This window comes from Trichosurus vulpecula, chromosome 3 (assembly GCF_011100635.1).
Source record: "Trichosurus vulpecula isolate mTriVul1 chromosome 3, mTriVul1.pri, whole genome shotgun sequence".
NCBI lineage: Eukaryota > Metazoa > Chordata > Mammalia > Diprotodontia > Phalangeridae > Trichosurus > Trichosurus vulpecula.
Genome location: NC_050575.1, coordinates 115809672 through 115881760, shown reverse-complemented (window position 1 = coordinate 115881760; position 72089 = coordinate 115809672). Strand labels below are relative to the sequence as shown.

The 72089-nt window shown below is 41.7% G+C and overlaps 2 protein-coding genes and 1 pseudogene across 3 annotated transcripts; 1 reads left to right on the top strand and 2 right to left on the bottom strand.

Annotated features, from left to right (window-relative positions):
- The first annotated feature begins 24202 nt into the window (after positions 1–24202).
- Positions 24203–24677, top strand: LOC118843033 (annotated as a pseudogene).
- A 331-nt stretch (positions 24678–25008) lies between these two features.
- On the bottom strand, positions 25009–55399 carry TMEM268 (transmembrane protein 268). 2 transcript variants are annotated; one of them, XM_036750416.1, is made up of 9 exons: positions 55111–55399; positions 46060–46246; positions 42365–42474; positions 39205–39312; positions 37096–37245; positions 35182–35292; positions 33999–34079; positions 31632–31826; positions 25009–26631 (listed from the first exon to the last, which is right to left on the bottom strand). In XM_036750416.1, exons 2-9 carry the CDS (start codon positions 46169–46171, stop codon positions 26452–26454), a joined length of 1047 nt encoding a protein of 348 aa, XP_036606311.1. In that variant the 5' UTR covers positions 46172–46246; positions 55111–55399; the 3' UTR covers positions 25009–26451. The 2 variants fall into 2 exon arrangements, with proteins under 2 accessions (XP_036606311.1, XP_036606312.1); XM_036750417.1 differs by having other exon boundaries at positions 55321–55391.
- A 6230-nt stretch (positions 55400–61629) lies between these two features.
- Positions 61630–69936, bottom strand: ATP6V1G1 (ATPase H+ transporting V1 subunit G1). Its single transcript, XM_036750203.1, has 3 exons — positions 69777–69936; positions 65562–65662; positions 61630–64371 (listed from the first exon to the last, which is right to left on the bottom strand). Exons 1-3 carry the CDS (start codon positions 69856–69858, stop codon positions 64198–64200), a joined length of 357 nt encoding a protein of 118 aa, XP_036606098.1. The 5' UTR covers positions 69859–69936; the 3' UTR covers positions 61630–64197.
- Between the last annotated feature and the right edge of the window lie 2153 nt (positions 69937–72089).

Below are 72089 nucleotides of genomic sequence, written 5' to 3'. Positions count from 1 at the left end.
TTGTCTCAGTGAAATAATTGTTACTACTGGTAATCGTTTAGTGTTATTATTGAAGGAAATGAGGGTGTTTAACCTGGAGAAGACTTCAAGGAAACATGACCACTCTTGCCGTATATCCAAAAGAATATAATGTGAATGAGAGAACAATTAATGGGATTAATGGGAAAGAAGAAAATAACCATGGGGTAAAAAAGACCACACGAAAGGCATTATTGCAAAATGATCAATGAAAGTGGGATTTGGGGGCAGGGGGGACAGAAATGCAGGGAGGCAGATTTTACCTTAAGATACAGATCTGTGCAGTAATGGAACTTGCTGTTTTATAAGTACTGAGTTTCCCATCATTGGAAGGATCTCTAAAGTCCCTCTTATCTCTAACATTCCATGATTCTTTCTAGTTGACGCTTGTCCAGAGTGTGCCAGGCCAAGATGGTGAAGGCAGAGGGACTGGAAACCACCTCATGTAATGAACTGGTTAAAAAAAACCTTAGGATGTTTAGCCAATCAATACAATAAGCATTAAGTAAGTCCCTGCTACATGCCAGGCATAGCTATGTGTTGGGTTTACAAAGACAAAAATGAAACAGTTCTCGCTCTCAGAATCCTCTAAATAGCAAAACTAGAAACAAGGAGGCAGAGGAGGAGTTGTAAGGGATTATATTTCAGGAGGAGGAGGAGGAGAAGAAGAAGAAGGAGGAGGAGGAGGAAGTTGTTGCTAATAGGGAGAACTTCGGTCTTCATGGAATATGCTGCCTCCTGAGGTAGTAAACTCCCACTTTGTATGTTCAAGCAGAAACTGGATGACCACCTATTATGGATATTGGAGAGAGGATTTCTGCCTTGGAGTAGGTTAGACCAGATGACCTCTAAGGGTCCTTTTAGCTATTAAGATTCTATTATTTTATTACTCTATGTGACTTTGTCACACACCATACACACACACACATTCTATTCTGAAACACTTTATTTCAGGTGTGTCCAAATGTGGTTTTGGAGGATGATCTGTGAATTCCATGGAAAGAGTTCTTAACCTAAAATGTATTTCTTGAATATAAATACAGAAACATGACAGCTTTCCTTTACCTTTAGGCTTACGTTCAGCCAGGAGATGAGCAACAAGCAACTGGGAGACAGGCCTGGAAGAAGACCATGCTGAGGAAAGTCCTCCTCACCCCAGGAGGGAGAGACTTGCAGAATTCATTCTATGAGCTCTTCTGATGGGTAAGAAAATATTTGAAGTAAAACAGAATAGATTTACCTTGAGTTGAGGAAGTTAGGTTAGCCCTAGCATGGATAGAAAATGAGAGAGTCCACCCTATATTTTGGAATATTCACTAGACTGGCAGCCAGGAGAGTCCCAGATTTTAATTTAAGACCTTTCTATAAAACGCAGAAATCCCCTCCAGACTTTCTCTAGGCTGTTCAAGTTATAGATGCAATGGCTATCTACTTGAACATTGCTAGACATAGGGAACTCATTGCCTTACAAGGCAACCCATCCCTTTGTTAGATAGCTCTAATTGTTAGAAAGAAAATTTTGCTTAAATGTACTTAAAATCTACCCTTGGGTCTTATCTGAAAGGAACAAGTCTATTCTCTCTTCCAGATGATGGCCCTTCAAATATTTGAAGATGGCTCTCATATCTCCTCCAAGTCTCCTCTCCTCCAGGCTAAGTGGCATCATAGGATTTAGAGTTTGAAGAGACCTTCAAATAGAAACTGTAATCCCTAAGAGTAACATATTGACTCTTAAAATCACAAATTCACATTATAAATATTGCATCATATTTTTATTTTGTTAAACATTTCCCAATTACATTTTAATCTCGTTGGACCAAACTCAGTGGTTTTGCAGGCTTGCAGTTTGTGGCAGTGAGTCTGACACTTCTGATCTAGTCCAACTTTCTTATCTTATTTATTTTTAAACTCATTCTATTGATATTTTGCTTATATATAAATATCACCGTCATTCCCTATCCACCTCCACCTCCCACTGATTGATCCCTCCTTTGTGAAAAAGAAATATAATTAAGCAAAAACAACTACTACAGAAATCATGTCTGACAACCCACATAAACAAAAGCTATTTGGGAGCCTCAATAATTTTAGTCTAAAAAGGGTCCTGAAACCAAAAGTTTGAGAACTGTTGCCCTAGCTAAAACTAAGCTACCTTCTCTCAAATCTAAGCAAAGAAACTAAACTGAAAAATAGAAGATATGCAATAGCCTTTCCTATTCCACTTCTCTGCCATAAGGTAAGAGGTTTGTTTTCATCCAGGTCCTTCGCTGGTTTTTTCCATTACTTAGAGTTCAACTTCATTTTGGTGATTTTTTTTAATTTACATTATCATATTCATTGAATACATTATTCTCTGGGTTCTATTTATTCCTCTGCATCAATTCATACAATCTTCCCACGTTTCTCTAAATTCTTTATAGTCTTCATTTCTTACTATACAGTAATATTCCATTATGTTCATATCCCATAATTTTTTCAACTATTCTCCCAATCCCCTCATATTACAGATGAGGAAATTGAGGTTCAGAGAGGGAAAAAAAGTTTATACGGGTAGTAAGTAGCCAAGCTTAGATGTGAACCTAGTTCCTCTGATTCCAAATACAATGCTCTTCTCCTGTAACATCCCACACTAAAAGCTGATGTTTTCATGGCACTTGCTGGTTCATAAAGCACTTTCCTCACAACAACTCTGTGAGATAATGCTACAAATATTTTTATTGCCACTTTACAGATGGACAAACTAAAGCTCAAAGAAGTGAAGGGATTTACTCAGGGTTTAAAAGCTAGTTAGTGTTGAATCAGGGATTTCAATCTGGATTCTCATGCTCCTAGCCCCATACTACACTGTACTAGGGGAAAGCAACTGAAATGTAGCCTCGTCATGATATAAATTAACCCAAAGTGAAATAAACCCAGTCAATCAAGTAGGGCTAATCGATGGCAATGGTTGTTTCCCATGCACCAAAATATTGTGATTCAATTAAACTTCATCCTTTACTTACTTTTTTATTTCAGTTTTCTTGCCCAGGAGTTCTGAGAGAAGGTGATTTGGATTTAGCCAAGAAGCAGTTCTCCAACTTTTTGGTCTCAGGACCTCTTTACACTCCAAAACATTATTGAAGATCCCAAATAGCTTTTGTTTACGTGGCTTTTCGCTATCAATATGGTATTAGAAATTAAAATATTTAAATTTTAACATTTATTAATTCATTTTAACATAATAATAAACCCATTACATGTTAACATAAATAATATTTTATGGAAAACATTTTTCAAAACAAAAAAAAATTTAGTGAAAAAACTGTCATTACTTTACATCTTTTTGCAAATCTAATGTCTAGCTCAGGGCTGTCCAAAATATGGCCCATGGGCCACATGTGGGCCTCAGTGCGATTTTATGCGGCCCACCTGTGGGCTTTAATTTTCACGAGAGAAAAAATAAAATAATAATTTGCATGGAATGCATATTAGATTTTTAATTCCATCTCGTTGATGTTAATTTTCTTTGGTGTTTTTAAGCAGTATTACAAACGTAACATACCACATGGAATTTTCAATCTATCTGTGGGATGCATTCCGTCTCTATGATGCAGACTAGTCAGTATGCACCTTCCTTTATACTGTTGTGTTGTCGCTTTGTTGTTTTGTGTTTGCTTTCGCACTTCGCACCTTCACCTGTTGCATTGATGACGCGTTCCCCCATTTTCTATTAGTGTACTGTATTTTTTATTCTGGGTGAGGCCCTCGAATAATTATTTTATTTTAATGCAGCCCTAAGATAACCTAAGGTTGAACAGCCCTGATCTAGCTTAATAGAAGACGGCTGGATTCCCACATCTGCTTTTGTATTCAATCTGTTGCAATACATTGTTTTGGTTGTAGCATATGAAAAAAATCTAACCACATACAAATTTGTAGTTGAAAAGGGAAGAGGATTTTAATCAACAAATAACATCATAGTATTTTAATGAACATAGGGGTTTTTTTTAAATTTTGTTTAGTATTGTACGTTATTTTCCCCAGTTATATATAAAAATAATTTTAACATTCATTTTAAAACTTCAAGTTCCAAATTCTCTCCCTTCCTCCCTCTGCCCCTACCCCAAATTGAGAAGCCAAGCAATTTGTTGTAGGTTACACATGTGTAGTCATGGAAAACATAACCATAACAGTCATGTTGTGAAAGAAAACATAGATGAAAAAACTCAAGAAAAATAAAGTTAAAAAAAAAAGGTTGCTTCACTCTGTATGCAGACACCATCAGTTCTTTCTCTGGGGATGGAGAGTATTTTTTATCTTAAGTCCTTCAGAGTTGTCTTAAATCATTGTATTGTTGGGACTAGCCAAGTCATTCATAGCTGGTCGTCTTACAATATTGCTGTTACTTTTTACACAGTATATTTCGTTTTGCATCAGCTCATACAAGTCTTTCCAGGTTTTTCTAAGATCATCCTGCTCATCATTTCTTATAGTACAATAGCATTCCATCATAATCACATAACCCAGCTTGTTCAGCCACTCTCCAATTGATGGGCATCCCCTCAATTTCTAATTATTTGCCCCTGGACAGCCCTGAGCTAGACATTAGATCTGCAAAAAGATGTAAAATAATGCCACTTTTTTCAGTAATTTTTTTTATTTGGGAAAATATATTTTCCATAAAATATTATTTATGTTAACATGTTTATTGTTATTATTTTAAAATGAGTTAATAAATGTTAAAATTTAACTATTTTAATTTCTAATACCATATTGATAGATATAAAGAGCTGCTATAAATATTTTTGTACATGTAGGTCCTTTTCCTTTTTGTTTTTTATCTTTTTTGGTATACAGACCTAGTAGTGGTATTACTAGGCCAAAGGGTATACCTGGTTTTATAGTCCATTGGGCATATTTCCAAATTGTTCTACAGAATGGCTGAATCAGGGTAAACATAGTTTTGACCTTGCAGACCCCCTAAAAGGATCTTGGGAACCTACAGAAACCTGAGGATGACACTTTATGAACTGATGCACTAGGGAGCTCAAATTATGTGCCTTGGGCTCCCTCTAAAGCAGCAATGAGTTATCTTTTAACCTAGCTAAAAACTATGGCTCAAAACATGTCAATATCACTTCTCTTAGCCATTGAAGTTCAGTGTTCAGTAGATCTTAAGTGCTAGAGTGCTTTTTATATATCTCGATAAGCCCCAAACAATAAATTTGTCCCTTTAAATAGAAGGCATCCTCAGGACCTACAAATGATACTTCTAAGGCATGGTTTTGGTCTGCTTCTCACCTTAGGCACTATTCTCAGGATACATTCTAACCATTCAATGAGACCTTGAGAGTGCGGTGCCCAGAAGTACATACAGTATCCCATGTGGTTGGACCTTTGTGGTTGGGTAGAGGGGATACGTACACAGGACATCGTTATTAATACCAGGCAAAAAAAATTGATGCAAAATAATTATGTTAATATAAACATAGCTCTTCACGATCTACAAAGAGCTTTCCTCCCAACAGCCATGCAGGTAGACAGTGTATGTGTTATTATACCCAGCAGATGAGAAAACTAATGCTCAAAAAAAAGATGGTCACCTACCAAGGTCACGAAGCTAGGTATTAAAGCCTGAACTCAATCCCCAGATCTTCTAGTCAAGCACTTTTTCCATTAGACCACACTATCCCTGAAGACCAGAGAACGGAGAAGTCACCATGGGCAAAAGCATCAACGAAGGCAGAGGGATAGCAACAATTAACTTTTCTTTAGAGCTTTTTCTAGGGAGTCAAGCATTATCCCTCTCATTTATGGCATCAAGAGGGGAAATTACTACCCAAGTGTCAAAGCCAAGATTGCGAAGTAAATTTGTCGGAGCTTAGGCAAGTCATTAAGACTCTCTAGACCTTTGTTCCTCACCTGTAAAAAGGAAAGAGCCTGGCTAGACCATCTCTAAGATCACTCCTAGTTCAGTCATTCTGTAATAGAGCTCTCTCCTTCCTCTGTGTCAGCATTTCAGACACAGTGTCTCTCTCCCTGACGTTGGGGGCATTGGTCCTTGTACTACACTGTGATGCCTCCTAGTGGATGATAGGAGATTTGACCTGGAGGGAGAGAGAGAGAGAGAGAGAGAGAGACAGAGACAGAGACAGAGAGAGACAGAGAGAGACAGAGAGAGAGAGAGAGAGAGAGAGAAAGACAGGGAGAGACAGAGACAGACAGAGACAGAGGGAAACAGAGACACAGACAGACACAGAGAGAGATAAGAGAGAGAGGAGAGAGATAAAGACAGAGAAATAAGAGAGACAGAAAGAGAGATGAGAGACAGAGAGAGATGAGAGAGACAGAGAGTCAGAGACAGAGAGAGATGAGAGAGAGAGAGATGAGAGATAGATAAGAGAGACAGACAGAGATAAGAGAGAGAGACAGAGACAGAGAAATAAGAGAGACAGAAAGACAAGAGAGGCAGAGAGATAAGAAATACAGAGATGAGAGAGAAAGATAGAGACAGAGATAAGAGAGAGAGGAGAGAGAGACAGAGAGAGATAAGAGAGAGAGCAAGATGAAAGAAACAGAGAGAGATGAGAGATACAGAGAGAGATGAGAGAGAGAGAAGAGGAGGAGGAGAAAGAGGAGGAGGAGAGGGAGAAAGGGGAGGAGAAGGAGAAGGGAGGAAGACAGATGTTCTATACAGGAAGAATAGCATAAAGACCAGAAAAGGGAATGACCCTGATATGTTCAGGGATTAATGAGAGGTCTGGATGGAGTAGAAGGGGTGGAATTATAGGCAGAGGCCTTAAATACTAAGCCAAGGAGTTTGGATTTTATCCTGTAGGCAGAATGAAACTATGGGGAATTTTGGAGCAGGTCCCTAAGGCCCCTTCCAGTTCTCTCTATCTCTGTCTCTCTCTGTCTCTGTCTCTCTGTCTTTGTCTCTCTGTCTCTCTCTCTCTGTCTCTCTCTCTCTCTCTCTCTCTCTGTCTCTCTGTCTCTCTCTCTCTCTGTCTCTCTGTCTCTGTCTCTCTCTCTCTCTCTCTCTCTCTCTCTCTCTCTCTCTCTCTCCCCCTCCCTTCCTCCCCCCCACTTGCCACCGATTTCCATTTCCACCTATGTCTCTCTCCCTGCACTTTGCCCCCTGTCCTCTGGCTAGTGACTCGGTCTTCATTATCTGTCTCCTCCTTGTCTTTTTCTCCCTCCCTTCTTGGTTTTTCCCCTCTCCATCTAACCAGCCACAACTTAGCATCCAAATTTCTCTGTCTGTGCTACAGGGATGAAAGAAATGGAGGCAACATCAAGAATTCTTCTAGTACAACCACACAAGCACCTTCAAGGAGTAGGTGGAAAAACAAGCAAGTAAAGGCATTGCCTCTGTCCCTGTGCTAGCTTGGCTAAGTCCCTTAGCCCCTCTAGACCACTGTTTCCCCACCTGTAAAAGGAAGAGGCTACATTGGATGGTCTCTCAAGTCCCTTCCAAGTCTATCATTGTATCCTATCTGCCTTCCCACTCCTCCTCCCTCCTTGGTCTCAAGCTTCTGTCTTCTTCCTTCCTGCTCCCCACTCTGTCTAGAACACCAGAGCCTTTTTTTAAAGTTACTCTGCCCATGCTGCAGCGATAATGAAGAGCCTGACATCTCTGCCAACAGACCTAACCCAGAACTGGGACCACCAAAAATGGGTAGGTGGAAAAAAACAAGCAGTGCCATTCATACTCTACGGCATCTTGGGACAAGTCCCAAGCCTCTCTGGACTTCTATTTCCCTACTTCTTAAATGGCAAGACTGATTTTCTTGTTGTTCAGTCACATGTGACTCTCTGTGTCTCCATTTGGGGTTTTCTTGGCAGAGGTATGGGAGTGGTTTGCCATTTCCCTCTCCAGCTCTTTTTACAGATGAGGAAATTGAGGCAAACAAGATTAAGTGACTTGCCCAGAGTCATACAGCTAGTAAATGCCTGGGGCCAGATTAGAACTCAGGAAGAAGAGTCTTCCTGACTGGAGGCCTAAGCTTCCTCCTCTTAGGATCATGGATCTAGAGAGCTGGCAGAGACCTCAGGAGTTTTCTGATTCGACTGCCCCATAAATGGATAGTAAACTCAAACTACAGATGAGGAAAAGTAAGCCAAAAGAGAGGTTAAGAGATCTTCCCAAAGTCATATTTAAGGTGGGGCTTAAACCCATCCCCTCTGACTATACAATCAGCATCCTTTCCACTGAATGATGCTACTGAGATTTCTAAGATCTCTTCTGATTCCCCTACTCTATGAAACTAGATACCAGGGGAGATCCTATGAGATTTCTGCTGTCACACAAATATTAAGTCATCAATTATAGACCCATCTCTGGGAAGGAGCTGGGAGAACCCCTCCCCAACCCAGCCCCATTTTACAGCTGAAGAATCTGAGAGCCAGGACAATTCAATTGTAACCTTGCCCAAGATCACAGAGGCAATTAGCATGAGATGTGAGTTCTCTGACGTCAGAGCCAGGGTTCCTTCAACTCTACCATGCCACCTCCTCAGCGTCAGGGTTAGAACGCAAACCCTGTTATCTTGACTCCTAAGAGCAACAATTTTCTCATTAAACCTCTCTGCTTCTCAAGCTCTGGTCAGGTGCTGTCATACAATACCTTTGTTCATACTGAGGAATTCACTTAAAAGAGGCACTCCCCTTTCCTTCCTTATAATTTGTTTGCTAATTTTTTTTTAGACAAGATCTATGATTTCATTAGGAGCAGTGAGGTGGCACAGTGCCTAGGTGGATAGAGTGCCAGGCCTGGAGTCAGGAAGACTTATCTTCCTGAGTTCAAATCTGGCCTCAGACATTTACTAAATGGGTGACCCCAGGCAAGTCACTTAATCCCATTTGCCTCAGTGTCCTCCTCTGTAAAATGAACTGGGAAAGGAAATGGCAAACCATTATAGTATCTCTGCAAACAAACAAACAAAAACAAACGGGGGCACAGTCAGACACAACTGAAAAAATTGAACAACAACAAAACATTATTTCACTGGTACTCCCAGTGTGGAAACTCCTTCTGCCAAAGCACACCAGCTCTGCAACTTACAGTCTCAGAGAGCTGCCTATGCCACAGATCAAATGATCTGACCAGGGTCACACAATCAGTATGTATCAGAGGGACTTGAACCCAAATGTCTTCCAAACTGTCAGGACCAATCTCTACCCACTAGACCACACTGACTCGTCTTTATTTATGCTTTATAGCCCTATTTACTTTTCTATAAGATTCAAATTAGACCTTCTCTTCCTACCCCAATCTGAATGGCAAGCAATGCAATATAGTAGAAAAGGTACTTGGGTTCAAATTCTAGCTCTGACATGCTCACCAGCATGTCCTCAAATAAGCCACTTCCCCTCTCTAGGGCTCTGTTCCTCAAATGAAAACTGAGGGGGATATACTACATGACCTCTAAGGTACATTTCCAGCTCTAAATCTATGTTCCTATGATCAAGTCTCATTGGTTAAATAAACATTATAGTTTTATTTGGATGGCTGTTACACTTTCTTAGGTTTATGAGATTAGACCAATCTGTATGCCCATCCTCAGTCCTAGCCAGACCAGTAAATGGTATTAAATGGATTGGAATTGGCTTACTTTACTCATCATATCATCTAAAAGGGAAGTTCCTTGAGGGACTAAGTGCCAAGGAGTTTTAATTCATTCCTCCAATCTATCAACTAGTATTTATTAAGCACCTACTGTATGCCAGGCACTGTCCTAAGCACTGGAGATACAAAGAAAGACAAATTCAACAAAGTTATTACTCATCTTCTGTGTGGAATCATTAGATTGTAAACTTGTGTAAGGTTGTGAAATCATTAGATTTTAAGCTTGTGAAATCATTAGATTGTAAGCTCGTGTAAGCTTGTGAAATCATTAGATTGTAAGCTTGTGTAAGCTTGTAAAGTCATTAGATTGTAAGTTCATGTAGCTTGTGAAATTATTAGATTGTAAACTTGTATAAAATTGTGAAATCATTAGATCATAAACTTGTATAAACTTGTGAAATCATTAGATTGTAAGCTCCTGTAAGCCTGTGGAATCGTTAGATTGCCCCCTTGAGGGCAGGGACTTTTTTATTACTTATTAATTATATCCCCAGCACTTAGCACAGTCCCTGGCACACAGCAGGTGCTTAATAAATGTTTATTGGATTATTGGAAGAGCCCTGTGCTCGTGGATGGGAGATATATAAAAGTTAAATATGGCAAAGTCCCTGCCCTCATGGAGCTTAAACTAGAATAGAGAGATAAGACATACACATATCCAACAATAATAAACAATATTATACAAGCATTTATTAAATATTTACCATGTGTAAAACAAGAGGCATTTTGGTATAATGAGAGAGAGGGCCAATCTTAGAATCAGTTAAGACTTGAGTTCAAATTCTGTCTCCAACAGATACAAGGGGCAAACCATTTAATGTCTCAGGCAGCTCTTAGTTCCAGACTAGTTGGCCCCCTGCATCTATGATAGCTGTTTCCAATGCTAGTGAGGATAACAGAATATTGTCTCTCCCACCAAAACAAATGTGAAAGACACTGTGCTAGATACTGGGGTAGAGGGATGCAAAGAAAAAAAATCACTACCCTCAAGAAGCTTATGTTGTCCTGGGAGGGTCCCAGAACACAACTAAAACATAGAGAATAATAAGTACATCATGATAACTAACAAGTTTCTGACCGAGCTCTCTGAGAATATTAAGGAAGGAGAGAATCCTTTCATCTGAGGGCACCAGGGAAGACAAAATGAGGGGTGGCACCTGAGCTAAGCTTTGAAAAAGAGATAGATTTTGAAACTGGAACTGAGGAGGGAATTGCTTTCTGGACATCAGGTGTCACTGCTTACATAAAGACACAGAGGTGGGAAATGACATGACAGATTCAAGGAACATAACTAATAAGGAAGGGAAAGGAATGAGCATTTATACAGCACCTACTGTGTACCAGGCAATGTGCTAAGCATTTTGCAAATATTATCTCATTTGAGCCTTGTAACAACCCTAGGAGGAAGGTACTGTTATTATCTCTGTTCTACAGATGGGGAAACTGAGGCAGAGGTTAAGTGACTTGCCTGGGGTCACACAGCTATCTTAGGCTGACTTTAAACTCAAGTCTTCCAGGTCCAGTACTCATCTAGTTTGGTATGACTGGAATGTAGAATTCATAAAGGAGGAGGGGAAGGGGGAATAGTATGAAATAAGGCTGGAAAGGCAAATTAGGGTCAGATTGTGGAAGGTCTTGAATGTCAAACTAAGGAGTCCACACTTTAGCCTGGAGGCAGTAAGGAGCCTTGAAGGTTTTTGAGCAGGAGACTGGCATGGTTAGAGAAGTCCCCAGTACTGTACACATGGTAGATGAATGCCAGTTGAAAGGTATATCAGAGGTCACCCCAGCCATGGCACTTTATGCTTTGGGGGCCTGCTAGCAGCAGGAGAAGAAAGTGGCTTGCACAGTCAGTATTTTAAAAGATCTGAGGCTCATCCAAACAATGGGGCTATGATTTAGTGTATCTACTATTGCTACACACTATGCTAAATACTGGGGATACAAAAAGAGGCAAAGGGCCATCCCTGCCCTCAAGGAGCTCACAATCTAATGGGGGAGACTACAAGCAAACAAATATGTACAAATAAGCTCTATACGGGATAAAAGTGTGGGCAATATAGGAGAAGGAGGTTATTCCAGGCTGCAATCAGTTTCCCCGTGGCCCTTTCCCAACACAGCAACTGTGCCCCCGGGGCAAGGAGCAATGGCCCCAACAGAACCACAGCCTCCCTCTTCCTAACTTCCCTGTTTTTCTTTATATGAAATCCCCTACAGAGAAGGGATACCTAACCTGTGAACTTGGATGGGGAAAAAATACTTCTTTATTTCAATATAATTGTTTCTTTTGCAATCCTATTTATTTTATATATTTAAAAACATTTTTCTGAGAAGGGACCCAAAAGCTTTGCCAGACTGAGGGCCATCACAAACACACACACACACACACACACACACACACACACACACACACACGCAGCCGCTGAGAGTCCCTGGCTTAGAAAGAAAGTGCCGGAGGAGAGAGAACTGGGATTATTTCATTTTTCTCTTTCTTATCCCTACCTATCTGGCATGTGGCAATTTAACAGATGCTTGTCTATTGGTCAGTTGATCTCAGGCATCACCTTCCCGCCAGTCACCGGGGATCATAATCTCAGATTCACACTCACCTGATCCATTTCCCTCACCTCCTATATATAATTCTGTCAAATCTAGTAAATTGGACTTCCACAACTGCTCTTACTTAGATCTGTCTCCTCCCCAGTCACATAGCTAGTACCCTAGTTCAGGTCTTTCTTCCAGACCAAAGCAAAAGCTTTTTTTTTTTTTTTTTGGAGACACACAGCTGGTAAGTGTCTGAGGTCATATTTGAACTCAGGTCCTCTTGATTTCAGTATCTACTGTGCCACCTAGCTGTCCCCTAAAACAATAGTTTTCTAAATGATCTCCCTGCAACCAGTCTCTTCCCTCTTCAATCCATCTCCCATCCAGCTGCCAAATTGATATCACTAAAGTGTAAATCAGATCGTGTTATTCCTCTGCTCAAGAAGCTTCTGCGGCTTCTCATGGCCTCTAGAATAAAATATAGACTTCTCTTTTTCTATATAAATCCCTTTACTATCTGGCTCCAACCATTTTTTTCCAGGGGTATTTCAGATCTTTTCTCATCTCCACTCATCCAAGGTTACAAACAAACTGGTATACTTAGTATAGATCACATACAGAATAATCCATATCCCACCTCTGTGTCTTTGCACAAACTGTTACCCATGTTTGGAATGCTCTCTGTTCCTGCCTCCACTCATGGGATCCCTAGCTCTAATCAAGGCTCAACTCATGTGCCAGCTCCCACACAAAGGCCATCCCCCTGAGTGTTAGAATTCCCCTCAAATCATTACTTTGTAAACAGAGCCTAAAATGGCACTAAGACTTTTGGGATGTCTGGTATTTTGTATTTTCTTTTCTTTGTGTGTATTTTTCCCCATTGCACCTATATACCACCCCCAGTAGATATGTAAGCTCTTTGAGGGCAAAGACTGTTTTCATATTCTTCTTTACAGCCCCAGCATCTAGCACATAGTAGGTGTTTAATAAATGCTTGCCGAATCCAATAGATTCACCAGATGTGCACCTGCTCTGTGGCAAGTTTGGCTTTGCTGCTTCTGGCCCCACAGTGAATGAAATAAGTGTCTCCTACTTCCTATGCCCTCCTTCCCTGTGGCTCTTAAACTGGTAAGTCTGTGGAAAGGCTCCCTGACTCGATACCAGATGGGAACTTGAACCAAATGACCCTGCCACTCCCAGGGAAAAGTGTGCCCCGCTCAGTCACCTGCCCTTCAGAAGTCTGTGTAGGACCAAGATGCTTTGCTGGAAAACAAAGAGTTAGTGACCTGCTGCCCAACCAACTTGAATTATTTAGTTGCTGGGACAAGGTTGAGTGTTACATGGTAATGAAAGCTAGGTCTCTCCAGGTAACGTCAGCTCCACAGCCTAGACTCAGCTCTGCTTAATCTTCAGACTGTTCCTCCATTGTGTCCTTGTTCACTCTGTGTTTGGGAGCCCAGAGCCCTAATTCTAATAAGAGCTGGTTATTTAGGGACAGCCAGGTGGTGCAGTGAGTAGAGCACCGGCCCTGGAGTCAGGAGGACCTGAGTTCAGATCCAGCCTCAGACACTTGACACACTTACTAGCTGTGTGACCAGGGACAAGTCACTTGACCCCAATTGCCCTGCTTTCCCCCTTCCAAAGGAAAAAGAAAAGGGCTGGTATTTCTATCACCCTTTAAAGTTTCCAAATTGCTTTACAAATATTATCCCATTTGATCCTGGGAGGTAGGTGTGTTATTGTTATTGTCCCCATTTTACAGCTGAGAAAACTGAGACAAACAAGTTAGGCAACTTGCCCAGACTCACACAGCCGGTAAGTGTCTGAAGCAAGATTTGAACTCTAGTCTTTTTGCCTCCAAATCTAATGCTCTTACCCACCGCACCACCTAGCTTCCTGTGTTTACAGCAGTGGTGAACTCTAGTGTGTTATGATGGAAATCTAGAATTCTCATTTAGATCTTGCTTTATGGTTCACCAGGGCCCTTCTGGACAATCACTCATAAGGCAGTGAGGTGGTGTTAGTGTTATCACTTCCATTTTACCAATGAGGAAAATGAGTCCCAGAGAGATGAAATTGCCCGAACCATATCATATAGTTCCAGAATATAAATGTAGGAATGTTCCTCCTTCAAGCCTCCATAACACCCTTCCCTTCTCATTTCGCGAGCAGCAAGTAGGATAGCGGAAAGGAAATGGATGTGTGATTTCATGAATATTGACGAGGAATTCCCTCTACCTGCCCACATCAGCACCTTGGAGAGTTCCCTGGAGCTCAATGAGGCTGAGGGACTTGCCCAGGATCACACAGCCAATAGAAGTCAGAGGCAAGGCTTCAAACCAGGCCATCTCTCTAGCCACTGTACCACCCTGCCTCTGGAGCTCTTAGTAGGATAGGAGCAAAAAGCTTGGTCCAGCTCAAAATCCCCTGAGGGAGTATGTCACTATACTGTGTTTGTCCTTCGTTCTCAAAGAGGACGGTGACATCAGGGAGATGATGATGAAACTTGCAGTTGACTTTGACTTGAGTGAGGGAGGGCTGTGCAAGGTCACCAGCCTCACTTTCTCCTCCAGAGCCATCTGGGTCCAGTGACCAGATATTCATCAGGAGGACTGGAGATGGCCCAGGATGCAATGGGAGACCCTAGTCCTTTCAGGCTAAGATCTTTTCAGGCACTCACTGACAAGCATATCACTCACTGAAGGAGTCTATCACTATATTATATAGCATGGGACATGCTAATGTTTAGGATGAGAATCCTGAGTCAACAAGCTGAGGCAGCCAGGTGACACAATGATAGAAAGCCATGCCTGGCATCAAGAAGACCTGAGTTCAAATCCAGCCTCAGACATTTACTAACTTTGTGACCTTGGGCAAGTCACTTAACTTCAGTCTGCCTCAGTTTCCTCAATTCTAAAATGGGGATAATAACAGCACATTTCACAGGGTTGTTGTGAGGACCAAGTGAGATGTTTGTAAGGTACCTGGCACAATGTCCAGCATAGCGTAAACACTTAGCAAATGCTTATTCCCCTCCCCATCAAACAAAGATTGTTCAATGTGGTGTGTTTAAAAGGCAAAGGACATGGGTAATATCTTTCAGAAAGATCACTATGAAAACAGTTTCTTTTTTAATGCTTAATCATCTGAAGGACTGTGGTTCAGTGCAGGTAGCTGGAAAATGCACTTCTCTTAGAACTGCTTAAGATGTTCTCATAGATACATCACACTCTCATATATATGTGTAATGTGTATATGTGTGTGGTGTGTGCATATATTATTTATTTATTTATTGTATATATCATTTTTACTCTGGGCCTATGATTTCATTAGTAATTTCTGGTAATTTTGCCATAAAAAGTATGTCAGAAACTCAGTGTACCACTCTGTTCATCCCCATCCTAAATGCAACTTTAAAAGACATGTATGATTTCCTTGTGTTTATGGGGCTTGTGGCCAAATTTTGGTCAAGATGGGGTTTGGAACCAGGGAAGAAAAATAGATAGAGGAAGAGAGAAGGAAAGATATAAAAGGGCAGGAGTCAATATGTAAGTAACCATGTCAATCATGTCAGCCATAGGAGCTAAAACTGGCAATTTCCCTCAGACTCTCAGTTCAAACTAAAATCTACTCCTCACCTTCCCCTGATAGTCCCCCCAAATACACTGAGCCTTCCTTTGTGTACGATGGAAAAAATTAGTCCTAAGCGGTGTTTTACACCTATACCATTGTAAATAATCTAAAATATGTGGGTGACACATATCACTAGCATCACTATATTAATGATTATTGTCACTATCATTTTTAAGTGCTATATAAATTAGAGGCAATGTTATAAATGAGAGCCAGTTTCAGAGTCAGGAAGACCTGTTCAAGTTCCTCCTCGAGATAACATAAATAACTTTCAAATGACTGACTGATTGACTTACATATTCTGGACATGTGACCCCAGGCAAGTCATCTTAACCATTCCATGCCCCTCAGCAACTCTGTGACTTGAAGTTCCAGAGATACTGTCAATTTACATTAGAAGACAGGTTTCCTTACCTGGAATCCTGTTACCAATGAAATATATCTTACCCTGGGGCAGGGTATGATATACAGAGGGTGTCTCAGAAGTCTTAATACAGTCCAATGGCTACACTAAGACTTTTGGGACACCCTTGCACATATGTGTGTGTGTGTGTGTGTAGTTATTATTGGTAGGTAATAATGACTGATGTTCCCATAGTACTTTTTAAGTTTATAGCACGTTTTAGTGGACAAAGTGCTTTGCATACATTTCTCTCACTCAACCTCCACAGCATTATGGTATGGTGGAAAGATCACCGCTACAGGAATCAGAGGACCAGGGTTCAAATCTTGCCACTGTCACTTCCTACCAGTATGTCCAGCAGAACAGAGTGGAAATAGAAGGGACTTTCAAGTTAGAAGTCTACCTGTGACATTTACTACATGATGACCTCAGACCAATCATTTAACTTCTCTTGCCTTCAGTTTCCTCATCCTGGCCTCCAAAATCCCTTCTGGCTCTAAATCTATGATCTATAAATCTATGATCATTTAACCTCCTTGGACCTCAGCTTTCTCAACTGTAAAATAGGAAGGTGAACTAGTTCACCTCCAAGGTCCAATTCCAAATCTACGAATAATATTGTAAATACTATGGGTGTTAATATCTCCATTTTACAGAGCAGAAAAGTGAGGCTCAGAGAGGTTAAGTCAATTGTCCCAGTCACATAACTAAGTGATCAAAGCAGGATTTGAACCCTCCTATTCCCCAGGCTATACTTTGTCAACTCCATTTACATCAACTGTAACTCCTAGATTATAGATACACTAGCACTACTAAGCAGTTAATTTTTTTATATAAAAATGAGTGAAAGCATATCACAAAGGAAAAAGAGGAAGGAAAACCAGGTGCCTAGTAATTTTTGTTTTAATCTTTTTTGGTCCGGATGCAGAAGTTCATGAGAGTAGGGGACTGCCCGTATGGAAACTCCCTCAAACAATGCAGTTCAGCAACTCTTCTGTGGTTTACTCTCAGAGAGCTGCACGGAGAAATTAAATGATTTGTCCGTGATCACAGAACTAGTACATGTCAGATGCGAGGCTTGAACTCAGGTGTTCCTGACTCCCAAACCAGTTTAGTTTGCTAGGTTATTGCTACTTTCATATAATATCAAAGTTTTGTTATATGGGTTTTCAAGACATTGCCTGATGCTGGACCATATTCAAAAGTATACACTTGGTCAACAAGCATTTATGATGTATTTATTATGTGCCAAGCACTGGCCTAAGAAAGGCAAAAACAGTCCCAGCTCTTAGGGAGTTCAAATAAAAAGAGAGAGACAGACAGATAGATAGATAAATAGATAGACAGGCAGACAGATAGATAAATAGATAGATATAGATAGGTATATTTAATTAAAACTTTTTTAAAAAAAATTTATATAAAGATATGTGTATATACATATAGATATTATATGTATATACATGCATATATATACATATACATATATATATATAGTAGAAGATAGACTTAATTGGAAAGGGTTCCAGCAGAAGGTAACATTTAAGATGAATTTTGAAGGAAGCCAGGGGATTCCAAGAGATAGAAGAGAGGAGCGAGTCTTTCAGATATGGGGGACAACCAGTGAGAAAAGCATAAATGGGAGACAACAGGAACAGAGGAAGCAGGTCAGTGTAGCCAAGTCATAGCCTGCATGAAAGAGAGTAAGAATACAAGGACTGGAAAAGTAGAAAGGGCCACTGTGAAGAGTTTGAAATACTACACAGAGAACTTTATATTACATCCTAGAGGTAAAAGGAAACCACGGGAGTTTATTGAAAAGGGAAGTAACAAAGGTGGTGAGGCCCATATTCTAGAAAAATCACTTTAGCAACCAAATGGAGAGTGGGTGGAAGTGAGGTGAAATTCCAATTATGAAGTGACTTCAGTAGCCCAGGTGAGAGGGGATAAAGGCCTGAACTTGGGTGGTGACTGTGAGAAAAACAAAGGGGACATAAACAGGAGATATTGTGAAAGTAGAAATGATATTTGGCAATGTGGCAGAAAGTGTGGGATGAATGAAGTCAAGGACAATGTCATAGTTGAAAGCCTGGGTGGCTGAAAGGAGAATGTCAACACCCTCAGCAGTAATAGGGAAGTTCAGAAGAGGGGAAGGCTTAGGAGTAAAAAGAAGGAATCTTGTTTTGGACATGTTGAGTATGAGATATTTATGGGTCATCTGTTGAATTTGGATATGTTAACCGAATAGCTAAAGGTGAGGCATGGAACTTAGGAAGCACATGCATGGAAGGCAGGGACAGGGACCCAGGGCACTACCATTTATTTGCTATATGACTTTAGACAAGTCACTTCCTCTCTCTGGTCTGTTTCCTCCTATGCAAAAAGGAGTTGGACTAGCTGATCTCAAAGGATCTTTCCAGTGTTGACAATCTATGATTCTATGATTTATTAACACTGTATGACTTTAAAAAAATCACTTCTCTCTGGGGCTGTTTCTCTCTATATAAAATAAAGGGATTGAAATAGGTAATTTCTAAGGTCACTTCCAAACAAAACAGTATAGTCCAGGGACACTCTGGAGACAATATCTTTCCTCCAAGTGGTGACTCTCATAGGGAGAGTGGGAGGAAGGAGATTTCAAGCACTGTAGCAGGTTGGCTGAGGCAGGAGTAGTATTTTGTGAACTGAGGGATAAAGTCTTAGAATAGTCCTTTAATTCCATCACACAGAAAATGGCTCATTACTCACTTGGCACAGTTTCCTCATCTGTAAAATGAGGGGAGTGAACTAAATGAACTTGATATGCCCTCCCCAAATATGCACTCTAATAAAGCCTCAACTCCCAAAGGGCCATCCCCCAGTACTGATAGCAGAAGCAGAAAATTCAGTTACTCTAAGAGAGTAGCTTTCTTTGGTGACTAATTAGAGAGTGTCAAGCGAGGAGGCATTCCTTCCTTTTTGAGTAATCCCAGAGTGTTAGGCAAACCTTCACTGATGTATTACAAGGCAGAAAGATCTAAATATAATAGCACTACACATATCTAAATAATTTAATCCTCACAACAACTCTGGAAGATAGGTGCTATCCTATTTTATAGAAATGTTAAGTGACTTGCCCAAGGTCACATAGAAAGTGTCCAAGGTGGGATTTGAACTCAGACCATGATTCCAAGTTCATCTCTCTTACCCATTGTGCCATCAAGAGTGAGTACTTATCACTGGTCACTCAATTTAGAGAGATTTTAGATAATAGATCTCAGCTTTCTTTTGAGGAACAGAAGGCATACAAACAACAATAAGTCAAGGGGCTAGGATGAGGTAAGCCCTCATCCTAGGGAGTACTCCTTAGGGAGTACAACACCAAAAAGGAAGTCAAATCACAAGTAATCAAGAGAGGAGAATATAATACTGAGGCAAGGTAATATAGCTCAAGCAAGGGCTTCTTATAGTTTTCCTGTCTGGGCAGAAAGGAAATAATACCAAGCCATGGGTAACCCGGACTTCAAGTCCATGGTGGGGAAAGGCAAGATAAAAATGCTTATATTCTTCTGGTTGGAGGAGGGAGTGAGGAAGAGGTAGCTCAAAGGCAGATCCTCCCACTTCCTTGACTACATTCAGTCTCCACTTAAAAGCTGTCAAATGCTAATGTTTAATCTGTTGGTATCTCCAGGTCAGGTCCCTATAAATAATACCACAAGAAAACTCTTCCTTTAACAAAAGATTTCCAACTCCAGTAGCTGCCCAACTTACTCAAGCAACAAAAAATATAAACCTTTGAAATTTCCAGGACAATGAGCTCCATGAGGAAAATGATCACATCTTCAAACTTTGCATTTCCTCCCTGTTACCAATTCTCATAGTTGAGCAACCAAGGAATCTGTCATTAAAAATAGAACATAAAGTGACCTCAGCACAAAAACAGAATGTCAGAACTGGAAGGGACCTTATAACAACACCAAAAAAAAAACAAAAAAACAAAAAAACCTGACCTGGAAAGGAACTTAGAATGTAGAATTGTTTTTAAAAATATTTATTTATTTTTAACATTCATGTTTTGAAAAATTGAGTTTTGAATTCTCTCCTTCCCTTCCTCCCCCATCCACTGAGAAGGCAAGCAATATGATAGCAATTATATACGTGAAGTTTCACACAAAACATATTTTCATATTGCCACGTTGCCAAAAAAAGAAAAAGGCCAAAAAAAAAAGTGAAAAAACTATAATTCAATCTGCATTCTGAGTTGATCAGTTCTCTCTCTGGTAACGGAGAGCACTTTTCATTATGGGTCCTTTGGAATTGTCCTGGATCATTGCTTTTATCAGAGTTGCTAAATCTTTTAGTTGATCATCGTTATAGTTACTGTCTTTCCTGTTGCTGCTGTTACTGTGTACAGTGTCCTCCTGGTTCTCCTCACTTTACATTGGATCAGTTCATGTAAGTGTTCTCAGGTTTTTCTGAAACCATCCTCCTCGTCATTTCTTTTAGCACAATAGTATTCCACCACATAGAAAGCAGAATATTGAGGCTGTGTGAAACTATATTTGGAACACAGGTTCTGAGAACTGAAAGGAGATTGATCATCAAGTGTCCAGCACCCTCATTTTAAATGTGAGAAACTGCGACCTGATGAGGGGAAGTGATGTGCTCTGGGTAAAAGTCAAATCTAGCCACCGGACTTAGGTCTGATGATTTGTCCAGCACTTTTTCCATGGCCTTTCCACTAATCATGGCACTTGTTTCTTTGTTCTTTCAGATGTAAACAACCACTTGCCTTTGCAAGATTATTATGAGAAAAGTCTGGGTGTTTACACCGGGTATAAGGATTGCCAGAAGAGCTACAGGAGGAGGCCCTGATGGTTCTAGTTAGCACCATCATCTGCAGCTACCCAAGATCTCAGCTGATGGTGCCTTAGACAATATATCTGCTAAGGAAAAAAACAAAGGATTGTGTTGTAAAGCAGGATTAATGAAGACCAATTCAGAAACTTCCTTAGGTGAGAAGAAATGGTCTGATCCTTCCCTGTGGTACACACACCCCAAAAAAACCCCAAAACTTCCGAAAACCTAGATCTGGGGCATCCTATTTCTGAGGAACAGCCACCAATTAAAGCTGTTACATGATATAAACATATCTGTGTACTCTCACTTCTATAGCCAAATGTTACTAATTTAAACTATTGGGAGAGGCGGCTCTTAAAAAAAAAAGTAAAATAATTCAGGCTTGTTACTAATTGTTTTATTACTCTAAAATCTTTTCAGTAACTCCAACTAGGTCATCAGAATCCTGCCTAAGTAAAAGTCCTTACAGCATCTACTTAATGACCAAGCAAGTGTTTTATAATTAGTATAAAACATTAGGTGGGTATATCTGAGAGTTGCTCAAATGCCTGGGGAAGTCTGGTGCTTTGAAATTGGCAAATATTACCACTTTCAATCCAATTTTGAAATGTTTATTTGAGTAAGACAGATAACACTAGCACTAGCACAGATTCACTCTTAATCTGATCAGACAGTTTCAGAGGGGTTAATAATTGTGTGAGGTAAATAAAATGTGAAGACTTCACAGGGAAGATATGTATAAATGTGTATCTATACTAAGAAATATTTTTAAAAATTAAGAAATAGGGAAATAGGGAAGTGGAAAAATTCTGAGGCCGTGAGAGTCTGATGGGTCAGGCTCTGGAAAAGTTCACCCCGAAACTTTTTGTTCTTTCTTCTGGTTCTGGTTTAAAGATTTGCTCAGTAAGAATAGGGTCACTGTGACCTGCTTTTCTTTACTGTAAAAGTACTGTAGAAGAATGGAGAGGGTCTCACCCTCCCCTTATCCTATTCTCCTTCTTCAGATTTATAGATGTCACCTCAGTTGTAATCATTAACTAAGGGAATGGGAATTGGAGTTTCTGTGCCTCAATTTCCCAGTTTTTTGTCTAGCTTTTGTGCTCAGATTGTAAGCCCACCTCCCAGCCAATGGTGAGAAGGGTCAGAGGTGGGTGGGAATTCTCTCGCCTTAGGTATAATTATTGGTGCTTTGCCCCTTGTACTTGGCATCCCTTGCTAGATCTGTTCTGGCAGAGGATGCCCTATTTGCGAGAATTGAATAAAATTTATTTCTGTTCCCACCCTGAGATGGCTCCTTAATATAAATTTAATCGGTGAGAGTCTTTCATCCCACACAATAATCTTACTTTATTCTGGTCTAGTCTTCTCACAAGAGGGTTGCTGATAGTGGGAACACCAACTCCTACAGCATTCCCTAATCACCTTCCTCACAGGGTCTGGCGAGAAGGGGAGGCAACTACTCCTACATCTGGATGGGGTCACTTGAGACAGGCACAGCTTGTGTACTCCCCTATATCCCCTCAAGCCACAATGGGGGCCAATTGAGGCAAACACAGATTCCCCCCAAGCCTTGATGAGGGCTGATCAAGGCACACACAGCATTCCAGACAAAGAAGGCATATTGCCAGCTATAGCCTGACAAGTTTACATTACCGTACCATTGCATCCACTGTGCAGTTGATATTTACAATTTAAGCACAAATGTTTATATTATTTATCATTATATAATGCTGTGCAAGCATGATGGAGATAGATATTTACAAGTCATGAGCCTGGGGAATAAAAATTGTTATGGCCATGGATCCTGGGAAACTAAACTTTTAAGAAAGAATAACAAAAATCCACCTTACACACACTAAAATCCACCTTACTTACAATTTGCTTAATAATAACTACATAGTCAAAGGAAAACCTTTGTAAAAAATCTCTAGTTGAATACCTGAAAAGTCCTAATCAGCGGACTTTAAATGAATGAAGCTTAATGAAAGCCTAAGGGAGGTGAGTGGGAAAGAAAATAGTGAACTCTCTAACAGGTTGTGTGTGTTGCGTGCACTGGGTGCCAGGCTGGATTAGCTGATCACCAAGTCATTTTTGACTCCAAATATTATTCTATGCATTTTATTGGAATCTTTTTTTTAAAAAAATGATGTATGTAGATTGTGTTTCCATTTGGAGTTTATTGTGGTATTCGGTAAATGTGAGAAGCAACATAGCAGCTAGAGAGCCAGCCTTGGTTGGGAAGAACAAGAACAAGATTCAAATCCTGCCACTGATTCATACAGGCTTGTCTTGGGCAAATCACTTCACCTGTGGGCTGGGCAGCTCTCTGAAACCATGCTTGCCTCTTAATAGAGCTTGTCTCCCCTTAGAATGTGCTCCTTCCTCACTTCCAACTCTTAGTCCCTTTAAATGCCTTACTTAAGTAAAACATGCACCAACTGCTGTGAGATCAGAGAGCTTTTCTGATATTCTGTTGTTAGTACCTTATCACCAAGACTGTGTATTTATTTTGTGTATGCCCTGAATTTATTCATCTGTGACCATGTTGCATTCCCCACCTCTAGGAAAGTTAGATTCGAACTCAGGTCCTCTTGATTCTATGGCCAGCGTTCCATCCAGTGTACCACCTAGCTGCTCCCAACACCTTTATTTTATAAAGTCCCAGAAAAGTTAAGTGATAAATTCTTGTCTTCTCATTCAAAATCTAGGTGGTCAGGTCCAGTTGGATATGAGGTGAAGACAGAAAGTAAATTCAATTAATTTTAAAGAACATCACTAGAAAGGAGCTTAAGAAATCATTTACTCTCACTTCCTGTCCTCCATTACTTCTTTTCACCTTTTTCTTCAAAACTTTAAACTGACATACTTGCTGTTCCCCACAAACAACACTCCATCTTTCACTTCTAGTCTTTGTCCAGGTTGCGTACTATGCCTGGAATCCTCCCCATCCTCATCTCTGCCTCATAGAATCCTTAGCTTCCTTCAAAGTAGATTGTACGCTACCTCCTAGAGGTGTTTCTTGACTCTCCTAGTAGTCAGCACTTCTCCCCCTTCCTTGGAAATTACTTTGTGTTTATTCATCTGTGCACATGCTATTTGTCCCCATCAGAACATAAGCTCGCCCTTTCCCTCTCCTGCTGCTCAAGGAGCCGGCCGCCACCATGAATGACACTGTAACCATTAGAACCAGGAAGTTCATGACAAACAGACTTCTTCAGCGTAAACAGATGTTTATAGATGTCCTTCATCCTGGAAAGGCCACAGTGCCCAAGACTGAAATTCGAGAAAAACTGGCCAAGATGTACAAGACCACTCCAGACGTCATTTTTGTCTTTGGATTCAGAACCCATTTTGGTGGTGGCAAAACAACAGGCTTTGGCATGATTTATGTTTCCCTTGACTATGCAAAGAAAAATGAACCAAAGCACAGACTTGCAAGGCATGGCCTGTATGAGAAGAAAAAGACATCAAGAAAGCAGCGAAAGGAATTCCAGAACAGAATGAAGTCAGGGGTACTGCAAAGGCAAATGTCAGTGCTGGCAAAAAGAAGGATTAAAAGGCACTATGGATGATGTTTATCCGTGAAGATAATTTTTCATCAGAGCATAAATAAACTATGTAAAAACTTCAAAAAAAAAAAGAACATAAGCTCTATAAAGGCAGGGGAGGTTTTCTCTCTGTATCACTCATTTGGACCAGTGCAGTATGGGGCACATAGCAGGTACTTGATAAATGCTTGTTGAATTGAATAGAGGCAGGATCATCCTAAACCGCCCCCAAGGTGAACTTGTACCTATTTTTCAACATCTATCGTTATAGACAAGTTTCACAGCTTCCCAACGTTTGTCAACCTTTGCTAGTAGAAAGTTCTTACTTATGTCTAACCTATATCTTCCATGCCACAAGCTAAATACACTAGAATGTGTGGAGGGAAGAAATAAGAAACTTTAAGAAATAAAAAGACAGATGGTTTCACAGGAGATTTTAATAGAGAAATTCAATTTGAAAAATGATCCTTTGACCATTTAATATGTCTTTTGTCCCCAAAAGTAGGCATGAAATATAAATTTCTGTGGGTGACACCTGTGTCTGATCTTTTCTCTGCACTCTATACTCATCAGTAATGCAGCTGTTGCTACCTTTATGAATAATTCTGTGGGGGGTTTTTGACACAAATCCCAAGGATGAGGTCAGCAGAATAAGTTCTCAGTGTAGCCTACTGACTGACAGGGAATATATCCCCTCCCCTATTGCCCTGGAAACATTTCCTCTCTGGTCCTGACTACGGAAAACAAAAAATGACAACAGGAATCCCACAGGTAAAACTCCAATGGTGCTTTACAGTGTTCAGAGCACTTGCTTATCCATGCCCTCATTTGATTCCCCACAATAGCAGGCAAGATGGGCCATTATATGCCCACTACACCAAAGGGAAAACTCAATCTCCTCCTACATACCCATTCCCCAAAACCAGTAAACCTAACCTTCATAATCTTCTCATTCCAAAGGAAGTCCCTAGAACTTGCTCAAGTCAAGCCCACCTGAAATCAGCTCATCTGAGCCAAAAGCAAAATTTCCCCTTCACCTCGAAAGAGGAGTAGAATTTTTGCTAGGTGTCAAAGTGCAAAGTGAAAAGGGAGGGGAGGGGAAAAGAGGAGGGAGGCTTTCCAAATGGGGAGAAAGGCATGAACAAAGGTATCCACTCAGAAGAATGCAAGGCATATGTTGAGGACCAGTTTGGCTAATGCACTGTGTTTAAGGGAGTAGCAGTGGGAGATAAGGCTATAAAAACAGATTACAGCCTTCTTACAGAGGGCCTTGAATTCAAGAATGAGGAGGAGCTCACAAAGATCAGAGTTAGAAAAGACTTCCAAGATCATCCAACCCAATCCTCTCATTTTACAGAGTAGAAAATTAAGTGATATATCCCAGGTCCCACAAGAAGTTAAGTGGGAGAACTCAAGTCCTCTGATCCCAGATCCAGAACTCTTTCTACTTTACCATGCTTGGGTACTAATCCTACAGGCAATATCGGCACACAGACCACTTCCAGGATGCCCAGAGAGGGCCTGTGTAATTCAGAGGAAAGCCCTTCGCTTTAGTGCCTAGGAATAAACAAAGAATGAATTTTGAAGCTGGGCCCATTCACAACCCCGACAGAGACATCTGCAAGCTTGGAGCACAGTGTTCAATTTCACAGTTGGAAGAGCTGTTTCAACAGACTTTGAGAATGTGCAAGGGATGCTCTCTGGGCTGACGACTTCTCCTTCCCAAGGGTGCTGTGCCACACGGTCCAAGGGTGTCAATGGCCCCTCCGGTCTGCTGCTTACAGCTGGGCTTCGCTTGGCAGCAGATTCTTATTCTAGAATCAAGTCCTTATTCTAGACCAGCTCTCTGGCCTCTGCAGCCGTCACCTCGACAAGGGGGAACAACATCCAGCCCCTAGGATGTGAGTCTCAATGAACTGGCAAGGGCAAGGGCTCTGCAATGACTCTGCGTGCCTTGATGCTGTAGTCTCAGGAAGCTGATTGGTCACCAAGAGCCTGATGTATAATCCACCAAAGACTACCAGCATCTGCTGGGCCATCACCTGGAATGAATTGGGAAACGTAAGTGTCATTTTGACAGACATCTAGGCAGACATCCAGAAGAGGGAGGCAAGAGCGGTGGAACAACATGCCTTCCAACTCCCCAAACCAGAGATAATTTGGAACAGTAAGGCTGGCCTGTGCTACACAGACAGGGTATGCCAAGAAAATTAGCACACTTTTGGTCTTCCTTTTAAGAAAACCAGCCACATGAAAATCTAGGCCAGAGAGAAGGAAAACTGGGCAGGGCAGGGGCAAGGCAAGGGGGAGTGTGCATAATAATTCAGGGTTCTCTACTTTACAAAAAGTACCCTAGACACTTAGAATGAGGTTCAATTTATGAAGATTAAACTTTCACTCAACTTTTCATGAATATGGAGTCTAAAGCCAAGTATATATGCAGTCTAAAAAGGATTTCAGGGGAATGTTCCATTTCCTTAAGAGAGCACATTGTTTTTATGAACTTTAACAAGCCCCAAAGAAGGAAAGAAGGGATTGATTCAAGAATGGCCTCTCACACCAGGTGACTGGGGGTTTTAATACAAGAAGGTTCAAAAATCTCAAATATTCCATGATTCACCAACTCAAATGCACCACTCACTCTCCTTCTAAAAAGCACTGATGGAATGAGCACCTATTAGGGCAGTACAGGGTGGCAGAGATATAATTACATACTTGTTGCAACAATCTAATAGGAAGAGATAAGACAAGTATTTAAGTAAAACATGCACCAACTGCTGTGAGAGCAGAGAGGAAAAGGGTATTATTTTTGACTGTGAGACATCTAAGAAAACTTCTCCAAGGTGGTACCCAACCTAGGTCTTGGAGGAGATCAGAGCCAGTACTACAAAAATCCAAAACACACGTCTCATCCATGGTGGGTCAACGGTGTTAACTTACAGAACGAAGGTAACCTTAGAATAGTAGCAAGAAGTGGGGCGGAGCCAAGATGGCGGCTGGTAAGCAGGAACTAGTGCGAGCTCCATACTGAGTCCCTCCAAAAACCTATAAAAAATGGCTCTGAACCAATTCTAGAACGGCAGAACCCACAAAACAGCAGAGGGAAGCAGGGCTCCAGCCCAGGACAGCCTGGATGGTCTCTGGGTGAGGTCTATCCCACACAGAGCTGGGAGCTGGGAGCTAGGAGCTGGGAACAGAGTGGAGCAGAACCCAGCCTGAATGGCGTGGACCATCCAAACCAGAAGCCAGGCGGAGGGGGCCCTAGCACCCTAAATCAGTGAGCTGCGGCAGTTACCAGACTCCTTAACCCACAAACACCAAAGACTGCGGAGAAGGTTAGTGGCAAAAGCTGCGGGAGTAGAAGGAGTTCGAGGTTCGGCTTCCAGCCCTGGGGGCAGCGGAGGTGGGGCAGCTACAGCTGTTGTTACTTCCGGCTCCAGGCCCACCTGGTGGGAGGAATTAAGTGGCAGATCAGAGCAGGAGTGCACAGCCTGCCGAAGATCTAAGCCCAGTCCCAGTTGGGGGTTGGGGAAGGAGCAGTGCTGGTGTGGCAGAGCTGGCACCTCCCCCCCAAATGTGGAACATAGAACTCTCTAGTCTACAAGCAGTCATACCCCACTGAAAAACTCAAAGATCAAGTTAGTTGGCTGGGAATATGGCCAGGCAGCAAAAACACACCCAGATTCAGTCTCAAACTTTGGATTCTTTCTTTGGTGACAAAGAAGACCAAAACATACAGCCTAAAGAAGTAAACAAAGTGCAAGAGCCTACACCAACAGCCTCCAAGAAAAACATGAACTGGTCCCAGGCCATGGAAGAGCTCAAAAAGGATTTGGAAAAGCAAGTTAGAGAAGTAGAGGAAAAATTGGGAAGAGAAATGAGAAGGATGCGAGAAAACCATGAAAAACAAGTCAATGACTTGCTAAAGGAGACCCCAAAAAATACCGAAAAATACACTGAAGAAAACAACACCTTAAAAAACAGACTAACTCAAATGGCAAAAGAGCTCCAAAAAGCCAATGAGGAGAAGAATGCCTTGAAAGGCAGAATCAGCCAAATGGAAAAGGAGGTCCAAAAGACCACTGAAGAAAATACTACTTTAAAAATTAGATTGGAGCAAGTGGAAGCTAGTGATTTTATGAGAAATCAAGATATTATAAAACAGAACCAAAGGAATGAAAAAATGGAAGATAATGTGAAATATCTCTTTGGAAAAACCACTGACCTGGAAAATAGATCCAGGAGAGATAATTTAAAAATTATTGGACTACCTGAAAGCCATGATCAAAAAAAGAGCCTAGATATCATCTTTCAAGAAATTATCAAGGAGAACTGCCCTGATATTCTAGAGCCACAGGGCAAAATAGAAATTGAAAGAATCCATTGATCACCTCCTCAAATAGATCCCAAAAAGAAATCTCCTAGGAATATTGTCGCCAAATTCCAGAGCTCCCAGATCAAGGAGAAAATACTGCAAGCAGCCAGAAAGAAACAATTTGAGTATTGTGGAAACCCAATCAGAATAACCCAAGATCTGGCAGCCTCTACATTAAGAGATCGAAGGGCTTGGAATATGATATTCCGGAGGTCAATGGAGCTAGGATTAAAACCTAGAATCACCTACCCAGCAAAACTGAGTATCATGCTCCAAGGCAAAATATGGACTTTCAATAAAATAGAGGACTTTCAAGCTTTCTCAGTGAAAAGACCAGAACTGAATAGAAAATTTGATTTTCAAACACAAGAATCAAGAGAAGTCTAAAAAGGTAATCAAGAAAAAGAACAAGAAAAAGAAATTGCAAGGGACTTACTAAAGGTGAACTGTTTTGTTGACATTCCTACATGGAAAGATGATGTGTATGATTCATGAGACCTCAGTATTAGGGTAGCTGAAGGGAATATGCATACATATATGTTTATGTATATATATATGGGTGAATGTGTATGTATGTATTTATCTATGTGTGTATGCATATATATATATATATATATATATATATATATATATATATATATAGAGAGAGAGAGAGAGAGAGAGAGAGAGAGAGAGAGGGAGAGAGCGGACACAGGGTGAGTTGAAGATGAAGGGAAGATATCTAAAAGAAATAAAATCAAATTAAGGGATGAGAGAGGAACATACTGAGAGAGGGAGATAAGGAGAGATAGAATGGGATGGATTATCTCCCATAAAGGTGGCAAGAAGAAGCAGTTCTGTGGGGGGAGGGGAGAGGACAGATGAGGGCGGAATGAGTGAACATTGCCCTCATCAGATTTGGCCTAAGGAGGGAATACCATACATACCCAATTGGGAATCTTACCCCACAGGAAAGAAGAGGGAAGAAGATAAAAAAAAATGGGGGGGATGATGGAGGAGAGGGCAGAAGGAGGTGGAGGTAGTCAAAAAGAAACACTTTGGAAAGGGGACAGGGTCAAGGGAGAAAATTCAATAAAGGGGGATGGGTTGGGAAGGAGCAAAATATAGTTAGTCTTTCACAACATGAGTATTGTGGAAGGGTTATACATAGTGATACACATGTGGCCTATGTTGAATTGCTTGACTTCTTAGGGAGGGTGGGTGGGAAGGGAAGAGGCGAGAGAATTTGGAACTCAAAGTTTTAAAAACAGATGTTCAAAAACAAACAAATGTTTTTGCATGCAACAAGAAAATAAGATACACAGGCAATGGGGCATAAAAATTTATCTCGCCCTACAAGAAAGGAAGGAGAAAGGGGATGGGAGGGGAGTGGGGTGACAGAGGGGAGCGCTGACTGGGGAACAGGGCAACCAGAATATACGCCATCTTGGAGCGGGGGGGAGGGTAGAAATGGGGAGAAAATTTGTAATCCAAACTCTTGTGAAAATCAATGATGAAAACTAAATATGTTAAATAAATTTAAAAAAAAAAGTTGGTAAAGTAAAAAAAAAAAAAAGAATAGTAGCAAGAAGAGTTGCTCCTCTCACTAGTCAATCATACATAGAATCACCGAATTTCACAGTGGGAATGAACCTGTGAGGCTGGATATTTTAGATACACATACAAAAAGGAATTTCCTTCCTTTTGAGAAGAGAAGGAAGATAGAATGCCCTCCCTCTTTTGCAAGAGTGGGGGACCATAGGTGCAGGACAAACATAAATTGTCATATATATTGGTTAGTTTTTCTGAACAATTTTTATTTTTTAAAATTCTTAGTAATAGGATGGCTTTCTGGGTAGTAGGGGGAGGAAGGATATATCTGAAACTGAAGGTGATGCAAAAACCTCAAAAAAAAAAAACCCAGGAATACCTTCTACAGTATATCTGACAACTGGTCAACCAGTCAACCAGAGGGATTTAACCCTCTAGTGAGGAGCCCATTATCTACCTCCTGAGGCAGTTCATTCCATTTGGGGACAGTATAATTGGTAGGCAGTTCTTCCTCACCTTGAACTGAAATTAGAAGCATGATTTAAGTGCATAAGGCGGTGGACTTAAGACTCAAGAAGACCAGGGTTCAAATCCTACCTTAGACACTTACTAGTTGAGTATGACCCTGAGTGAGTCACTGAATCCACCTGGATCATAGTTAACTCATCTGTGAAATGAGGGGTTTGGACTTAATGATACTTAAGCCACCTTTAGCTCTAAGTCTACAACTCTACAAATCTGCTTCAATGGATTTTTTTCTGAGCATTTACATAGTGCCTACTGTACTAGGTGCTTTTTATAAATATTCTACCCTATACCTATATCCCTCCCAAGAGGCAAAATAAAATTGCACCAAATACTTATGTCATTAAGAATTCAAGTTAACCTTGTGTCCTCAAAGCTATGACTATCAGAGGTAAATAAAATACCTATACTAGGTGCTTTTATAAATATTCTACCCTATACCTATATCCCTCCCAAGAGGCAAAATAAAATTGCACCAAATACTTATGTCATTAAGAATTCAAGTTAACCTTGTGTCCTCAAAGCTATGACTATCAGAGGTAAATAAAATACCTAACTACCCCCTAAGGTGGGGTCTGACCCCAAATGACCTCTCTGAGAAATGATAATTACCTCTGGTGCATCCTCTGGAATGAGGTGCTGAAGAACCATCTGTGTGACCACTCCTTTCCTGGGCTCCGTCCCACCACTGGGCAGCAAAGGAGATTCCTCAGCCAGCCTTTCATTCTCTTCTCCCTCTTCCTGGGCAGGGCTCACCACTGTTTCCACGACCACTTGGAACTGGTTCAGGCAGTCTCTTAGCACTGACTACAGAGAAAGTCAGAGAGTGGGCCTGGGCCAGCTCTTGAATTAGAGGGTCTTTTAAGAAGTGCCCATTGCTTCTTTGCCCCACATCTGAGGGAGGCCAGAAAGCACAAGAGAAGCTGGCCCAAGCCCTGCCATCCTTGTCTATACCACCTCTAGAAAGCCTGGAAGCAGAAGGATTGGGCATGTACTGACTGGCTACCTGGGTTAGGAGCAGCATGGTCCAGTGGGCGGGCTACAGGGGTTGGGAATCACAAGACCAGGATGCCCTGAGGCCGAACCAATTATGGGTTCTTAGACAAGTCACTGACCACCTCCCACAAAATGGGGTTGAGACAACCTGCCCTGCCTTCCTGACAAGACTGTTATGATCAAAAAAGAAGGGAAAAAAATAGATATAAAGACACTTTGAAAAGTTAAAAAAGATTAGAGGAATGTAAGATATTATCTATTCTAGCCACCAGAAAGCATGCACAAATAGAACAAATGACTTTAAGCTAATCTCTTTTCCATTTAATTAGGTAAGTACCCTCGCTAGGGCAGCTAGGTGGTGCAGTAGATAGAGTGTCAGGCCTGGAGTCAGGAAGACTCATGTTCCTGAGTTCAAATCTGGCTTCAGACACTTGCTAGCTGTGTGGCTCTGGGCAAGTCACTTAACCTCTGCTTGCCTCCAGTTTCCTCAGCTGTAAAAAACAGGCTAGAGAAAGAGAGTGCAAACCACTCCAGTATCTTTGCCAAGAAAACCCCAAATGGGGTAATGAAGAGTATCAGACACTACTGAAACACCTGAACAACAACATATTGAAAAGATGTGTCGGTAAAGGAAATTTAAATTTGGAAATATAGAATTCCTAACCTGGAACAGGCCTCAGAGACCATATAATTCAATCCCTTCATTTTGAATATGAGGAAACTGAGCCCTAATGTGATTAAAGGACTCACCTAATGTCACATATAAAGTTGGGACAGAGCTGGAACTAAAACCCAGGTGTCCCGACGCCCAGTCCATTCTTTTGTACTGGTCTTACATGAGTCAAACACATGGCTAGGCTGGTCCCTCTGATGTGATGTTAAGGTATGAGCCTGTGTATCCAATGAGTAGATTCTCAGGCAATTCCCTGGCCCTTTGATGTAAAATGATGTAATGGCAAGCAAAGTGGGACGTTCTGCTGTTTCGGTTTTTTTTTTCGGAGTGCTTCCCAGCACTAAGGTAATCAAATGCATTTGACTGAGCCTTGCATTTGTTTCAATCAAGAGTCTTTGATTGAATCAGGAGTTTTTTATGACCTGCTTGGGTAACAGGAAAGCCTAAGTTACACGGGTTTGAGTCTCATGGTTGTGACACCCTCTGACCCTGAAGAAGCATATATATACTCGGAAGATTAGCGTTTTACTTTTAGGGGCTCACTCATTGGAAGAGTATTCATGTGGAGACTCTGGGTAGCCATTAAGGAGCTTCCAGCTTTTAAAACCCAGATGTTGGTGCTTCTCTCTCCAGTAACTGTGTATGTATTCCTATGGACAGACAGCTAAAAGCCCTGTCTGCTGATTTGTGCTATTTGCTCTGTTTATATAATTTTTGCTTGTAATTTCTGTCTGTGTTTTCTCTGAAGTTCAGGGTGCTGACTTTTTCCCCTGAACTAAGTGAACGATATATATATATATATATATATATATATATGTTTAATTAAAGTGAGATTGTAAACCCCTTAAAGTTGCTTTCCTTAGAAAAGCAAATCAAAGAACCTGTGCTAGCAGCCCTCCTGTGTGCTGATGTTATTGGTCTTACACCCCCACAGCAGCTGCTAGTAACATTGTCATTACAAATGAACACCTCTGAAAAATTAAGAACTCGCCTAGATAACCTCAAAGGTCCCTTCCAACCCTAAATCTGCAATCCTCTATTGAGATCCTCAGATCATAGAGTTAGAATTGCAAGGGACCTTTGATGTCATCTAGTCCAACACCCTCATTTTACAGCTGAGAAAACTGAGGTCCAGAGAGGGTAAGGGATTTGTCCAATGTCACATGGGTAACTTTTAATGGCAGAACTGGGATTTGAACCCAAGCTCTCTGTCTAATCCTAGCAACCTTCCTAATACACAGTAGGCACTGCCTTGACAGTCAGAGATGCTCTCCATTCCTACCATTCAGCTGATTCTATGAGTTGGTTACCTCTTGATTGGCCTTCAGTTCTCGGATACAGTCCGATAATGAGTGGAGACAGCTCTCTAAGTGGAAGTAAACAAACCAAAGCTGGAGAGGAAAGAAAAGAAGAGAAGAGAAGAGAAGAAAGCATTAACTTGGCACCTGGCCTCCACACCCCACTCACTATGTTCTTTTTCCTGCTGTTCTCCCCTTGCATTGTCTTCATTTCAATATTGAAAACAGACCTTCTACACGAAGACTTTCTGTTTCACTGTACTGTCTGTGGCAGGAACACACCATTCTGTTCTCTCTCTGTGTATTGCTCTATAATTAACTCTAATTTTTCTGGCAAGTAGAAAACTTGCTTTTCATAAAACTGAAAAATGTCCAATCCTGTTGGCAAAGGGTTTTCATCTCCTGCCATTAAGTTAGTAGGCATCCTACTAATTAAAGAAGGACCAGGAATATCAATTGATGCAAAGAATTTTTTATCATAATTATACTTTAAAATAAAAATTTTTATCCTATCTCTATTTTTTTGCCTTATGGATAAAAAAATACACTGCATCAATGGGCATAACTTGGTCCTTTAAGATAGTATTAAATTTGGATCCTTCTAATGTTGAAAGAAAAGACTTGCCCTGAGACAATGTATCTGCTCTTACCATAATGTATTAACAAGCAGTAAAATGGAAGGGATCTTGGCATAGTGAATGGAGCACTAGACTTAGAGTTGGGAAGTCCTGGGTTCAGATGTTGCAGCTGACACTTACCAGCCATGTAAACATTGGCTTAATTCAGCAACTTTCTCTGAGCCTTGGTTTCCTCACCTGTAAAATGATGAGGATAGACTTGATGAACCAAGAAGGCCCTTCTAGTTCTGGATCCTTGATACTATGAACTGAATCGAACCACTTCATTTTACAGACGCAGAAACCAAGGCCCCTAGCCAATAAGTGATTCGCCCAAAGTAATGAAAGTATTAAATAGCAGGGCCAACATTCAAATCCAAAGCCTGTAATTCCAAATCCAGGGATCTTTTCTTGTCTCCAAATCTCATCTTTAGATCCACTTCAGAGAAAAGAAGCAGTTCCACAGCACTTGCCCCGCCCCCCCACCGTACAGGGTGCTCATCCTTTGGATAAGCCCTTTCTCATCTTCTTAGACCGAGACTTGATCTGCTGGGATGAATCATTCAGAAGAGTGATACCTGCAGTACAGCCTGGCAGCCCTCCACCTCGCCAGTCACCCCCAGGAGCATGTGGTATGGCATCAGGGTTTCGTTGGCAGCTGCCAGACGGAGATCTGTATTCGTGTGTGCCTGTGAACCCAACAACCAAGTGACATAGCAGGACACTCTTGTCCCAGGCCAGCTCTCAAACCACACAAGTAACCCCATCTTCACACAAGCTATTATTATGCAGATTCAGAGAGGCGTCATGGACCAAACAGCAGCCCCCAAATAAAAGAACCCCACAACAATCTAACACAACACATTGAGACCAATAGGTAAAGGAATGCCTCCCTACCATCATCTTTCCTATGTTTGCCCTGTCCTGCCCATTCCCAAACTGACCTCTCCCCAAATCTATGGTCACAAAGATGATTCTTATACATAGATCTATTCATATGATTGCTCTGCTCTTCCCTACAGCCCATATTCAAAGAAGCATATTCAAAATCTCCTTTTTTTAGTTTCCCTAGGAATATTAAGAAATTATATTTCTCTCTAAAGCCCTTACCAGACTTCCCCTAGAAAAAGTGACAGGTCAAGAACAAAATTAGGTTTTTCTTAGAGAAACAGAGAAATTGTGGTATCAAACCTTTTAACAAAGGGTAAGCCTGGTCTGGTTCACCCATTATGGCCCCATCTACCAGAAGTGATAAGAGCTAGAACCCTCCCTTCGTCATGGAGAAAGGACTAAGATATGTGGAAGGAGAAGAGGTCCCATGGTTTAGCTCCAGGAGTGAAGGGACGGATCCAGAAAGGAACAATAGGACTTGGCTAATCAACAATTTTGGATTCTTAATATTGTATATTTAAGTTATTTTTGTGTGATCTTTTCTCCCTTTAAGATTCCTATAATGTTACCTGAAATCTTCTTGGGACAAGGAGTCACATCAGAGAGAATGGGAGACTACTGGCATCTAGGTGGTACAGAAGATAATATCCCCTGACATCCCTTCCCACTCTGAGATGCTGCACCTTATTCTCTGGATTCCCTTACAGTACCAGGCACTCTGGACCCTGTGCATGTAGTAAGATAGAAGAGAAGGGCTGGACCTATGTACATAGGGAATTCTCGGATGAGCAAGCTTTCTACGAATGTAGGTCAGTACCTACTCTGCAATATGTGCACATAAAGACTTGTCTAGACACTGAGAGGTCAAGTGACTTGACCCAAAACATTGGCTCATATTCCTCTGTTACTGATCAGTCATGTCCGACTCTTCATGACTCTGTGTACCAACTGATCATGGAGTTTTCTTGGCAGAGATACTGGAGTGGTTTGCTACGTCCTTCTTCAGTTTTATGCAGGCAAGAGTTAAGTGACTTCCTAGGGCCACAGAGCTAGGAAGTGTGTGAAGCTGGATTTGAATTCAGGTCTTCCTGATTCCAGGCCCAGCACTCTACCCACTATACCACTGACCTGCCCCAAAGCTTAGTTTCCTCACCCATAAATGAGAGAATTGGGCTAGATGATTTCTGAAGGTCTAAGTCTATGATCCCATAATTCCTAGTAAGCTTTATACTTCCTGAAGGCAGAGAGCAGGTCTTATCTAAACTTAGCATCCCTCTCAGCTCAACAGATATTTAATTAATATTTTTGGTGGTTAAATAAACATCCACTGCTGATAAATGTTTCCCTCAAAGAATAGGTTTAAAAGATACAGATAATAAATAAACAAAGAAATAATTTTAAGAGACAAGTTCAGCCTGGGAGAGAGCTTGGAGATTCAACTCAAAACTTATAAGATATTTACCTACAGTGCTAGGTTCCGCGGGCAAGACAGAAAAGGAGAATGAGCATCTATCTTAAAAAGACCTAGAGCTGTGTTTTCCATGCCCTTCAGGGAGGGAGGGCTATAAACAGTATTCACTTTACAGCAGTGTCTCCCTTACCTTCCTTTGGTGCCTGTCAAAGATGAGAATGAGAATGAGGGTAGCTAATATAGTGCCTAGGGTCACAAGAACCACAGCTGCCCAGTGTCTTCCCAAAGAAAACATCTGGCTGGTGGAGTACAGATTAGCCCACATTGCTATGTAGAAAACCTGGAGGAACACAAAGACATCATATACTCAAACAACCAGAAAATAAATAAAGCAGAAAAGTCATCATCATCATCATTATCATCACCACTGGTCTTCATAGAGTCCTTTAAAGCAATGGTTCTCCAGGGGCTTGCCCCAGCACACCTGTGTGCCATGAGTTGGGTGGAACTCATACTTATAATTGTATGCACCTATGTAGGTCTGCTGGCTCTCCTGCAGCATGCCTCAATTCAGAGCAAAGAATAATACCATTTAGTGAGCAAAAAGTAAAGTTGAGAAGCAGTTTGCAAGTCTTTTGCATATCTAATCTCATTTGAGCTGGACAACAACACTAGGAGATACATAAACTGGGTATTACTATTCTCACATAAGGAACCTGAAGCTAGTTAAGTGTCAGAGGTGGGGGCCCTTTGGTCTAAGTGCTGTATCCTCATCCTCTATCCACTGTACCACACTGCCCCTTGTCCAGAAAAAATTAACCCTGAGAAAAAAAGTGGTCGCTGTTTTTTATAGCACTGTCCTACTCTCCAAGAAAGGATAAAAAGTATAAAAATTAACCATAAAATGAAATTTACATCTAATGAAAAACAAGAGAGGGGAGGGAGCCTACAAGCACATGAGCAAAGGGGATAGCCTGGTCCCCAGTGATCCTAGCTCTGTGTCTCACACAACAAAAGGCAAGTCACCTGGTAAGCACCCAAAGGATTACTGTGGTACCATATAATATGGTGGAAAAAGCAATGGATTTGGAGTCAGTGGACCTGGGTTCAAAACTCACCTCACCTCTGCCACTCACTACCTCTGTGATTTTGGGCAAGACCATTAACTTCTCAAGATTATGTAAAACAAGGAGGTAAGGCTGGGTCCCCAGTGCCACTAAACCTAAGAACCTATTGGCTGGAAATCTCATCAAAACTGGTGCCACCTCCAACAAGGCAGACCACAACCCTTCTGTAACTTAACAGATGATTTTGGAAAGTTTCTTGGGCCAAGAATGCATCCCTCATGGGTCAACCTGGTGATTAGTCACAAATTTGGCTAGGCTCTCCTTAAACGACAGCATGGCACAGTCAGGAAGACTTGGGTGGTTCAAATTATTCCTCTGTAAGCCCTGGGGGAATCATTTAACTTCTCTGCCTCTCAGTTTCCTAATCCTAAAATGATAAAACTGGACACAATGACCCCTTAAATCACTTCCAGCTCTAAATTTATGCTGCTATGACTCAGAGCTGAAAATTAGCACTTTCCTATCTAGGTAGGATTGGCCTGAGTTTGGACTCCATTAGCATAGCATTTGAGAACCGGGGTCACCTACTTGCCATGACACGCATAAAGCTGTTTAGCATAAAGTTGAACTCTATGTTAAGGGCTAGAACACTAAGGATCCAAGTCTACAAAATCTTGAAGCTGGGGGGTGGGGGTGGGGAATAGATTAGTTCAATGGAATAAAAGGTACCTTTAGATAGCTAAAAGGACATCCTGCAGGACATAGAGGGTGGAGAAATTTGTGGTTGCCCACAAGCTATACACGATAAATATAGATGTGGAAGATTTAGAAAGGTAGAGTCTATAATCAAAACAACATGTAAAGAACACTGAGTTTGGAATCAGAATCACATGGGTAACTTTCCTATCTTCTCTCAACCACCCTTCTCAGTCCAACTCCAAGGCCATCTTGCCTCAAGGTTTGCCGGCCTCAAGGTCCAAAGGCTGGATTTCTCCTATGCCAGAAAGCCCCCAGTTGAGGGCAAGCATCCCCACACTAGGAAATAGTAGGCATCTTCCAAAGGACCTTACCCACTTACAGCTCCCAGCACCCACTTCAACATACTTTGTGGAAACCCTACTGAATTCCATGATGTCTGCTTCAAATATGCCTCCATTTAGCACGTGGTGACGGTCTCTTCACACAAGAGGAACCAGTCTAGGGGCAGTCAGGGAATAGACTCAAATCCTTACCACAGCAATAGCCAACTGGAAAGGCCTGGAGTTATAGAACATGAATCTTCTCACTTGGGGATCTAAGATGGCATTCTCAATTAAACTCTTGTACTTCTCTGTTGGCACCTGCTCAGGAATCCAAAAGAGAAACCATGTTTGACTTTAGCCTGGGAAAAGCAGAGGACAGTGCTTTCATTCACCTGGCTACTTACAACCATAGGGAACAGTGGACACTCAAAAGAATAGGGGTGGGCCAGGTCACTAGAGTTTATTTATGATGTCAATGGAACTATATAACTGCTGAGTTTGACTTTAAAATGGGAAGGGAAAGAATAAGAATTTACATGAAGGCTATTACATGCCTGGCACTGTGTTAATCACTTTTCACAATCATCATCAAACCTAGTTCTAGGTTATTAAAAGTTTTAGGTGTCCTCATTCAGTGCCTTAGGAACATCAGCACCTCCTCCTACCTTCTAGATCCCTGGTCCTGGGAGAGTGAGGAAACAACCCCCCACCCCTCTCCTCACTCTGGCACCATGGGAAGGTTGAATCTACTCTGTCCTTGGTTCCATTCTAATGCTACATCCCTTCCTTAGTCAACCGGTAAAAAAACAATTTATTAAGTGCCTACTATGTGTACTACTATTAGTACATTGTACCAATATTCTTTACCACCAAGTTTCCGGGGATTGGATTTGGAAATCTGTGCCTACAGCCATATATAAATGGCAGGCCTTCTCTGCCCTGCTTTAGCAAACCATACTCGAAAAAAACAGGCCCCAGCCCACCATAACCATACATATGAGGCCTTCTCTCTTTACTCAGGAATAGTTTCATACACTGGGACCTCCTCCAGGAGTGAGGCCTCATACCACAGGTCTGATCAGCAACCCCATACACAATCCAGGAGCGTGCTACCTTCTGACTGTGCATCATTGCTTGCCATCTTGAGTGGTGGCAAAGGTCCTTGCATTGAACATACTCTCTGGAACCCCAGTTCTCTCACTAACAACATTTACATCATCTTGCACTCCTTGTCATTCCTTGCCCTCCCGTGACTCTGGCTGTACCCAGACACAGAGCATCCCTAGCCTCCCTCCTTGGTACTTGGATGCATTTTTTCTTCTCTATCTTCCAGTGGGGCAGCATGGTGTGGGGGGCAAGCATGCAGAACTTGGAAAAAAGAAAATCTGGGTTTGAATCCCACCTCAGAAACTTAGTAGCTGTGTGACCAAATGCAAGCCACTCAGCCTCTCCCAGCCTCAGTTTAATCGTCTGTAAAAGAAAAATAAGGGGAAAGGCCTCCATAACCTCTAATGCTCCTTCCACTTTAAACTTGTGGTGGAGGCTATGACCCAACACACTGGGCCAAAAGCATGTGCCTTTCCTCCTTGCCACTTTGGACTCTTCCTCTGAAGTTGATTCCAAACATCTTCATCATCTTCTCTAGTTCTTCGTTGCAGTCGTCTTCTCCCTCTTTTCTCAAATTGCGCATACCTAGCTTACATTCAGTCTTCCCTTCTGCCCTAACCCCTGTCTTCCTATGTGAAACCTCACTGCACAGGTCGATGTCCCTTTAAACAATCTGGCCTCAAGATTCCTCCATCTACTCAGCGTCCCGAAGACTGAACCTTTATTCCAACTAAAGCTGTGGACACCGAGACGGTTATACTCTCTCTCTACTATCAATCACGATTATTCTACCTTGATTCAGGAAGACCCGAGTTCAAATCCGGCCTCAGACACATACTAGCTGTGTGACCCTGAGCAAGTCACTTAACCTCTGCCTGCCTCAGTTTCCTCAACTGTAAAAGGGGGATAATAACAGCACCTGTTTCCCAGGGCTGCTGTGAGAATCGAATGAGACAATATTCGTCAAGCACGAGGCGTAGTGCCTGGTATACATTAGGCACTTAATAAATGCTTGTTTCTTCCTTACCTCCCTCCGTTCTCTCTACACCCTTCTCTACAATCTAACGGCAACCACACTCGTTCAGGCCTCAGGACTGCTTACCTGGACCTTCCTAATTAAGCTCCTCGTTTCCCTTCTCTCCCCTTTCCAACTAGTCTTCCAGGTAACCAATCTTCCTAAAGCAAAGGTCTGACTGTGTCAGGCTTCCTGCTCAAAAGCCCTCAGGGAACATAACAACAATGGTGAACATTTATTTAGTGCTTACTGTGTACCAGGCACTGTGCCAAGCGCTTCATGATTATCATCTCATTTGCTCCTCACAACAATCCTGGGGGGTTGGGGCTGTTATTATCCCCATTTTACAGATGAGGAAACTAAAGCAAACAAGGGGTTAAGTGACTTGCCCAGGGTCACACAGCTAGTAAGTATATGAGGCCACATTTGAACTCGGGTCTTCCTGACTCCATGCCCAGCTCTCACTCAGCCTGGCATTTAAGGCTCTTTACAATCTGGCACCAGCTTAACTTCTAATCCTTATTTCAAATTACTCCCCTTCATTCTAGGTTTCAGCCAAACCGGCCTACTGCAGACCCCCAAATTTCCCACCTCAGCACCTTTGCCCATGTCCTACCTCCCACCTCCCATGCCTGGAATGCAGTCTCTCTCTTCATTCCAACTCTCAGAATCTTTATCATCCTTCAGCTCAGGCGCCACCTTCTCTAGGAAGCCTTTCCTGACTTCCCTTGTTGCTGATGCTCTCAACCCCCTGAAATAATATTTTATTTACTTATCTATTTTCCTGTGGAATCCTCTCAGTAGAATGTATACTCCTTGAGGGAAGGGACCATTTTTCGTCTTTTTATCCACTATAAATAGTAGCTTAAGAAATGCTCATTGAATTGAGTTGAATTAAATTAAATGCAATTCAGAACGTCAAGCGTGGGGGCCAGAAGGAGGATAAGGAATATAACAATAACCAAGCCAACTGGGAGAGAGTTCTATTCTCTAAAAAGGTTCATCCATCCTAGTCCTAGCTGAGGGTGGAAATGCATCATTTACCAGTCATTTACATACTATTTAATCATTCATTCAAAAAAATATTTATTGAGTGCCTACTAAAGCAGACACGATCTTATAAGCAAGTGACCTCTCTCCAGGTCTCAGCCTCCTCATTTTTAAAATGAAAGGCTCTCAGGCGACCTCTAAGATCTCATCACCTATAGTTCTGGGCCTTTCCAAGTCTAACAGAAAGGTCTGACTCACCTGGATCCCCCAGGTCTTCAGTTTCTCCTGGGAGACTTCTATGTTAAAGGAGGCAGCTTCACAGGTACTGTCAGTACTTAAGACCATAAGGAGCTGGCCATTGGTAAGTGCTGAGATCAGAAGAGAAAAGAGAATCTGAGTCAGTGCTCATGGCACATTACGCATGATTGGCCCATCTGTGATTCATGGTATGTTTGTGGAAACCAAACAACAGTCGATATCGGGAGAAAATCATGAATTCTTCCTATAGGTCTAAGGATCGTAAGAATTAGAGGCGGAAAGGACCTCAGAGGCTATCTTGTCCAACTGTCTCATTTTACATGTGAAGAAACTGAGGCCCAAGGATATTAAATGACTTACCCAACATCACACAGAAAATACATTTCAGAGTCATGATTCCAATCAAGGTCATCTGACTTCAAATCCAGTGCTCTTTCCGTATCACGGTTTGAGTCCAACCACCTAAATCTACATTTTTATACTATCACTCAGTCTGAAGGGGAAGGGGAAAAGAACAAGCCTTTGTTAAGCGCTTACTATCTATGTGCCAAGTACTGTGCTAACTGCTTTACAAATACTATCTTATTTGATCCTCTCAACACTTCTGAGGTGACTGTCTCTGAGGTGTCACATAACTGGTATCTGAGGCTGGATTTGAATTCACCTCTTCCTGACTCCGGGTCCAATCACTATGTACTGTGGCAACTTAGGTGCCCTGAAATGCCTTTTGACTCCTCAGATAAAAATGGAATTATATTCAATAGCGTTGTGTTGCTAAGGTTCATTTTAAACCTTTCTGGACAAATATAAATTTATTATTTGTTGGTAAAATGGTTCAAGGAATCTATAGGAAGATACAAGAAACCTTACCATAAAGAACAGAGAATATTCTCATTTCCATTTTATTAACTCCTTTCCTGTGTTTTGGAGAAAGGAAGGAGTCAGGAGGACTGGGAGGTTTCAGGGTAGGGGGAGGGACATACAGGAGGTCCAGATAAGAGGAACAATATAGGCGAAATTAGGCCTTGGGCTTAAAAGTGAAACTACTTTTTACAAGGTTTACATAACGATTTATAAATAAAAGTTGATCAACAAGTTAGCATGTTTCAAATAGTCCATTGTAGGGGACAAGAAGGACCTGAATGACTTACTTATAATTAGGAAATGCAAATGCAGAAGCAGATTTTACACAACTTCGAATCTTTTAACCAGAAATTACGACAAAGAAACTATATGGAAAACAATGTGTTACAAGTGAAAAGAGTAATTTAGAGTCAAAGGACCTGGGTTCAAATCCTGACTCTACCTGGGTAACCTTAGGCAAATTGCTTAACCTTTCTAGGCCTTACTTTTCTCATCTATAAAATAAAGGTGTTGGACTAGATGACCTCCAATGTCCCTTTCTAGATCAACAATACTATAATCTCACGAAGTCCTACCTTATCACTCTGCCCTGTCCAGTGGAAGTTCTGATGGAGACCGAAATGGCCAAAAGATGTCAAGAGAAAAAGGGAAGCAAAGAGACCCTGTAATCCCAGAAACTAGATTCTTTATCCCTAAATAGAATCCACTGCATAAAGTTTCCTCCACAATGTGGATCCAACCTATCCTTCCAGCCTTGTTTCCTATTGCTCCCAGACATGTCCTAAAGATGCTCACCCAAAGTGGGCTACTCTCCATCCTTGGGCAGGGACCGCCATGCACCGGGTACACAATCCTGGAACCAAACTCAACTCTCCCTCAACCCCCAAATGTCATCAATTGCCAAGTCTTACCACTTTGACCACCATATCTCTCACATGCATCCCCTCTCTTAATCTTACATGGCTATCACCCTAGTTTAGGTCCTCATCACCTCCCCCCTGGGGCACCTAGGTGGCTCAGTAGATAAAGTGTCAGGCCTGGAGTCAGGAAAACTCATGTTCCTGAGTTCAGATCTGGCTTCAGACACTTGCTAGCTGTGCGACCCTGGGCAAAGTCACTTAACCCTACTTGCCTCAGATTCCTCAGAATGAGCAGAAGAAGGAAATGGCAAACCACTCTGGTGTCTGTGCCAAGAAAACCCCAAATGGGGTCACAAAGAGTCAGACCCAACTGAAGTGACTGAACAACCTCTCCCCTGAACAATCAACATAACTTCCTATTTGGTCTCCATGCTTCCAATCTCTCCCTCATATACACTCCATCCTCCACAATGCTACCAGATTGATATCCCTAAAACACAAGTGTGATGGCATCAATCCCCTCCTCAAGAGATTTCAACAACTCCCTTTTGCCCATAGGCTAAAATACACATTCTTCAGTTTGGTATTTAAAGACCTTTACAATCTGGCTCCAGCCTATCTTCCTAGACACATTTCTCCCATTCATGCAGTCTGTGTTCCAGCCAGAATGACCCAGTGTTCCATCCCACCTCCATGCTTTTGCATTTCTCAGGCTGGATATATTTCTTCCTCATTTTCACTTTCCAGAATCCCTAGCTTCCTGCCAAGGGCAGTCCAAGTGCTGCCCCTACATGAAGCCTTTCCCGATCATTCCCCGGCAGCTAGTCTCTGACACCCCCGACCAAAACAAAAGTCCTAGTATTTACTTATATGAGTATATGGATGTTTATCTCCAACAGAATGTTAGGCCCTTGAAAGCAGCGGCTGTTTTGGTTTTGAATTTGTATCCCCAGCAACTAATACGGCACCCAGTACATAGTAAATGATTAATAAAGCCTTGTTGACTCATCGATTGCATTTTCTAATTTCTGTGCTTCCACTATCTCACTAACCAGCTGGGTAACCTTGGGTGACTCAATTTTCCTCACTAAGACTCGGTTTCTTCACTTGTAATATGAAGATTAAGTTCTTCAACCTAGGATGAATTGGTCCCAAGCTAGAACTAAAAGGCACTAGCATCCCTGGATAGAAATTTGGGGGGGAAAAGAAGCAAGACAATACATCCATACGCAGGCCCTCTGGCTAACTATTTGGAGGACGAGCAAATGTTTTTTTCCAGTCACTGCTTTCTGTTCCCCTAAAAGGCATGGCAGGGTTTGAAGAAAGAATCTTTTTAAAAAGAAGCTCAGATCAGGGCTCTCAGCCATTTCCTGAGCCTTCCTGAGAGAGGGTTTTCTTACTAAATAAGATGAAAGCCTTCAACATATTAACTCTTTCCAAGTAAACATATACTGCTGATCACTCATTAAAGCAGGCCTTTTTCGGCCAAGCATCAAAGTTAACCCTCAACTGGCTAACCATTAAAGCAGGTTCAAGAAGCCTTCTATTTAGGAATACTTTTTGAGTTCCATTTCCTGTAAGAGTCCTGGGCTATCACATATTAGCCTCCTTCCAGGAATGAGAGTGACCTCAGAAAGACCTACTTGCAAAAACAGAGCTTATAAACTTATCACAAGCCGCTTCCTACAAGAACTGCTCTCCTCATAGCATGAAACAATTTACCAAATCCTGGACGCTGAAGACTTACTTGGGAGTCCATAATCCAGAATTTGGCTTGGATCTCTCTGCTGCCTCAATTTACCCAGCTGAGGGGCTGCTGTATGTAAGCAACACTAGCACGTATCAAGGAGAAACTGAACTCTAAGAAGCTTTATTGATTACTCTGTATTCCTGGGGACCTTATGAATAGTCAAGAAATAATGACCGTTTCTAGATAACATCAGAGTGCTACCAGAAGAGATGAAATCTTACCTCTTCTCTCCAGGCAGGAAGTATCCTCCTGCACAAGAGTGCCCCAATCAGAGAAGGAAGTGAGGGAGGGTCCAGGTGCCCCAGCTGGGTCCTGGGGAAGGTCATAGGCCATGGTGAAGAGAAAGCTCAGGACACTCCTCTTCAAACTTTACACCATCTTCACAAGAAGCTGCCTGCCCTCCTCTGCCTGTCAAGAGAACAGCCAGCTCAGCTCATGCTACCTTTGGTCAAGGCCAGAGACAAAAATACAGAACAAAATAAAGGTTCAGTGTGTGGCAAAACCAGGGACACTGTTTATCTCTTCAAGACTAGAGTTAACCTATGATCTGGGAAGAAATCATTCACAATAACATTCTTTTGGTTCTTGGCATTGAGTTTAACCATTCTAATAACTCTGAGAGAAATACTATTTTAATCTGGAATTGAAGGGAATTTAGGGGACAGAGAACCCAGAACTCTGCAAGGACATTGCGGGGTTATTGCTGACTACTACTCTTCAGTGATAACTGACTGCCACCCGTCAGAGAGCAAGTGCTGTGTGTGTGCACACATGTATACATGTATGTGTGTATATATGTGTGTGTATGTATATATATATGTATATATGTGTGTGTACAGGTGTATATATACATGAACACATATGCACATATATATGGTATGTATGTATGTGTATATATATATATATTTATATACCTTTTATATTTTAACACTCATTTTTTAAAATTTCGAGTTCCCAATTCTCTCCCTTACTCCAGCCCCTCTCCCACCCACTGGGAAGGCAAGAACCATGATATCAATTATACATGTGAAGTCATGCAAAACATTTCCGTATTAATCATGTTGCCAAAGAAGAAGAAGAAGCACCAAGAAAAATAAAACATGAAAAAAGGATGCTTCAATCTGCACTCAGAGTTCATCAGTTGTCTCTCTGAATATAGACAGCATTTTTCTTCATGAGTCCTTTGAAGTTGTCTTGGATAATTGTATTGATGAGAGTAGCTAAGTCTTTCACAGCTGATGGTCATTACAATATTGCTGTTACTGTTTACAACGTCCCCCTGACTCTTCTTACTTCACTTTGAATCAGTTCATATATGTCTGGCCAGGTTTTTCTAAAACCATCCTGCTCATCATATACCACAGGACAATCATATGCAAGTTTTGCTCATCCATTCCCCAACTGATGGGCATCTCCTCGATTTCCAATTCTTTGCCACCACAGAAAGAGCTGCTATAAATATTTTTATACATATATGTCCTTTTCCCTTTTTTTATCTCTTTGGGATACAGACCTAGTAAAGGTATTTCTGGACACTGTTTTATAGTACTTTGGGCAGAGTCCAAGTTGCTCGAAAGAAGGGTTGGATCAGTTCACAACTCCACCAACCAAAGCACTTTCTCATTTTCCTCTGAATTTGTCTCTCTCTTAGGATCAACACATTCTGAGAACCAGGTTTCCTAATCCTGCACCTCAAACTTTAACCTGAAATCCCAGTCCTTTCCTCTAGAGAGTCTCCACCACTGGGAGGAAAATATAGCTGCAAGCCTTGGTGTATTTGTTTTCCCCCAAATGCTTCAGCTCATCCACCACTTTCTCTCTCAGCGAAGGGGTTTCAAAATAAATTCTAAACAAAGCAAATAATAGTTCAGACCCAGGTGATTGTATTGTTTAGCCCATCTGTTAGCAGGAGCTGCACCATTGCGGAATGTCAAGGAAGCAAGCCATTTCCTTTCCCTTTTAGAGATAATGGTTAAGAAAACAAGTAATTAAAGTGTTTCTAAAACACTCGCTGGACCATGATGATGCTCTACTCAAAAATCTTCCGTGGCTCATTATTGACTTTAGAGTAAAATGCAAAGTACGGAGCCTGGCATTTAAAGATCTCCATCAAAAAAAAAAAATAAAGATCTCCACAATATGGATCTCACCTTTCTGATACTACTCCTAATGTGAGTCTGGTCATCTCATTACCCTTCGTGAACTCTCTGTTCCGGCCAAATGAAATGTCCTAATTGTTCTCTGAACGCATTTAATCTCCTCCCTCTGTGCTTTTGTACAAATGTTTCCCAAATGTATGAAGGGAACACCCTCCTCAACTCTGTTCACAGAACCTCTAGCTTCATTAAGAGCACAGCTCAGGTGCCACCTCTGAAAGGAGACCTTTCTAACCCCTTGGTTATTAGCACTCTCTCCCTCTTGAAATTACTTTTGCTCATGCTTTCCCTAGATTTGTACTTGTTTTATTCCTCCAGTCCAATGGAAGCTCTTTGAAGGCAAGTGCCATCCTTTTTTCTCTTTGTAACCTAGCACATCCTAGGTGTTTAATAAAACAAATACATTTCCAAATTTTTCAGCCACAGAAAACTCATGAAGAAAGCTGACTAAAGCATGCTGGGTAATACACCAATCTGTAACACTGAAAGTTGTACCCATAGGGGAAAATAAGCATGGATCCTTAACAATGAAGTGGGTATTGTGTGGATTGTAGACCAGGCATTGATTATGTGGTACCATCTCCCACTAACTCTTGGTAAGAAGGGGAAAAAAGGGGGGAAGGGAACAAGCATTTATTAAACACCTAATGTTTGCCAGGCACTGTGCTAAGCACTTTGCAAATGTCAATTCCTTTGAGCCTCACAACAACCCTGGGAGGTAGGGGCTATTATTACACCCCTTTCAGAGTTGAGGAAACTGAATCGGAAATATTTGCCCAGGGTCACACAGCTAGTAAGTGTCTGAGGCTAAATCTGAACTCAGGTCTTCCTGACTCCAGGCCCACCACTCTATCCACTGTGCCACCTAGCTGCCTAATACAGAGAAAGATGGTTGGGTAACACACCTGTGGGCCCCTGATTCCCTGCACCCCATAAACTCATTCACTTTGGGAGTGTCTCAGAGAATCAGTCCTCTTAATAAGTAAATGGTACTATGCAAAGGGCATTGAATTGGGAGACAGAGGACATAGGCTCATACCATCCCCACTTTACCACCTACTATGTGACTCTGGGCAATTGACTCAATTTTTCTGGGTCTCATTTTTCTTCCTGTAAAATGAGGGAACTAGATGACCTCTAAGATCCTTTCAGCTCTCAGTCTATGACCTCATAACCCCCAGTATATTAGGACTGTATTCTGGGACAGGAAGAGTTCATTATAACACAGGTACTTATTACATAGATTCAAAAAAATTGCAAGGCAATTGGTAAACCACATCACCAGTACACTTCCATGCACTGATTCCTCTAAAAGAACAAATAAACAAATAAATTAACCCTAACCCCATCCTTCTCCACACCACCCCCCCCCCAAAAAAAATCACAGAATCTTAGAACTTTGTAGCTGGAAGGAATCTTAGAAATCATATTCTCCAACCTCCTCCTCTTAAAGTGATGGCTTAATTGCCAAATTGGATTTCCCTTTTCTTAGTGCTCATTCTTTGTGACCTCTCTACAGAATTGGACCCTTTCCTCCTGAATATTATCTCTTCTCTGGGTTTTCATGACCCTGCTCTCTTGTTAACTTGTTAACTTGTCTGACTGCTCCTCAGTCTCCTTTGCTAACTCATTTGTGTCATGCTTTCTGTTCTAATAAAATGTTTAACAACCGACTCTGCAGGGGAAAAATATAAGCATGATACACTTTTAACTTTAATCAGTATGATTAACATTTTCTTCATGACTCTCTTAGGTCTAGACAAGCAACAAAACAATAAATCAATAAAGCCCTCATTTGTAGTGATTGTCGATTTTGCTCACAATGGGCAAATGGGCTTAGAGCCAGTTATGACTTGGTTCCAGCAAACCTCTGACCCCAAGGCTTTGTCCTGGGCCTTCTTTTCTTCCTTCTCTTCACTCTCTCACATGGTAACCTGATCATCTCTCATGAACTTAATTATTATCTCTTCAAAGATGACTACCAGATCCAAATATCATATCCTAGCTTCTGTTCTGCCACCTGGCACAGGCCCTCATCACCTCACACCTGGACTATTGCAACAGCCTGCAGGCGAGTGTGCCTGCCTCAAGTCTCTTCCCCAATCCAAACCATTCTGCAATTAGCCACTAAAGTGATTTTCCTAAAGCACAGATCCTACCATGTCACTACCCCCACCTCCACCACCCCCACTCAATAAACTCCAGTGGCTCCCTATTGTCTCCAAGATGCTCTGTTCAGCATTCACCTAATCCACTCCTACCTTTCTAGTCTTCTTACACGTCACTCCCCAACATGTACTCCCATCCAGTAACACTGGCCTCCTGTCTGTTCCGTGAACAAAATTCTCCATCTTTGGGCTCCAGGCATTCTCTCTGGCTGTCCCCCATGCTTGGAATACTCTCCCCTCTCAGCTCTGACTACTGACCTTCTGGCTTTCTTTAAGTCCTAACTTAAAGTCCTAAGCCTTTCCTAACTCCTTAACTCTTTCCCTCTTTCAAATATTTCTTCTTTATCCTGTGGATAACTTGCTTTGTGTATGTATATGTGTATATGTGTACATATATGTGTGTACATGTGTATACACATGTGTATGTGTATACATGCATGTGTGTATGTATGTGTATGTAGATATACTTGTTTGCATGTTGTCTCCTCCATTATATTGTAAGTGCTTTGACAGCAGGGACTACCTTTTGCTTCTTTTTGAGTCCCCAGCACTTAGTACAGTGCCTAGCATATACTAGGTATTTAATAAATATTTACTGATTGGTTTATTGATTCTACATCTACAAAATTTTATTGTCTTTCCCCCAAAACTCATCCCTTTTCCAAACTTCACTATTTCTGTTGAAGGAACCACCATCCTTCTCTTATCCCAGGTACAATATCTCCATGTTATTCTGAACTCACTTTCCTTCTTCCCACATAGCCAATCTGTGGCCAAATCTTACATCTCTGGCATCTGTTCCCTTCTTCCCTATTACAGGCACTTCCTCTGTTCAGATTCTCATCTCTTCTCACCTGGATTAGGACGGGGCCTCCTAACTGGTCTCTCTGTCTCAAATCCCTGCAGTCCATCCTTCACACAAATGCCAAAGTGATCTTTCTAAAGCACAGGTCTAATCAGGCACTCCCCTACTCCATAAACCCCAGTGGCTCCCTGCTAGCTCCAGGATGAAATATAAACTCTTCCGGTTGGTTTTTAAAGCCCTTCACAGCTCTAATCTACCTTTCTAGCCCTATTATACATTACCCTACTTCCCCACAATCTATGGTCCAGCCAAACTGGCTTTCCCTCTGTTCCTCACTCAAGGCACTCTACCTGCATCTCTAGGGCTGCACTGGCCATCCCTCATGCTTTCCCTCCTTAACTTGAATCACAGAATCCCTTAATCCCCGCCAAGACTGAGCTCAAGCTTCTACATGAAACTTTTCCTGATCTCATTGGCTAATGCCACCCCAATGACCTAATACATACATTTTGTAATGTATTCTGCATATGCTTATATATGTATATGTGTGTATACATATACATATATTTATATGTACATACACATGCTGTCTCCTGTGATAAAGTGTAAGGTCCTTGGGAGCAAAGACTACTTCATTCTTTGTATTTGTATCTCTCGCCCTAAGGTGCACAGTGGGCATTTAATGAGTGCCAGCCAATTAACAAAACTGATGCCTAGAGAAGGGAAATGACTGGTACAATGTCAATGGGACTCTAAAACATATCTCCTGACTCAGTACGCTACACTATACTGCTTCATACAGTGAATTCATACAAGGGAAATTAGTAGCAGTAGTTGTAGTAGTAATAGTAGTAGTCGTTGTCATCGTCGTCGTCGTCGTAGTAGTAGTAGCAGCTAACATTTAACAACACCTACTCTGTGCCAAGCACTGTGCTGAAGACTTAACAAATATTATCTGAAAGGTAGGTGCTGTTATGAAGCCCACTTTACGGCTGAGGAAACAGATAAAAAGAGGCTAAGTGACTTGCCCAGGGTCACACGGCTATTAAGTGCCCGAAGCCAGATTTGAAAGCAGGTTTTCCCAATTCCAGGCCCAGCACTCTGTCTACCATCTAGCTAATGACATATATAGATCTGGCTAGCCTATAGCAATTGTCCTTTGACATCACAACACACCACTTTACTTGTCCATCCGGATCAAATGATTAACAGGTAAAAAGATGCTTAGGGATCATCTAGTTCCAACTTACTTATGAGGCCCTGAAAGGTCAGGCATTTTGCCCAGGGTCACACAATAAATGCTCAAGTTAGGATCTGAAGCAAGTTGCTTCCACTCTCAATCTACCACTGCACCATGCTGTCTCTTGATTCACCTTGTTCTAGGTCACTGGGGTAGTCACAGTGTTGGGACTGAAACTCAGGACCTTTACCCCTGGGTTCAAGGGAAAATGTTGGGAATGACATTTTCACTTGGATCTCTCAGTCCCATTTTGGACCACTTTAAGGCATGTTGAGTGTGGTCTAATGGAAAGAGGAGAGGCCTGGGTTTGAAGCCCATCTCCCACATTCAATAACTGTGTGGCGCTGAATAAAGCAACTTTTTCTCCCTGAGCCTTCTTCCTTTGTAAAACAGGGATAATCACGCTTACAGCTCTCTACGTTACAGGGTTGTTAGAAGCTGGTACTTCACCAACTTTGATGCACTATAGAAATGAGTTATCATCACCATACAATGTTGGATATTACAGTTATCTGTGTGCTTGTATTCAATCCTGCTACTAGACCAGAGACTTCAGGAAGGCAGAGACTGTCTTACCCAAACTTTGAATCTCCCACCTTCACCCCCACCCACCTGGCACACGGCTCTGCAGGGAATTATGTGTTTAATAAACTCCTGCTAAAAGACTGAGCAGCTGGGTGGCACAAGAGATAGAGCATCACTGGGCCTGGAGTAAGGAAGACTGATCTTCATGAATTCAAATCTGGCCTCAGATACTTACTAGCTATTATGATCCTGGGCAAGTCACTAATCCTGTTTGCCTTGGTTTCCTCAGCTGTAAAATGAGCTGGAGAAGGAAATACCAAGCCACTCCCGTATCTTTGCCAAGAAAAACCCAAATGGGATCACAAAGAGTAGGACATGACTGAACAACAAGAAAACGAATGAATACTTTTATAAAGTATGTGGAGCTGCCCTCCTGGAAAGGATCCATGTGAGTAAGAAGTCAAGCTGGGCTAAGCCTCCCTCTTTACCCCACTCATCTTACCAGCTGCCCCAGCAGGAGCATTAAAAACCAAAGGACTAGGTGATACGGATAAAATGTAAAAGGGGGATGGAACCAACACCATCCAGTTCCTTCTGTCTGAAGGAGGAAAGGAAACACAGAAACTATCTAAACCAACTCCCTCATTTAAGCACTAAAATTAGGGCCAGAGAACCTAACTCTTCTGGGTTGGAAGCCCAGCTTAATACCTGGTTTATCATTGGCAAAACAGGCCACCTCTCTGGGCCTCAGTTTCTTCATCTGTAAAAATGAAAGGGTTGTGTTGGAGGATTTCAAAGACCCCTTTCAGCTTTAAATCCTTATTTCTCAGATAAGGACCGTGAGGCCAGAGAGGGGTGTGACTTCATCACACGCTTCCTGTGTAGGCTTTGCACAGTTAGAAGTGCTGGGAGGTCTCAGTACTGGACAAGGCATAAGGCAGGGTCCCTGTTCCCTACCTGGGAAAGCCTGGAAAGAACAATGATGATAATGACAACAAAAATTATAATAGTGAACCAAAGAGATTCCTTAACTATTTCTTATTTTTGGGAGAGGGGAGGCAAGGCAATCAGGATTAGGTGACTTGCCCAAGGTCACACAGCCAATAAGTGTCAAGTGTCTGAGGGCACACTTGAACTCACATCCTCCTGACTCTGGGGCATGTGCTCTATTCACTGGCACTAGCTGCCCCTATTTCTTAATTAGTAGTCTCTGTTCATTGTCTAGGCCCTTATAAGCCACAGTGTTCCTGGACCTGTTGACTTTACTTTCTGTGATAACTTGCCTTTTCCTGTGCTTATTTCCTTCAGGATCATTTCTTACCGTTCTTCAGACAAAAGGAGGAAAAAAAATGTTCAGGATCTGGATTGTCGAAGACTGTGGAAATTATTCTTTCAAGGGGCTCTACTACTGCCTCAGGGACCCCACCAAGAACTATACACACCATTCACACTCAGTCTCCTTCCACAGAGATGGCAGCTGAATTCCCCTGAGTTACCCACTACAGGAGCAGGAAGTTGTAAAAAGATTCAAACCTTGTACTGCAAAGGAGGATCATAAAAACACATTTTATATTCTCGAACTGCTGGGAAGGGACTTAGAAATCATCTAGTCCCAACTCTTTCATTTTAAAAAGAAGGAAACTGAGGTCCCCGGGAGGAAGTGCTTTATCCAAGGTCAGACTGTGGCATAATCAGCCCCAGATATTGTGTGTGTGTGTGTGTGTGTGTGTGTGTGTGTGTGTGTATTCCACACTGCAATCCAACTGAAACAGAAGATTATGAATTGTGCAATGAATTTAATCAGAGGAATTGTGTTTGAACCCTGATTACTGCCTGAGACATTGAGGAAATTGCTCCCTCTTTCTGAGACAGCTTCTTCGTTCACCCTCCCGAGGAAGAGCTAAGAAGAACACCATAGCTGGGATTCTGTGATGTTCTGCTTATCCCAAAGCTGACCCTGGGGTAGGAAAGAAGTGGCTGGTAAGGTCACTGAAGTCTCTGCGCAGCTGGATCGCGGCCCCTCGGGGGGGGAGGGGAGCATCACCTGACTGCCTTCAGTTGTTATCCCAAGACAGGCCAGAACAAGCTCTTGCTCCCCGAGCTTCCTCCATCTGCTGCCTTCTCTCCTCCCAAACAAATGTGCACGGGAGACCCCCGCCTTCAGCAACCCCCTGCGGAATGGCAGAGCCTCCAGCTTGGTCAAAGGCATCCAAACTCTCATTTCCCCTCCTGGCACCGGGGCACAGGCCCCTAGGACCCTACCCGCGGGAGGGGAGAGGTGCTTTAAGGACCGCAGGGGCGCGGGTAGGCTCTGCTCGGCTCCGGGCCTCAGTGCCGGGAGCTGTCCCGGCGCTCCTGGAGCGCGGGCGCACACTCACCCTAGAATCTGCCGCTGCAGTAACCCTCGCGGCGCTGGACAGAGGGTTTCCTTGGGGGCGGGAGGAGGAGGAGGTGGGCAGGCCGCCGCAGAGAGACCGAGGGCCCGTCCGGCGGAAGGTACAAACCCGTGCGTGCCCGGCCGACCTCGCCAGCACGGCAGGAAAAGCTGACTTCCTATCGGCCCAGAGCTGGTCTCTGGTTACTGTTACCTTGCGAGTCACTGGGCATGTGACTCCACTGCGTGCTCCCCAAAGTATTGCCAACACCATCTCTTGCTCTTTCGATTCCAGAGGCCGGATTCACGGCCGGGTCATTTCATTGCAACACGGACACACACTTGAGCAACCTCATGGGGATTCACCCTGCGGGTCCCGCCCCCTAGGAGGCCACTATGCAAAACAGGGAAGTAGGAGACAAGAAATCATGGGACTTCAGACTGCAAGGGGCCTTCGAGGTCATGGAATCAAAACCCCATTTACCCTTTGATTTCACAGAGATGGAAACTGAGGCACCAAGAAGGCTAGCGACTTCCCCAATCAGTTAATATTTAATGAAGCGCTTTCTAGGTACTGAGTCCACTGTGCTAAAGCGCTGGGGACACAAAGACAAAAGTAATAGCTAGCGTTTATAAAATGCTTTAATGTTTGCAAACGTAACAAACATCCCATTTTCTCTTCACAACAACCCTGGAAGGTTAGTGCAATCAGTATCTCCATTTTACAGATGGGGAAATTGAGATTAGATAACTTGGCCCCCTCCCCAGCAATGGCAAGAGAATTCCACAGAGTCTATAGATCTGTGTTTTCAACTGACTCTTCTTCACTGCATAATCTTGGACACGAACATTTCCTCCTCCATTATGGACGGGCCTGTTTCTTCATTATTACAAAACTCTCTCGAGTTCATCATTTCTGTATTCTTAGCCTTCTTTCAGTTTAAAAAAAAAAACATAATAATAATTCTGAGATTAGAGGAATAGTTTATAGTGACTGAACTTGGGGTATCAATTTCATTTGATTCAACAAATGTTTACTGAGAACACTAAACAAATGTTGATTGGACCATGAGGAGGAGGGTAGAGGAGAGACTCCTGTGGCAGCAACCTTCTCCATAGTTCTTAAGTCTCCTTAGTTCTTAAATCATACCTTTATCCAGAGGTATGCTGGTAAATATACATATGACATATTTTTAATAATTTTAATAATTCATATTATTAACATTTTCTCCATCACTTTATTAAGTCCAGGCAATCAACAAAATAACAAATCAAGTCCTGATGTGCAGAGTTTGCTGATTTCCAAGGGGTTAAAGCAAATTTTACAAACAGCTCTCCTGACCTAGGTTGTGGCTGGCTCCAGCAGCCCCTGCCCCAATCCCCAAATGGCTTCTACCCACTCAGCATACATTAAGTACAGCTTTACTTTTCACCTTCCGAGAAACAGCAATCTTCTAGAATATTTAGCAATTGTTGGGAAACTGGAGATCGATAGTGATTCAAGAGGCTTCACCTATGGAGCAAAAACATTTAGCCAGGCTGGACAATACTGAAGCAACAGGCTAGAAAAGTGGGATTAACCTGCTTTTATCAAGAAAGAATGCGGGGGGTGGGGCAGGGAAGGAGCTAGAAGCTTTAACATCTATGCAGCTATTTAAATAAAATGCATATTTTGATATAATTATCCCTTCCAGTCCTCTGTATCTAGGAAATCCTACCCACCTCAAGTTCTGTCTGCTTCATAAAGGTTTACCTGACAGCCTTCATTGATGTCCCTATCCTCCACGCTTTTGCAAAGCATACTTTGCACCAATACTGAGTTTATGACAATAGACACTGTTCTCCCCAATTAGAGCATAAGGTCCTTGAGAGCCAGGGCCGACTATGACATAGCCACTCACTGCATACTTTTTGGGTAATTATGTGACTTCCCATTAAGTGAACGAGGGGTGGGGGAGGGCATGGAGGAGCAGAGAAGTGGTGGCATGTGATGTCTGTGTGATCTAGGAGACTAAATCTGCTGATTGATTAGTTCCCTCATCTGTAAAATAAGACAGTTGGACTTGGTAAAGATCCCTTCCAACTTAGAAATTTTAGTCAGTCGTAGGGGCTTTTCCTAATGCACAGGCTTCTGTAGAGTGACTATACTGCAAAGATCCAAAGTCCAGTTTCAGGGTGTTAGCAGCCACTATTACCCAAAAACTAGTTAATGACTTCCACAGATAGGCCCAATGAACACAAGCTTGGACAGACTTCAAGAGTTAGTGGAGGATAGAAGGGCCTGGTATGCCATGATCCATGGGGTCATGACTGAGCAAAAACAATAAAAGATAGGCCCAAGGCCTACATGAACTTTATTCTCAAATTGTCAGGATAGGAGTGGATTCTCTTATCTTTGGCAGAATGAAAAAATCTATTAAGATTCCAGGACTATCAGTTTCACACTCATTAAAAAAAAAAAAGCTGGATATTTCAGTTGATCCTAATACTATAGTCAAATGATCTTTTAACTAAGCATTTATATTGTTCTCTCTTTCTACCTTAAAAACCCCAGAAAACAATAAACAATGAGGCCCCCTTCCAAAGAATAACCTAAAATCATTGGTCAGCTCATACTACTCTTCCATAGGTTAACTTGTCCCGAGCAAGCATCCCCTGACCCCCAAAACAAAAACAATACATTGAGAGTCCTGGAGCCCTGGTTCTGACTTCTAACAACCCAGAACTGGAGGTATGATTGTCGAGTTTTTTTAAGCTAAAGCAGCCGCTGACAGCATAAACATGCCAGTGTCTTACAGGTCTCCCATCCGAACAACCACAGACCAAATCCTTCTAACCAGCTGCCTTTCAGGATTTCAAAGCCACTGAAGGTAGATGAGGTCAGCTCACAGGAAAAGGAAAATAAAAGTATCCTTGAATATGCCGATTTCTATTAAACAGAAAGGTTTAAAATATAACATACAAAACTTATGAAACAGTGCTTCTATCAGCTAAAATGAACTGTTTCCAGTGTGATCATATTTAATACAATAATGACTAATAAATACAAGGACTTGTATGATTAATGACTAATACAAAAATCTTAGTGTAGTTTTCAGCTTTTAATAAATTCAGAAGAGTAAATGCTAAGAACTTACAAAAACATTTGAATGGCTAATTATTTACAATTATTTAAATGTTGGTGTGTTACTTATTAAAATTAGATATAACTACCTTCTTGTGCTAACCATTGTTAGCACATTGTAATTGAAATTTTGTCAAAGTTTTTGTTAGCTGCTGTTCAGTGACTAAAGGGTTCGAATGTAATTCTAGCCTTAAGATCATCCAAAGATAGATTATGAGGTTTTGATGCATGTATAATAGCTTTGGCAAAACCTCATGAGAAAAAGTTCAGTGGAGACAGACCAGGTGACCAAGGTGGTCAAGCAATATTCATGAAGTCATCACATACTCAATGCCTAATGGAAAGTTGCCCCATCTTATTAAAGTTTAAATATTACTCAAAATTCAGAAAACCAAATAAGTGCAAAATATAAATAAACTTTAATGTTTTTTGCATGTTTAGCATTTGTACTTCTGAAGGTACTAAAACTTAAAACTTCACTAAGACTTTGGGGACACGCTGTATAATGGGACCTTGAACACTGTTGTATTCCTTTAGAAACTGGATTTTTCAAAGGTGGGGATTTTTCCTTCCAATGGACTGAACTCACATAATTTCAGTGGCTTTGAAAAACCTAAAAAGTCTTCAACTCAATTCAACCCAGGTTTTGTTTTCTGGGTTTTATCTAGCACTTGGAGCATAGATGCTGCCAATTTATCTAGATGAGGTAGGTATGGGGAAGATTGAGAAAGATAGGAAGCTGGATGAAATTTTGGTGTGTAAGGATAGCAAGGTCCTTACTTTCCTTTTTCAGAGACCCTATGAAGGACTGCAGGATATCATTGGTTGGATTTCGGTGGCGCCCTGCCCTATGCCTGGAACGGACTGCTTCCACATCTCCAACTGCTGAAGACTTTCATTTTCTTTTCCCAGCTCAGTCCAGCTCAGGTATCATATTTGTTTCTTCCCTTTCCAAGCATTCTACTGAACTTTAAGGCACTTACCACATTACGTCTTGAATATTATTTGCATGTTTTGTCTGCCATCTATAAGCTACTTGAGAGCATGGGCTATTACTGTATTTCCCAAATGCCCATTTGCTTTAAGTGTATGGTGACATATAAAATGATAAAATCTTTTCATTTCACTGAAGGCAATACCAGACTTGAGAAGCAGTGGGTTCCAAGTTTATAGAAGCAACTGTTATAAGTTTTCTTACTCTCAGCAATAAAAATTACATCCTAAGATCATAGATTTAGAACAGGTAGAACAGGTAGGAACCTTGCCAACCATCAACTCCAGGAAAAATGAAAAGACATGCCCACAATCCCACAAGTACTAACAGAGCCAGGAACTGACCTGAGGTTTAGTAACCCCAAATCCCAACCTCTTTCTACTGCACCAAGCTGTATAGGTCTCTGACGAGGTAATACCTGTAAAGTGCTTTGCAAACCTGATAGCACCATAGAAATTCTACCTACAAATGCTATCTTCCTTGTTACCAGTCTGGCTAGGCAAACAGAGCAGGTAGGAATATTCTTATGGGAGGGTAAGTGCTTTGTGCAAAATTATATAGCAAGGAATCTCAACTCTAGTTTCTCCAACTTCGTTAGAACAAATAGCATCTGAGATAGTATCCCTGTGGTGTATTGAGTCTGGATTTGGCATGCAAAAATGTAGTGGGTATATTCTAAAGGACTCATGATGAAACATACTACTCATTTCCTGACAACAGCTGGTTTTGAGACATAAATTTTTTGGACGTCATTTTGACTGAGCATATATTAACAGGATTTCCCCCCCTAATTATTTTGGGGGGGCAAGGAGGAGAGAAAATAATTTCAAAATGTTTTCTAAATATATGTATATATTACATACTATATATATGTACATACATATGTGCCTGTGTATGAGGTATCTTGCAATTGCCTACATTTCCACCAGGATTCCCCACTAGTACCTCCATTTTAAGACTTACAAAGCCGAGCTTATCTTCCCCCCCAACCCTTCCCCTGCCAATTGTCATACCCACCCCTCCCCCTTCCCCGTCACCTGGTCTCCTATATCTATAACCAGGGAGTTTAATTCCCTCTCCCTTATCTCTCATGTCCAATCACTTACTTGCTAATTCCACCAAAACACCCATCATATCTTCTATTCCCAAAGCTGCAACCCTACAACTGAACTTGTTCCCACTTCTACTCTATCCTCATTCCCATGCCTCCTTTAATCCTACATCTCTGTTCAAGTATTACTTTTAATTCTTCATTCTTCCTGGCATCAGTGACCACGGGTTCTGGAAGGGTTTCACTTGTGGAGAGCGAATTCTGGCAAGTTCTACCAGTGTGGGAAGGCTGACTTAGGCCTAAGGACAATGACAATGTTGCTCACTGAATAGCCTACTTAAATCTGGATTCATTATCTGATGGTCAACCAACAAATAATTTGTACTTTTTTTGCCAAGTCACTAAATAAATGAAGATGAAGCATACCACTTACCTCCTGACAAGAAAATGAACTTAGCAATGTGGAGATGTCCACTTTTAGAAATGGCTCATGTGGACTTTTTTTTTTTTTGCCAGCATATATAGATGCATATTTTGGGGTTTTAATTTGTACAATTAGGAGAAGTCAAATCAATTAAAAAAAAACTTCCTTAAAAAATTTTAACAACGGTGACATAAAATGGCAAAAAATTTGAGGCACAAAATTTTATCACTTGGTTTAAATGCTTGCTGCAACAGCTTAATACTTTCCAATTCATTTTCATCCACTAACAAGTCCACTCCAGAGCAGTCACTCTCCCAGCCTTTACCCAAGTATTTTCCCTCCCACCAAATTCAAAGAAAACAGTTTTTACTTAGCATGGCACTTGCTTTGCTGTACTATTCCTAGCTCCATGTTCCTTGACCAGTCAGCCTGGTATTAACCCCAAAGATTGATGTTTAAAGGTCCCTTCAGCTCTAGAATTGTGTCTAGAATTGTGTTCCCACACAATTCTGGGATTTAAACTCCTCTGATTCTTTCCCTTCTCCACCAAGCCAAACCAACTGATACTTCCCAAGCTAAAGAAGAACACCAGAAAGTCTGAAATGAGGGGGCCCTTAAGGATCATACTGCTCAACCCTCTCTTTTCATGAGGAAACTGTCCAACAGACGAAATGACTGGCCTAAGTTCATGTAACTAGCTCCCTGACTATCCTTGGCATCCTGCCTGAGACTAAAGAGAACAAAGCTTCTTGTAAACTGAGGACACATCAATTCTTGTCAGCGGAATACAAGATACAGGATAAGAAATACCTTGAAGTAGATTTTCCCTTTACCTGACACAGAAACCCATATGTAAAGAAAATTTTCCCCTATTATTCAAGCATATAGATCTTGATAACCTCCTCCCCCTCCAAAAAACAAAAACTAGGCACAGGTTCAAAAAGCATTTATTAATCATTTACTTTTACTATTTTTGCACAGATGTCAGGCAACATACAAGAATGGTTAGCCAAAAGTATGGTAACCACTATTAAAATTAGATTGTTGCAAAGGATTAACTCTCCCTATTACCTTCTCTGGGGCATGGTTCCCTCAACTGGGGATACTAATAATTGATTACATTACTTACACAAAATTTCAAAGCAGAATGCTATTATGATCAATTCGTCCATGGCAATGTACATCACCGATGTACATATATAAAATTCAGGTTAATCTATCTAGAAGGGTTAGTGTCATGACCTCCACCCAAAAAGCAGCAGGATTGGGATGGGAGCAGAGAAATAAAGCATAAACCCCAGTCTAGTCCCTATACCCAGCCAAAGTTGAGTAAAAAGTTTGTAATGGACAAGCTTTCCTGTCCTAGGTAGAAGGCAGCAGTTTCCCTGCTGTACAGCTCTACTGGAGCTTATGACATTGGGAGAGATAGGTAACCATGACACTCAGACCCTGACCATGTTGAATGGCTCCCAAAATGGTCAGATGATTAATTAATCTAGTTGTTTCCTGAGTATTTGGGCTTAGGATCACAGGTTTTCTCAATGATATTTGAGACATTTAACACATGACAAGTGAGATATAAGTGAATTTGGATGGCCAAGGTTTGGAAAAGATGGTAGTAAATATATGTTCATTCTGAATGTTTGTGTAATTTATTTGAAATGATCCTGTGGGAAGGCTGGTTAACTGCAGTCTGCTGAAGAACAAAGCAACTACGTAAAGAGGTAGAGACTTATGGCAGTCGGTAGATCTCAAAGAGATTGAATAGGATGCCTTTCCTTTATATTTCTTTGGAGGAGGGGGTGTCTTAAGAAAAAGTGGTTTTTAGGTGAGATGGGGAGAAGTAAAAGCAATTAAATGGCAACAGGTAGAAATCTGAGAAGGGCCAATGCAAATTCCACAGGTTAAACAATTCTCATAGGCCTAATATATAGGGGAAAAAAAACTACTGGCAAATAGACTTAAGGCAAATGTTGATCTGCATTCACATGAGTTTCTTCACCAGGAGTTCTCTATATTAGTAAGAACAAGAGGTCCAGCCCCTAGCCCTACCCTACTGGCCAAACGCCAGTATTACTACTTTCAAATGATTCAGGAGCCTATCTGAACAAACACTCACTTAAGAGAAGAGTGACCCTTTCTAGAGAATCACAAAGCAGGAAGGAGTTATCTCGTTAAGTTCTCTCCAGGGGAACTAGAAAATGAATGTTAAGGGCAGATCTAAAGTTATCAAGTCTTATAAACTCGGAGGTCCCACATTCAAAATTGCACCAGTGACAATTCTAAAACCCCTGAGATTTGTGAAGATATTACTAAAGTAACAGAAGATGCTTCTAATGTAACAGTCTTTCCCTAGCAGGAGGAGGATGAGTCAGCACTGAACTGAGGTTTTCCTTAAGAAACCCCAACGAATTCCAGGGTGTTCTCCCTCAATGAAAAAGCTTAGTAACAGCAAAAGACTAATAGTTCCTTGAGAATTGACTGGTATCTTCTCCTTTTGTACCTATAACCTTTGTGCCTGCTTCACTGCACCCAATGCAATGCTGAGAACAGAGTAGAAGCTCAATAAATATTTGATTGACTTCAGTGATCTGTACATAATACACTTACATGCCTGTAGATGGCATTGAGGCTGTCCTAGGCTTTAAACATCTAGGACACTGGAAACCACTTTGAAAATTAAGCAAGGCATCAAAAGTCAGTAATGTGAGGGACCCCTGAGAAAAGGTCAATAGATTAACACGTGCTACTTAATGTTAGGATAAATTACTCTTTTCCCTCCCTACAGTGCCCATAGTGAACATTTTCTAAAGGCTCTGGGGACTATTAACTTCCAAAGCAACGTGTTATAGAGCAACCAGCTTTTTTGGACTATTTGTTTAAAAAGCATGAGCCAAAGGAAAAGATGCAAGCTAAGGAACACTTATGTTAAATAGTCTTTACTTTCAAGTCACCATGCACATACTAAATGTTACAAGGTATTCATAAGCACCTGAGTTCTGTAAGCTGGTTCGGTTCCATCAAGGGTAACTCAAAGGATCCTAAATGGCTATATCAGCAACATTATTATGCTAAAACCTATCAAGACAGGGCTATTTTAAAGATGCCCATTACTTCCCAATGCACCATTGACGTTTACAATAATGAAGTCCTAGAGAATGCTACATGTTAACTCCTTTCTTTAAATAATCTTCAGCACTAAAATCATGTAGGAAGCAGTGTAGCATTCTCCAGCTTACCAACTAAAAGGCACAAAAAAGCTGTACTCAGTATGAAATAAGAGATAAGAATATTCACTCTTAGGATAAGCTTTCAGTCTGTCTGAAGTTAGATTCTCTAGACTTCAGAAAGACTGAAGTACCATACCAAATATTATACAGAAATAATTTAAAATCTTTATACAAGAATGTAATTGTAGCATAGCTAAAGCTTCACATTCTACAGTAGGGCAACTGAACTGCCAACCTATCTATCGAATATGAGCTTATTTCTTTTATCCTATCCATTTATGCGGTAGTTTTCATGGATTTCTGGATGGATGTCACACACAAAAGCCAACAGGTTTTCCAGGACTTCCTCCCTATTCTTCTGGAAGTGGGTTTGGAGGACAGACATCTTCTCCAAGGTTTCCTTCTCTACTTCAGAGCTGCAACTGCCATGGCTACCAAGAGCCTGGTGGATAGGGACAGAGAACAAATGTCAAGATTACAGGACAAGCATCTAAAAGTACATTGCTTAGTCTAAAGAGAAACCCAATCTCACCAATACTATAAGTAATTCAGCAATAAGCATTTTTAACAAACACTTTCCTCCTATAAACAGCAATGCTTCTAGCTTAGTATCTTTGTTTCAAATGCTAGGGGGGTGTGGAATGTCTACAATACGAATGCACAAAGAAATACACATAGTAATAATAAACCTGTATTGGAAGAGGTTTCAGTTTAGTTAAGCCTTCCTATTCTGCATGAAAAGACTCAAGAAGTAATAAAAAGATGTGACTGTCTTTCCAGGTACACACCTCAATCCAGCCAATTACAAAATGATCCCTCTCACCTTGTGCCAATTTCAAAACACCACCCTGATAAGTAAGGTCCCAGACAAAAATCATGATCTTGGCAACGTCAGTTACGCATCAACTTTATACAGACTTAATTACCAACTTTTGGGGGAAAAGAATGTTCCCTATATATGACAACCTTGCTTCTGACAGCTTTATATACTCAATGTTAAAAAAAAGAATAAAATGTCCATGAACGTATATGAGGACGCTAATTAGACTGGTAGCTTATTACAACAACGTTAAGGGTATGTATTTTCTACACAAGGAAAAATCCTAAGTTCAATCATACCCATAATCCCAGCAATCCCAAAATATATATTAGTCACAAGGCCAAGTGGTGTGGGGGGGTGGGGGTCTGCCTAACAATGGATTATAAAATTATCACGTCCTACAGAAAAGGTATCAGCAATAAGGTCTTCATGTAACTAAGGAAAACATTCCAGAATCCAATATTATAGTATCTTGAGTTTCAAATGAAAAAAGTCATGCTTTCAAATTTTAACACCAACACTTTTAAAAGGAGAGAATTCTTTTATGTTTGTGAGTAGTATAAAGCATTTTTCATACACTTACTAAATCTTCATCTTTAACCTGTTTAGTTCAGTGATGTTCTCACCTCCGGAACTAAGCTTGCATATGGCTATGGCTTAAAACAATGGACTCTAAAGCTAACTGAGCTCAGCTAATTTTGACGGGTGTATCCACCAGGCAGAGGCAAACATTCTTCCAAGTGGAAGGACAGTAGTACGGTCTCTACATCAGAAGGCTAAGGGAGCAAAACCAACAACAAATGGGAACCAACCGCAGCTTCTTTGGCTTTAAACTCTTTCTCCCTCTGCAGTCGGTACTGCTCAATCTCAGCCTGAGCTTCTTCTTTTGCTTGCTTCAGTCTCCGGTTCTTTCCTGTTTTCAAAGGGGAGACTTGCATCAGAAAGATATTACAAGATAGAAAGGAGATTGTGAAATATTTTGGTGATTTTTATGAGGAAGCAAAAAAGTGCTAAGATAAGACCCTGGCGTATGCAAGGACCAAAGGGAAGGATCATAATTTAGTGTTGCAAGGAACTTTAGAAGTCTTCAAGTCCAACTCCCTCATTTTACGAGTGGGGAAATTGAGGCAAATAGAGGCTTGGTGACTTATCCAGGAAAACAATGCTAGTATCTGAGGCAGTAACTGAACTGAGGTCTTCCTGACTCCAATTCTAGTCTCTTATCTACAATATCATGCTGCCTCTCAGGGAGATGGAAAACATACAACGAGAGCCAGGCCTGGCTGATATATAACTTCCTTGTTTTCAAGGGGACAGACACTAGGTTACATTCCTAGGAGAGATTATGTACTTAACCCTTTCAGGAAGGTCACCAGCACCTTTTCTCCAACTCTACCATCCAACCACTCTATCACCAAGGATGAATGTATCATACTAAATTTCATAAGTCAGGTAACTTGCCCTTCCAAAGTTATTTTCCAAACCACACCTAAGATGAACTAATTAACATGATTACCTGCACTAATTCAAGTTCTCAATGGGTGGAGAATGATATTCAATCATTCCCAAATGCTAATATAGCATAAGTTAAGATATCAATACTGTCTACAGGAACACACCCCAAATTAATCTCCAGATACTTCTAGAAAAATCAAATGATTAGAAAGAAAAGCATAATTTTTCTTAAGCCTTTACTTTCTATTATGTCAAGCCTATGTGGAACAGTACTTATTTTCAAGCCTGATACAAAGCCTAAGGTTGTACTGGAGCTAGAAGTAAAAAGAAGAAAGAAATTCTTGGCCCACAACCATTTTCCAGAAGCAATAAAAGGGCCCAAAAAGTAAAATCATGTTTTTTTCTTAATCTATGTTTTTATATTATTTTATTCAATGACACTAAGTTCCTGGGAACCATGAAATCAAGCTTTAGGAGGGAACTAGGACTTGAATCTGGCAAATCATCATTGATCTCCTATCTCTAAAGCCTAGAGTTGTCCTTTTCATTGGGAGTCCTTGAGTGTCCTCCAATCTTTACTAGCTTGCCTCTCCCTTATTTCTGGGGTCCCATATGTTTCAGACATTAATACACTGCTTCCCTCTCCTCTTTCTGTGTTTCTTTCTTCACTGTTTCTCTCTGACACAATCCTTTTGTCTCCAGGTTTTCACTTGTTTCCTGGCTTGCTTTTTTGCTTGTGGAGAGTCCTCAACGGCCTCAGCTTCTCTGTCCCTAGTCCCTTCCTGCTCCTCTGAAATTCTCAAGTCTTCTCTCTCCTCAGCTGATTTCCCCATTTCTGTTACTGACACCACCATCCTCTTCTTAGTCATTCCAGCTCAAAACCTTAAGTCATTTATAGCTTCCTCCCTTAACCAGCCCAGTCACTCACTAAGTTCTATCTATTCCATTTCAGCAATGCCTTTTCCCATTATCCCTTCCTCTCCATCCCCACCAGAGTTCAGGCCCTCATTATCCATCATATGGGTTATTGGAAAACTCTTTTTAAATGGCTTTTTCATCCTCAATCCATCCTAATACTGCTGCCAGAGTAATCTGCCTAAAGTAGAGATCTGAGCACCCCACTCCTCAACTCAAAAATTCTGAATGGCTCCCACTCTCAAAGAGATCAAATACAAACAAACCCCTTTAGCCCAGTATTCGATGTCTCTCACAATCTAGCCAATCTACATTTATTTTTATGCCCTGTCCATTACTCCTCTTCATTTGAGCCAAAACACTGCTCTCTGAAACAAGCCCATGCCAATTCCTTGAGGTCCCATTTCTTATTCATGCAAATCTTCCACAGACCAACTTAAACACAAACTCTTATCTCCTGCTCTGGAGTAGCAATCTTTAATTTATCCCTCTATACCTTTCCGATGGGCAGGCAGGTGTCAAAATGTTTAAGACTCATCTTCCTAAGTTCAAATCTAGCCTTAGACACCTACTCCTAGGTATGTGATCCTGGACAAGTCACTTAACCCTGTTTGCCTCAGTTTCCTCATCTGTAAAATGAACTGGAAAAGAAAATGGCAAGCCACTCCAGTATCTTTGCCAAGAAAAAAAACAAATGGGGTTATGAAATAGGACATGGCTGAGCAAGAACAACATTTTTCTAATGCACTAATGAACTTATCACACTCCAATTTGTATTAGTTACTTGAGTTTCTTACCTCTTCCATTAAAAATCCGTAAGATCTATGGGAGAAGTTGCCATTCTTTTTTTTGTATATCAGAAGGCCTCTGTAGGCCCTCAGAATATGTTTACTGACCAAGTAAAGTTCAGGGGCTAAGATGCAAAGAAACCTCAATACTCCCCAGTGATCAAACACCAATGAAGGGTCAATCAACAAGTGTTTACTTTTCAACCCATACCTAAATGATCCAGTAATTCTAGGGCTGAATGTGGAGAGTGATTTAAGGTCTAAAGAATGAGTTGGGGTGCAAATCTGCCCTCTAATGCCTATTCCTCCTTTACATTATTCCACCACTGCACACTCCTCAGCAATTCTGAACTACAAGTAGTTAGGGACCAGAAACCAGAATTCTACCATTCAACAATGGGTAGAACGGTGGTAATTGTTTCTGCTTAAAGTACTGCACAAAGACTCCAGGATACTTCCATTTATGTTAACTGATTAATTCAGCCTCCTGGATTCTTCCTCTCCCAAAATTATTCAAAGAAATTTAAAGAAAGATAATTACATAAAGCTTTAATGCTTGAAAGCACTTTCCCTACTTTTGAGTCTTTCAAAAACTCTGGGTACCAATGACATTATAATCCTTACTTTACTGAAGAGGAAACATAAGTTTAGTAAAGTTAAGTAACTTGAACATGATCACACAGATAATTAAGTGTTCCTGGAAGGATTTGAATCCAGGTCTTCCTGACTCCAAGTCCAACACTATCTGACACCATACCTTTAAAAAGAGTCCATTTGCTTCTCTGCATCAAGATGCTAAATCTCCCTTCCATTAGCTGTCCCCTACTCCTAGAATGCACTCACTCGCTGCCTTAAATCAGAAACCTTCTACAGAAAGCCTTTTCTGGTGGTCCCACCCCTCAAAACTACCTTGTATTTGATATTCTGCAGGTATTTCTGTATATTGCTATACATATATCTGTCTCCTCCCATTAGAATGTAAGCTCTATTAGGGCAGGGACTCTTTTCCTTTTATCTTTATCTTTGCATGCTCAGAACTCATCCTACTGTAGGCGTTTAATGAGCGACTGGCTTACTACGTCCAAGACTCTCTGCAACACAAAGAATAGAGTCTTTACTCTGAAGGACCTTACAAGTTAAAAGTGGAGTACTACAGACACACTTATGTAGAATGCAGGGAGAATGGCAATAAAGCCAAAGCAGAAATTCAAAGTGTCATATAAAAAAGTGATAGTCGAGGGAGACAAGAAGGCTTCTGGAAGAAGGGAGGCCCCGGGGGGGAGAGGGGAGGGAGAAGTGGGCAGGATCGATAGTGGGGAAAAGTAAGTGGTTTCTCAAGTTAAGGACAACCAGTACCTGAAGGAGAATGGTTTGAAATGAACCTGGACAGGCGAACAGAAGCTGAATTTAACTTCCGGGAAGGCACCCAGCTTCCCAGTAGAGAGGGTCCCGCCCTAAGCCAGAGCTTCTCCCTCTTCTCCCACTCCACATTATCACCCTTCGCCCCGGCCCCGCCCTGCCCCGTCCCTAGGAGGCCAGGAAAAGGGTGGTTAATGACCGCGCAAGGTGCGAGGGAGAGAAGGGATCACTCCTCGATATTTGGGGGCGAAAAGAAAGGCCTTCATTACAGCTTTGCCCCCAAGCTCCACAATATGGCACCACCTCGAGCTCCCTGATCCAGGCCCCCTCTCAGACCTCCCCATCCAATGCCCACACCTCTCGTGCCCCCTCCCCGCATACCAACTCCAGGGCACAACCAGCTCCAATCCGGCACTAACTTAATTCCTACCCAATTCTCCCCGCCACCCCTCAGTCCCCATGGTCCCCCGAGCCCCAGGCGCCGCCGCCGCCGCCGCCGCCACGGCTCACGTTTGCGGGCCTCAGAAACCTTCTCGGCGGCGCGCTTCTCCGCCTGCAGCAGCTGCTGGATACCCTGGGACTGGCTAGCCATGGCTACGCCGACTCCGCTAGGCCTCAACAGCTCCCAAACCTTCTTCCTCCACTCCTTCTTCCCCGCAAGTCAGCTGACTTGCCCCGCCCCACGGTCAGGCCACGTGAGTGGCGGCGATGACGCGCCGTGCGTCCAGTGATTACGCCCCGCCCCTTCTCTGCTAGGGTCAAATGATTGGCTGTTGGGTCTGGGGAGGAAAAAAACAACCCTCCTCCCTTCCCCCCCATCCCCCAGCCTTGGACTCTTTTGGACATGCGCGAGGACTTTTCTTCTCCAGCTACCCCGCCCCCATTGACAGGCTTAGAGAGACCCGAGGAGTTCCCTGGTGGATTCACAGTCCACAGGAGCTGGGAGGGACCCTGGAGTCCTAGTCCAACCCAGCCCTTAAAAAAAAAAAATTATTTATGCCTTCTATCTACATCAGTCATTTCTTTCTGTCTTTGAAATTGTTACTATCTTTTGCTTTTGCATTACCGATCTTCATTTGTGAATCGTTTCTTCCTTACTCCCCTAGCCAGTGAGACATTCCTTGTAAGAAATATTTTTTTAAAGGGAGGGGAAAAATGCGGTTCACAAGCAATAGAACCTGATAGGACATATAATCCTTTGTAAGAAGGTATTTAAAAGGAGGGGGGACTTAACAATGCGTGTAATGTTCCTCACATAGTCCTTCACGTCGGCAAAGAAGGGAAAAGGGTACATCACAGTACAGGTGGGGGACTTACAACAAAGAGAAATAATTAAGGGAAAATATCCGGGAGATAGAGGAGTGATCCCATCTGATAAGGTACTACACAATAGTCCACCCTCTGCCTCGAGGAGGGTAATAAGTTTCATTCTCTGTCCTTCATTATCCAGGCACCTTTTAGAAATGAGGAAGGGAATAGGTTCATGGAGTTGGAGCTGGAGGGCTTTATGTACTCCAGCTCCAGCTCCAGGGCTCTCCTCCTGCCCCCGAATTACTTGGTCCTTCTTTATCTGGGTTCATGTTAACACGTGGCATGTGTTACACACCCCAGTTCCCATGTTCTTTGCCTTGCGACACTATTGAGTCACATAGAGAAGTAACTTGCTCAGGGTGCCCAAGAATTATCAGAAGAACCAGGACCAAATCTCAGATTTCCTGACTGAGTCCAGGGTTTTCACTACCCTCAGAGCACTAGAGGATTTCTCTAAATACCCTGGTTCCCTCAGTGCATGGATCACATGAGTCAATTTCCAAAGATTTCATTTACTCAAATACAATCCTGACTATGTCATTCCCCTGTTCAAAAACCTTTAAGTGACTTCCCCATTGCTTTCAAGATGAAATATGAATTCCTTAGCTCGGCATTTAAGACCTTCTACAGTCAACAAGGCTTTACTAGTGAGCCAGGTACAACGTATGCTAGGTGCTGGGTACACAAAAGTACAAATCAAAGAATCCTTGCTCTCAAGTCCTGTACATTTAATCAGACAATCAATTATCAGACATATAAACACACATACGTATATACATATTACACACACACACGAATGTAGCATGCTCTGTTGACATGCTTCTAGGCAGAGAGGTAGCACAGTAGATAGGGAGACCTGAGTTCACATATGATGACCTCAGATATTTACTCACAGTGTGTCTTTGGGCAAGTCACTTAATTTTTACTTGCCTCGATTTCCTCAACTGTAAAATGGGATAATAATAGCATCTGCTTCCCTGGATTAGTTACGAGGATCAAATAAGATGATATTTGTAAAAAAACAAACAAACAAAAAACACAATGCTTCGTACATATTTATTGCTGTTGAATTGTTTTTCAGTTGTGTCCAATTCTTTGTGAGCCCTTTTGGGGGTTTTCTTGGCAGAGATACTAGAGGGGTTTGCCACTTTCTTCTCCAGCTCATTTTGCAAATGAGGAAACTGAGGCAAACAGAGTTAAGTTACTTGCTCAGGTTCACACAGTAGCACATATTTGGGGCTACACAAATGCTTGTTCCTCTAGGAGCTACTGTCAGCTTACATTCATAGGTTGAGTCTCCCAGGGGGAGCACTTTCTGTGCTAAGCACCAAAGATACAAATTTTAGAATCCCTGCCTTGCCTTCTTGCACAGGTATTCCCACTAGCTATCTATCATGCCTAGAATTCTCTCCTTTCTCACCTCTACCCCTGAAAATCCCTCTCTGACTACAAGGCTCAGCTCAAGCGCTACCTCAAGTATGTCTTTCAGAGCCTCCCAATGGTTAGTACTCT

Excerpts from the sequence above, each read along its gene's own strand:
- TMEM268 (XM_036750416.1), bottom strand. The coding sequence starts at position 46,171 with ATGGCCTATGACCTTCCCCAGGACCCAGCTGGGGCACCTGGACCCTCC. Across the intron at positions 39,313-42,364 it reads TGAAGACCTGGGGGATCCAG|GTGCCAACAGAGAAGTACAA; the intron begins GTGAGTCAGACC and ends ATTCCTGAGCAG. Across the intron at positions 34,080-35,181 it reads GCTGCCAGGCTGTACTGCAG|CTTTGGTTTGTTTACTTCCA; the intron begins GTATCACTCTTC and ends TTTCCTCTCCAG.
- ATP6V1G1 (XM_036750203.1), bottom strand. The coding sequence starts at position 69,858 with ATGGCTAGCCAGTCCCAGGGTATCCAGCAGCTGCTGCAGGCGGAGAAG. Across the intron at positions 65,663-69,776 it reads GGTTTCTGAGGCCCGCAAAC|GAAAGAACCGGAGACTGAAG; the intron begins GTGAGCCGTGGC and ends CTTTGAAAACAG. Across the intron at positions 64,372-65,561 it reads TTAAAGCCAAAGAAGCTGCG|GCTCTTGGTAGCCATGGCAG; the intron begins GTTGGTTCCCAT and ends CCTATCCACCAG.